The 72,089-nt window shown below is 38.7% G+C and overlaps 1 protein-coding gene and 2 long non-coding RNA genes across 3 annotated transcripts; 2 read left to right on the top strand and 1 right to left on the bottom strand.

The window, feature by feature from the left end:
* The first annotated feature begins 4,954 nt into the window (after positions 1 to 4,954).
* On the top strand, positions 4,955 to 8,005 carry LOC122828065 (SUN domain-containing protein 3-like). Its single transcript, XM_044111296.1, has 7 exons — positions 4,955 to 5,103; positions 5,212 to 5,276; positions 5,359 to 5,494; positions 5,578 to 5,693; positions 5,826 to 5,999; positions 6,085 to 6,174; positions 7,828 to 8,005. The coding sequence occupies exons 1-7, from the start codon at positions 5,049 to 5,051 to the stop codon at positions 7,936 to 7,938; spliced, it is 747 nt and encodes a 248-aa protein (XP_043967231.1). The 5' UTR covers positions 4,955 to 5,048; the 3' UTR covers positions 7,939 to 8,005.
* A 12,730-nt stretch (positions 8,006 to 20,735) lies between these two features.
* Positions 20,736 to 25,305, top strand: LOC122828066. Its single transcript, XR_006370158.1, has 3 exons — positions 20,736 to 20,835; positions 22,707 to 22,895; positions 24,748 to 25,305. It is a non-coding gene; the product is annotated as an uncharacterized LOC122828066 (long non-coding RNA).
* An 8,420-nt stretch (positions 25,306 to 33,725) lies between these two features.
* Positions 33,726 to 34,249, bottom strand: LOC122828067. The gene is made up of 3 exons (XR_006370159.1): positions 34,194 to 34,249; positions 33,995 to 34,110; positions 33,726 to 33,862 (listed from the first exon to the last, which is right to left on the bottom strand). It is a non-coding gene; the product is annotated as an uncharacterized LOC122828067 (long non-coding RNA).
* Positions 34,250 to 72,089: the final 37,840 nt, after the last annotated feature.

Raw genomic sequence — 72,089 nt, forward strand, 5'->3', positions numbered from 1 at the left:
GATCTGACTATAGTGATATTACAAATAAACTTTGTAATGCAATGTTTGGTCCATAAGTTTCGGCCATCTACCAAGTTTCTCTGCCGTATTACGAGATGAAGAAGAAATCCATGCCTCCAAAGTTAAAGACCAAGTGTGCAAATTTTAGAAGTAGATCAAGGTGATTTAGACCAAGGATGAGAACGCTGGGTGCTTTTAAGTTTTTTATTTTATTTAATTTTATTTTTTAAGACTACACAAAAATCGTGGCATCTGGGATAATTGTGGTTACAAAAAAAGAAAAAAAAAAAGCTCACAGAAGAGAGTCCATTTTGTACATCCAAACATAATCACACATGAGGAAGGACCGATGTCTACAAGTCTTAACTCTTCACAGTAAGACGACGCTATTCTTCTTCTACAGCATCGATAATTGCTTGCAAGTATAACCATGGAGCTAAGCTCCACTCTTCTGTCAAGTTGGCAAAAGTGTCAAGAACCAACTAAACTTAAATGAAGACACCATGAGAGTCATCGACAGCAGATTAGATTTTACCTGCATATAAACCTTTAACAGAACCTCACTTAGATTTCTCCCTTTAAGGCCTTTGGATGTGGAAAGTGAGGAAGAGTTGGCCCTCCAGGCGAGATCACCCCCTTTTTGGAAAGCATAAGGCTGAGCTAGGACAGGAGGTTTTATTCTGCATGAGCTGGTGGTATCGCTCAAACAGCCCTTTGCCTCTTCTGGATTTATTAGCCAATTTCCACTAGCATTGTCTTTCACTTCAATCTCAGAAGTGAGGGTGCAGCAGGCAGAATATAGGGCTGCAATCATCCAAGTGTGTGGCGACAAAACCTCTTGCGCTTGCACCTGGAACTCAATAGATATTCATGAACATTCTCGTATTTAGAGAAGGAAATAACTTAATACCGACAGTGTCGATGGAATAATAGCCATTTCCTGCCTGACTTGCAGCCCTTCAGAAAATGAGATTGCGCTGGCCGTCATTTTTCTTGTCTGCCGGGTGTTTCCACGCGCGAGTCTATGGCTGCCGCTATGCTCCCTGCATTGGCAATGAGGTACAGACTGAGAGAGAGGGCTTGGAGAAAGAGGGAGGGGCGGGAGAGAGCAGGGGTGACTTCTGCAGGAAACAGAGGACTGGCTGCCTAATTCTCTATGAATGAAAAAGCAAGTTAAGTGGAAAACAAAGTCATAAACTCTAGTTGAATCATAAGTAAAAATGTACAAAAAGGTAAGCCTGGCTCTACTTTTTTTTTCTTTTCTTTTTTTTTTTGCAGCATCGCTTCCTCTAAAAAACAGCTTGATCCAGGCTAAAGGCACTGCTTCCACGTGAGCCAGGAAAACTATTGCATTTGTGCCGTGATTAAGACTGATTACTTTTGTAAGCGGAAGAGAGGCGAGTATCTCCACTGTGTGATGGAAACAGAAAAAGCGAGAGGGAGAAAAAGATAGAAATGGGAACTGAGTGACGTGGATGGATTCCTAACCCGAGAGACAAAGGAATCTTTCAAACTATTCCTTAGCATTACCCGGCCTGTCATGGTACCTCCACTACCGCTCTTATAAATTAACCATCTCACAGAGGACCTACGTTCTCTTACCCGCTCTTCCCTGCACAATTAGGTTTTCCTCCTTTGCAAGCCTTCCTTATCTCTGCCTCTTACTCAGGCCTCCATCAGCGTGGGCATATATCATGATTTTCTCTTTAGTTTAATTTCTTTCCTGACTTTTATCCTAGAAAATGCACTACATTTATCAGAGGTCTGAGTACACGACAAAGCCGGTGTTGCTACTGTTATAGAAATGTATCCACATGTATAAATTTAGAGACCTGTAAGACGTCAAGCACTGATGCTAAAGAATCTTTTTAGAGCACTGGAAACCACCATATTGAGAGGTTGAGCACAAAGAAAAGGGTCGTGGTTCCCATTATGCGTCTCTGCAGGGAGCTGGTTGACCAATTCCAGAAATAGATGGCCGAGTTTTTGCCGTTTTATTGCTTCCCTCTCTTCTGGACACACAGGAAGAAGCAGGCAGAGAAGATGTGCTATTTTTGTCCTAGTTGACAAACACAACTCGGTAAACTTCTCCGCTAAGTGTAAAAAAAAACAAAGTGAATAATTTTCGGCAAGATAATAGCTTAGACTTTACGGACTAGAATAAAGGATGTAGAGACAGTGGTAGTGTTGTGCTGAAACTAATTTGATCTCAGATGCCTCCGAGACGAGGGCTGGTGTGAGTTAGCCCTGCACCCAGACAGAAACCTGAGCAGATTGCACCACTACTTTGTATTCCAAATTAATTGGCCTCTGAAGATCACCCTCTGCTCCTCTCAATACTACTGATGCACATTTTCCTTCCCTCAATTAAACATGTGTGCCCCACATGCAGTTCCTGTCGCTGGTTCCCGGCAACTTCTTTCTCCCCTTGTCACCGGGAACAAACTGGACCCTTAGATAAACAATCAGTTTGAGTCTACAGAAAGAGAGCAAAAGTTACGGCTTGTGCGATAAGACGGTAAAGAAAAAGAAACACTTTTATAGTCCAATAATTGTTCTTGCTTTAGAAATGTTTTAATATGTAGTGAATAGTTGTTGTTTTGTCAATCTGGAACATAACCAAGGGCGCATTATGAAGAGTTTTGGGCACCCCACAGTATTCAATCATTCCTGTGGTATCCTTCCCCCCCATAATGTCTTGTAAACAATTATTCTGTCATCAACAGGTAAATGTCAGATTATGCTTATTTGTTACAGTATCTTTGGACCTACGTTTTAATAATTAGAAGTTCAGGGTACTACTTGAACTGCACTAAATATAAAGTACTACTGTATTTTAATATTTACTAGTTGCCACATATGTTTGCACATACAAATTAATAAACTCATTAACTAAACAGGATTTTAGTCATTTTATGTATTTAAAGCTGCATTATGTTAAATCAGCACTGAAATTCCATTGTGTTTGCTGAAGCTGACATCACACCTATGGAGCTTGTGAATGTTTGAAACTTACATCACAAGCGTTTTGGAATTTTGTCATTAAAGGAGAAATGTTTTACTGAATTTTCTCATTTGTGCTTGCGGACTTCGGAGAAGAGAGACGTTCAAGAGTTCAAGAGAGTTTTACTTAATTTCAACTGAAATATAGTAAAAATACAAGGATGAAACGTAAGTTTTTCTTTGAATATTTATCAAGAATAACTAGATTACAATTTTGGAAGGATATAAAAATTGGTTTGACAGAATTATTTGTGATTTGTTACTGGAGATTGTTGGCTAGAAAAAAGTTTTTTCAGTTTAAGATGGAATAGTTTAGCTTCTTATTTTATGTAAAGATTGAAGATATCAGGACTGTTGTTTTTTAGTTTTTTTTTTGCATGTTTGATAATGATGAGAAGGAAGAAATCTGAAAAAATTGGCACCAACTGTTGACTTAAAGCATTTTTCTTCAAAGTGATTTCATGTGAAAATGTGAAGATCACTGATTTTAAATTGAAAAACAGAGTTAGATGGTTCAAATCTTGAAAATTTTTCTCCAACTGTAGATTTAAAAGTTGTTTAAAGTTCAATTTAAATTTAAGACGGAACAGTTTGTTTTCAGTTGTATTCAAAGATAGGAAATATATATGTATATAATTTTTTTTTCTTTGCACGTTTGATAATGGTGACAAGAATCAAATCTGGAAAAATGTAAAAGCTGTTTAAAGTTATTTTATTTGAAGATCAATGACTGTGAAAATTTTCAGAAATAATGCTTTGACTTGCATGGGAATAAAGTTAAAATAAATGACAGTTTTAAATTTCATGAATGCTTTTAGGACACTGAAACTGATAAAAAGTTATGCGATTTTGTCTTGTATTTGATATTCTTTGTGACAAAGTCACTGACCAACTTTCCATGCCTCTGTTTTGGTTTAGAAATCGTGAGAAGAAGTGTTCGACTTGTGTTAAATAGATATTATGGAGCGGATGGAAAACCAACGATCTCCTATAAAGAGACCAGGATCAGGTAAGCCGAATCAAAAGAAGTATTAAATTCAAGACATGGAAAAAATATTTCTTCCCCTTTTAACTTTTGACTTTTTTTCATGTAAAAAACACAAACTTATGTATACTATTTAGAAATTTAAAAAAAATAAATTTTTATTTTTTTGACTAGTTTTTGTAGCAGTATATTTTTCAGCCTTCGAATTCTACGGCCTCTAAATTGTGATTGTGATGTTTGTTCCATACATACATCACAATGCCTTCTGATGTCACTTAACTAGGAATCAGTAAGGAAAAGAAACAGTAGAGAAACTCAAGTGTTCAGTGTCTATAAAAAGTATTTATCCCCTTGAATGTTTTACTGTTTTGTTACTTTTAAAATAAATTGTACAACAAAATTTGGCTTGTATGACAAAAAACAAATTACCAACAAAACCCTTCACTGTTGGCTGGACCTTTGTTGAATTAAGTCGGTCACTTTTAAAATGTGTGAATATTTATGCAGCCTCTTATTTTGGGTAAAATATTTTTTGTTTGTGGCCATTATTTTTATATAGGTTAGTTTATATTTTGATGAAAAAGTTGTAAAATGATAAAGCATACAGGGGGAGTGAGTATTTTTTATATGCACTTTACAGCAGTAAATTACAGGTAAAAGGACCTGAAGGACCTTAGTATGAATATAAAGTCAAACTAACTTATGCCAAATGGCTGTTCAAAACATTTTGCAAAGTTTGTGTTTATAATGTGATAACGTTGAATAATGACCCACGTCTCCCTTGAATAATAGTTTCTTATTCTCAATGGTGACTTCCTGGGTAATTAAAAACAAGATGTGAAAAAGTTCAAGGGAAATGAATACTTTTGCAAAAAAGTCTTTGCATATTTAACCCGATAATCTTAGGATCTATTTATATGTTTACATATTTGTATTTTTTCTACCTTGGCTGAACAGGAAGTGGACATACCGTCGGTATTACCACACATCAAAAGAAGAGACCTCTTTAGGAAACAACATCAGCTGCAGCAGCAGCAGCTGCATCAATAGGGACCTATTGATGCACACGCTGAAACATTGTTTTCTCAGCGTCATATTTCTTGCCCTGTTTTACGGTAAATGACTTTCTTCTACAAACAGCCAAGCACCAATATTTCTAAGTTTTGTAGAGAGTTTTTAGTGTGAAAGCAGTGTCACTAATCTCATTTCTCCTCATTTGTCAGGATTTACCATCTTTCTTGTTCCTTTGATGAAACCTCCAGTTTCTTCACGCCCCACCATAAACACAGTAAGCTTTCTGTTAATCAACACCCATATTTGAATGTCCTCTTTAGTGATATGACCAAACATCTAACTGCAATTGTGTTTAGTTTTCGGTCCCAGGAACTGAAGATCAGGAAAGACAGAAACAGGAAATGAAGGATATTCTGGCTGACCTGCAGAATAAGATGGACTACCTTTTTCCATCTGCAGATTTATTACCAAACTTTGCACTGAAATCACAAGGTAAGTCATTACTATCATAAATCTGACTGAATGTTTTAAGCTTAGATGGTTTTAATTCACTTTCTGTGTGTGTTTGAAAACAGGCGCAAAGGTTTTACAATGGATGCCATCGGCCGTACATCCTGGCCAAATACAGAGATGCAGTGGGTTTGGGTTTGCCCCAGAACGGCCATCGATCCACCCAGACATTGTTATTCAGGTATGAACTGAACTGCAATCATAATGTAACATGAATATGAAGCAGAATGGTATTTCTATATGATGTAATATTTAGAAAACTTTTGTTTATTATTTTGACATCCCACTCAAACTTTGAACTCTTTCTCTTCAGGGGAGGACTCGCCTACACCCAGGAGAGTGCTGGGGATTTGAAGGTTCCCAGGGACATTTAGTCGTCGCCCTGTCCCACAGAGCTGTCATTAGTCAAGTCACCTTGGGTCACATTCCTAAAATGGTGTCCCCGACTGGTAACATCTGGAGTGCTCCCAAGGAGTTTTCTGTTTATGTAAGCTACAAGAATATTAAACAGAAACACACAGTCTAACTGTCAGACATATTTCTAAGAATATTTGTCTAATTTTGGTTTACAGGGAATGAGGGAGCCTGAACAGGAATGGACTCACCTGGGAACTTTTATCTATGAGGAGGATGGAGATCCTCTTCAGACCTTTGAGCTACCGGTATGTTTATCCAGTTGCTTTTTTAAGCTACTTTCCTTAATTGCTTTGCAACATATTTATAGCCATTGAACTTTTCAGTGTTTTCATGTTAAAACTGTAAACATCATCGAATTCTATTGGGACTTGATCGGTAAACCATGTTAACAGAAAGAAGCTCATATTTGTGAACACAAAAGAAAATTGTACATGAAGAAAAAAAAAGCTCACTCAACCAGTTTGAATATGGAGCATCTAAAAATGTCATTTTTAAAACTTTGCTAGATTCCGTTTTGTATTTAGGTCTGGACTTTGAGTATGAGATGCTTGATCTAAACCTTCCCATTATATTGTTGGATCTGTGTTTAGGGTGGAAGGTAAACCTCTGACCCAGTTTTTAAAGTGTAACATACCCTTTCACCCCTGGCAAATTTTGAAAAATAGCATCAAAGTGGGCGGGGCCAAGAGACACTTTGAGTGTGGGGATGAGTGCTGAGTGGAGGGAGGGAGTGGGACTGTAATCTGATGAAAAAAGCGCTGTGGAAAACGTATCCACTTTGTCACTATATTTATAGATTCTTCAGGCTTGTCTAGAGATGTTTTGTCAAAGTAATTAGTGGTAAATCTAGAGAGTCTTTTTGTCTGTTGTTGGAGACTTTAATGGCGATAACTCTCTGTTGCTCAGATGCAGCTTGTCTGCTCGGATAGCATTAGCCGCTTATGGCTAATGCTAATTAACATTAGCAGCTAATGGCTAATGCTAATTAGCATTAGCAGCTAATGGCTAATGCGAATTAGCATTAGCAGCTAATGGCTAATGCGAATTAGCATTAGCAGCTAATGGCTAATGCTAATTAGCATTAGCAGCTAATGGCTAAATCCATTAGCTGCCATAAGATTCTCCCGCTTCCTCAGCTGGTCTCACACAGTCATCCTCAACACCAAACCCTCACCAACACTCACAGCAGAGGAGTCTCATCCCATTCTGTGTCTACATTGCAAACAAATCACACATTTAAAAAATTTAATAATGCTATTGATTATTGCTTACCAATCGCCATGGCAACGCTCGCAACAGTTCCTGAGTGCCACCGGTTTTAGTTGGCACTGTGCTTTGGTTACCTTAATGAGAAAATTGTACCAAGCCCAACTGCTGCAACCAACAGAAAAATTTAATTCCCTAAGAACCGATTGACCAATGACCATGGCACCAGTAGTGAGATGATTTTAGTAAAATTAATGCCTAGCTGAAAGATTGGCACAAAAAATGTCCTTTTGCACAAAACATTCTATCTATTTAGATAGAATGCCAAATAACATATTTAGACAGTTTGTCGGCAAAATAAAATTGATTTGGGGGTGAGTTTCACTTTAAGTCTTCTGCAGGTTTTCTTCCAGGACCGATCTATATTCATAGCTATTTCCATCTACTAATGAAGACCAACCACCCTCATCACCTTCCACTTCACAATTATGTGCTTCTTTGTGTTGGTCTATCATGTAAAATGCCAATTAAAACATGAACATTTGTGGTTGTATGACAAAATGGGAAAACGTTAAAGCAATGTTGGTGGTGCTCTTGCAAGGCTTTGCAATCTCAAAATATTTTGCCTCTAATAAACTCCCTTTAAGCTCTACTGTATTATATTAAACTAATACATAATTTTATCATTGCAGAACCACGAAAAAGTGGCCTTTAGCTCCGTAAAGCTTCAGATAAATAACAACTGGGGCCATCCAGATTACACCTGCCTCTACAACATCCGAATCCATGGAGAGATCGCTTAATCAGGATGGATTGAAGGTAAGTATGGACTCAGGTAAGATTTCTCACTTTAAGTTTTTCTAAAGCTTCTTTGATTTCTTTTAGGCTAATTTCTTGATCACGTGTTTGTTTCTACCCACACGTGATCAAGAAATTAGCCATTAACAAACAATCATTTGTTAATGGGTAAAAATTAGGAGCAGGAGAAAACATTAGGGTACAAAACAGGGCTTTCAAATTTCAAACGTGTAAACATCCATTTCATTTATACATATTTTGCCTATCTGCACTACTTGTGCCTGCATTTTATTATAACTACAACTAAATTGTAGTTATGTAGGCATGCGGCTCAGGTGGTCGCTGGGGCAGAAACTCGGGCATGGATGAGTTTGAAGATTTCATGGAGAACAACTTCCCTATGGCTTCAAGACGATTCTGGCATCTCAGGAGGAGGGAACTTCGGATTGAGATCTTCATCTTGGTCATGGAATACTGGACCAGCTCTACACCCACAGCAGGCTCTTGGAGGGTGCATGGAAGTTCACTCAGCCAGTCTACATCTGCTTTGTGGACTTGGAAGAGGCGGCCGACTGTGTCCCACTGGGAACCCTGTGGGAGGTACGCTAGGCCCTCCCAGTGGGTGTCTGAGCTTGGTCTGCATTGCCGGCAGTAAGTCGGGCTTGCTTCTGGTGAGAGCTGGCATCCACAAAGGTTGACCTGATTCTGTCTATAACTTTTATGGACAGAATCCCCTGGTCCTTCTGTGGAGTTGAGAGTGTCCGTTTTGGTGGCCTTAGGATTGTGTCTCTGCTTTTCGCAGATGATGTAGTCCTATTGTCTTCATCAGAATGACCTACGGCCTTCACTGGAGCAGTTCGCACCCGAGTATGAAGTAACTAGGATGAGGATCGGTCACCTGTTAGATCACTGTAGGATCGCTGTCTGTGCGTGGTCTGCATTGCCGGCAGTAAGTCGGGCTTGCTTCTGGTGAGAGCTGGCCTCCACAAAGGTTGACATGATTCTGTTTATAACCTTTATGGACAGAATCCCTTGGTCCTTCTGTGGAGTTGAGAGTGTCCGTTTTGGTGGCCTTAGGATTGTGTCTCTGCTTTTTGCAGATGATGTGGTCCTATTGTCTTCATCAGGGCGTGACCTACAGCTTTCGCTGAAGCAGTTCGCAGCCGAATGTGAAGCAGCTAGGATGACCTGTTAGGTGACCGGTGTCAGAGAAGTTTAAGTTTTGTGGGATTTTGTTCAAAACTGAGGGAAATTTGGAGCAGGCGATCGATAGGCAGATTGGTGCAGTGTCTGCTGTAAAGAAGATACATCGAGAAGATAGAGCTGAGGTAAAAGGTAAAGCTCTAGATTTACTGGTTGATCTGTGTTCCTACTCTCAGCTGTATTCATGAGGTTTGGGTCAAGCGGCCGAAATGAGTTTTCTCCGCAGGTTCTCTGGGCTGTGCCTTATACTCAGGGCAAGAAGGTCAGTCATCCGGGAGGGACTCAGAGTAGAGCTGTACTTCTCCATGTCTAGAGGAGCCAATTGAGGAGGTGTGGGCATTTGGTCAGGCTTCCTACAAGCCTCCCAAGTGAACTGTTCTGAGCATATCTCACCGGGAGGAGTCCCGGAGGAAGACTCAGGACACGTTGGAGAGACTATATTGCTTGGCTGGCCTGGGAATACATTGGGGTTCCCTGGGTGAGCTAGCCCAAGTGGCTGGGGAGAGAGAAGTCTGCACCTCCTTACTTAGGCTGCTACCCCAGTGAACAAACCCGGATAGGCAAAAGAAAATGGATTGATGGATGGATGGATACAACTAAATTGAACATTCGTAACAGAATGTTAATATTTTCATATAATTGGAATGTTTTGGATTCAATGTTTTCTCCAGGTGATCTAGTTTTCCACAAAAACAAGGGTTAGCTTTAGAGAACAATGGTTGTAAGAGGTACATTTATTGTACCTCTTACAACAATCCAGGATATTGCCTGGATTATGTTTGTTGTTTGTTGTCCTGTGTTTGTGTTTTTTCCATTCTCTATCTACAGGTTACAGTGCTGTGGTTCTGGAGCTTCGCCATCCCTCTCTCTACGCCTCCTTGCCTCCACGATGTGCTGCTCTACATCCTTGTCATGCACAGTTGAGTTTCTGTTTAATTTTGTATCTTGTCACTTACACGGGTATCATGTATCAATGTTGTTGCTAACTTTGTGTTTTGTGTTTCCGCAGGTCCCAGCATTGTGTTTGTGTCTCTTTTCTATCATCTTTTTCTTCGGCCAGTCGAGGCAGAAGGCTGCCCGTCCTGAGTCTGGTTCTGCTGGAGGTTTCTCTCAGATCAAACTGAGGTTTCCTCTCCACTGTCGCCATGTGCTTGCTCAGGATGGGGGATGTCATCAAATTGGTTTAGGATCAGTTTGATGGGGTTCGCCGAGGACCCCTCCGGAGAATCGTCACCTTAACGTGGTGGAGGGGTTTGAGTACTCCAGTGATCCTGATGGCTTTCTATTATTATTTTTATTTTATCTAGACATTAGAGACCTAATGGTCTCTAATGTTAAAGATGGCTTCAGGGATGGGGTCAACCAAGAACGATTCAAACTCTGTCCTTCCAAATAAATAAGGAGTTTTCAGCAGAAAATAATGCAAGCTTGACTTTATTTCTTAAGGACCAAAATGAGGATCCCCATGGGTTTGACCATTCCTTTAAGACATTTTGTGATCAAGAAATTAGACTAAAAGAAATCAAAGAAGCTATTTGTGGTATGAAGCAAAATACATTTCTTGGGAATGATGGTTTAACAAGCGAATTCAAGACGTGTTTCACTGATTCATTTGCCCCATTTATGAAAGTAATGTTTGAAGAAGCAATAATAAAGGAAGAGGTTCTCCATACTATTCACCAAGGCTTGATTAAATAAATTTCAAAACCAAAAAAAGACATATTTAATATAGAAAATATAGACCCGTTAGTCTATTAAACAACGATGTTAAGATTTTTATACTCATCTTTGCTAAAAGATTGAAAGCAGAGCTAAATAATATTATTTATGAGGAACAACCTGGTTTCATGGCAGTAGGAATATTTGGTGTGGTTTTATAGTTTATACTTTTTGTTGATTTCTATAAAGTATTTGACACTATTAGTCCTAAATTTATGTTTAAAACCTTAAAACATTTTGGATTTGGAGTGTATTTTACAAAAGCGATGGCTACTCAATGGCAGCAATAGTTCAGATAAACTGACCTGTACTTCACAGAGATTTGATATTAGTGGTAGAATTAGACAATGTTGTCTTAAAAGCCTGTTTTTATTCCTACTTGTCTCTCAGATCATGTTAGGTCATATCTAAAAATGTCAATACCAGTAAATCAGACAATAGGGAAGAGAATTTAAATTATCACAACTGGCTCACAACACAGCAATGTTTCTTTCCAATGAAAATGAAAAAGATAAAGTAGTTTCTTGTATCCAAGAATTTTCATCAGGTTTGAAAATGAATTTTAGCAAGTCTGTCTTATTTCCCTCAAAAATGATAATCTCCTAGAAATTTGCCACATACCTGTTATCAGTCGTGTAATCCAAAATCCACAACAAGAAATCAGTTTATAAGAATATTTTTGACAAGTTTGAAATTCATGACCCTTCTACTCGGTAACCTCTATGTATGTTTTAAGTCACCCCTGGTGCTTTGTTTGTCTGGAAATCTGCTGTTTGCTGGTTAACAACCAGTGTTTTTGTATATCCTACAATTTTCAATCCAAAAAAACATAAAGCAAAAAAATCATGCGACCCAGCATAGAAAAAAATGTTTAGTTTTTAAAATGAAGCATTATTGAGACAGATTATTGTTTATTTCTGTTTTCATTTCCAGGTTTAACAAATTTACATTTAAATAATAATAAAAAGAACAGCCATGTGACGTCACCTCAGGTAGGCACGTAACGTCACATCCGGTAGGTGGGACTTCTTGGGAAGGGATGGATGCATAAATTCTTCACGGGACCTGTGACGTGACAACAAAAGCTATTCCGTTAGCAACATGTGACGTCACATCCGGTACGTGGGACTTCTTGGGACGATGCATAAGTTCTTCACGGGACCTGTGACGTCACATCCGGTGGGCGGACCGTCCTGTAGACAGCAGACGGCCCTTTGGAAAGCCATTTTAACATAAATTCGGTTTCGTCTGACTTTCCGTATTTACATTCTAGATATCTAGATGTCTAAAAATGCATTTTGACTAGACAAAACTACATTTTTACAATCCCGGATGGTAATTTAAGATATCTGCATTTACATTCTGACTAGTAAGAATAATAACACAAGATAGTTTCAATTACATTTTGACAGTCAAGATTTCTTTCAAGATATCTCAAATAACGTCACTGGATCTGTCTTTAAACGGGACACATATGTGTAATTATGATTTAAGATATCTTGAACGTATTTATCACTAGTCAAAATTACAATTTTCATCCATCCATCCATCCATTTTCTGAACACCCTTCGTCCCTAATGGGGTCGGGAGGGTTGCTGGTGCCCATCTCCAATCCATTTTCAACATGAAAGTGATGCATTTTCAAAAATCCTTTTTCATTTTCTCTATTTTTCTTTGTTTTATTAAACTTTCAAAGTGCTACACAAGTCAGGGACGTTTAGACTTTACAGAATACAGATTCAAGATATCAGTAATGTCATTCTGATTAGTCAGAATGCCAATTTAAGATATCTTTAATTTAGTTTTGTCTAATTATTATTTCCTTTAAGATATTTAGTTTAATTTTCACTAGTCAAAACTAAAATTGAGATATCTTGAATTTACTTTATAACTAGTCATAATTTCATTGTAGATATCTGAAATGTGTATTTCAGATAGTCAGTAATTCATTCTAGATTTCTTGAATTGAATTGTCCTTACAACTCAGTGGTAAATCTGACGTTATTTCGACTTGTCACAATGTAATTACAGATATCTTATATCTTATATTAGAGATATCTTGAATGTAAGGGTGGTAAAACCGAAATTATGTTAAAACGGCTTGCTATCTGGCTAACACTTTATTTTGACGGGATGTGAATAAGATGTCATGACACCGTAATAAACATGACATAACACCTGTCATGAACATGAGTAAGTCTTTGTGAATAATTTTTTAGTTTTTAAATATCTTTCTCTCTCTCCAGAAACCTCAACCCAAAAACAAGTTGCTCAATTTGTTTTTAGATGTCAGAATTTCTGAGTTCTGAGTCAGAAAAATCAAAAAAGGACGGCAATTGTAACTTGAAAAGTTTTTAGGTCCCCAAACAAAGCCGAGGTCAGATCCAACATGGCTGCTGCTGATAGAAAATGTGGTAAACATGTTGGAGTGGGCTTCTTTTTGATGGGTTGTGGTGGTGAGACACAACAGCAGTGGCTGACACCATAAGTGCACAACTTTGACTTGTGAATACGAGCCTTTAGTGTTTACGTGCCTTCTGGTTCTAATATGTTAGCAGTTTTGTTAAAAATGTAAATGATCTCTGAAGCTATCGCAACAACTTCATGAGGATCACAGATTTATTTGTCTTCAGGCACTGCAGGAATATTTGAGTTATAGTTTTCACCATCAATGCATTTCATAGCAAACTGACTCATTATAATTGTTAAAATAAAGTTTAAATACATAAATAGTAACATGGTATGTACATCTATGAGAGTTTCAAAATAAACATTCATTTTGTGGCCAAAACCACTACTTGTCATTGTCATTTAAACTTCAATGTACTACTTTTTTTTCTTTTAAAATGAATAAATCTACTTCAATAAGACAGCAAAAAGGTTATTTAATATACATAATTTTCTAGTTTAAAAATATTCCCTTTCAAAACACACACATTAATTTGTTCTTGCCAGGTTTTTAGAGGAAGAAGTTCATGTAAAATGCAATATTAAAGAGTTAATACAAGCATCTCAAGCGTTGCACAGTAAGTCTTTCATTTATTTTTTACACTTGACATAGTAAATTGGCCTCATAGGAACTTTGGCTGTTATGACATGATTAATTATGAGCTTCTATAAAGTGAATGTACAAATGTTTTATTGAGCTACTGAGAGCCGTTTTCCGTGGGTACAAATTACCAGGTTTGATAGGTGGCAATGTGAGCTACATAAACCGTGAAATGTGACCTGCATTACGCACCTGATTGTTTGATTCATTAATATTTTGTTTGTACTATAAAAGGCCCCTGAGCAGCAGAGGGTAATTTACAGCTTTAGCCACGGTGCACGTTAGATTTTATCAACAAGCTGGAAATAAGTAAAACACCAAACATATTTGATCCTGAAGAACAAAATGAACAAAGCCCCAGGCAGTGGGCAGGTTTGTTCCTGTGGATGGCAAACTTCCCTGGAAAGTCAGAAGTGGAAAACTCTTCTGTCTTGAAGTAAAAACAGTAGGAAAGTGTTCACTGACATATTTATTTATGAGAGTTTAGAAGTTTGGAGGCGAAGGGAGAATGTAGGATGAGTCTATTTATTGAACAAAGGACAGCAAAACACCACAACAAACACAAAACACTGAGGATCCAAGACATTTCAGTCGGGAAATATGTGAAAATGTTCTCAGAGGAGAATTGCCCCTACGGACGACAAATGCCAAAACAACTCTGACAGAGAAAGAAAGGAGGAAAATACGAGCGAACAGAAGGAACAACAATTATTTATGTAAATAATGTGCCATTGCTGCTTATAATTAGTGGGAAAATTAAGCAGAAAAGAAAAGGGGGGGTGGAAAAAAAACATCACGCATGTCACCCAACTAATTTTTCTTATGCAAATTAACAATTGAAATTATAAATGGAAATTGTGTTGTTGTGATCCAGAGAGGAAAAGGGAGAGAGCGCTGAGAGATGGCCTGTTTTTTTTTTCCAGAACTCTGTTTTGAATTCATTTGCAGGAGATGCAAACAGAGGCAGATGTAGTTTGACAAAAAGGATAATGCTGATAGCAGCAGCATGAAAGGAAAAGTTAGGATTATTGTTTTAGACAGAACGGTCTTAAAAATAAATCTGCTTCATCCATGAAGGTGGAAATTAAACCTCCCTTTACTCTGTGAACAACAGCGGCATAAACATGACCAAGATGAGAAAACAGCTAACACACAAGGAAAAACAACACAGTAGGTTTTAGTTTTGCCGTGCCTTGTTTGGAGGTTCACTTATTGTTGGGGGGGATTTGAGTTGACTGTTTTGTTTGCAGAAGGTCAGACATAGTCATAAGAAATGTTTGTGTAGCATCTTATCTAGTCCGGAGGACCACAAAGTGGTTCACACTAGAATCGGTCCCAAACTGATGGTGATAAGCTACAATGTAGCCAGAGCTGGCAAAGCTGTCTTAAATGGCACCACCACCAGTGGGCAGTCTCTTGCCTTAGGTAACAATGACTGAGACAGACAAAGAAGGGGATTGAACCAGCAACCCTCCTGCAACAGGATGAGCTCCTACCTCCTTAACCACCATCCTAGCAATAGTTTGCAGATTTGCATTCACTTTTCCAAATATAAACAGCGATGCCATCTACCTGAGAATATGATGGCATTTTGTTATATTGTTCTATGTCCAGATGTAAAACTTTGTTCCACTTGAGTGGAGATCAGCTGAAGTGATAGACTTCAATTTCTAAATTTCTCTCTTGTGTAGTGTGACTAGCCTTTACACAACATTTTTTTTTTTGTCTTGACTGGCGTGATATTGGAACACCTGGATCTAACGAAACTCACCTACTTGGTTATTTTGATCAATTATTGTACAAAAAAAAGCATAGATGTTGCATTTACTCAAACCAAAGAAGGAAGTAACAATGAATCTTTTTTGGCCAGTTGTTTGGTTAGGTTTTTAAATAATTACACAAATTTTAACTAAGTTTACATTTTATACAAGAGATCTTTGGAAAAAAAAATATTGACACAGTCTGAACATTTTCATAAATTGTACAGGATCAGACGAAATCTCCTTGACATGAACATCTCCTTCTTGCTCCATATTGACGTTGGCTCCCAACCTCACCGAAACACAGAAAAGTGTTGAAGGAAACAAGAAAGCTGACCCACTAAAACGGCTTTTACAGATGCATGCAATTTCCAACTCTCTGCTTTTCCTCAGATACCATTTCACATTTGTCAAATAAATAAATAAATAAATAAATTGTTTGAAATACTAGTCGTCTCTGACTCGATCGCTTTTTTTTTGTCCCCCCACCCCCACCCCCGTCCTTCTCTTGGTCCAGCTGTTGTGTGCAAAAAGTATAAGTGTGATGTTAGTCCCTGTCCATAAAATCACTGTGTCAGTGTGTTCAGATCTGGTGTGCCGAGGTGCTGACACAGTTATCAGACACAAAATCCCTGCCGCTCTCCCAGTGAGATCTGCTGGTTGTGGGAACTAAAAAGGCAGTGTCAATGAGGGTGTGATAACTGTGAACGTCTGTCTACATGTGTCTCCTGTCGGCTCATCTCTCCTGTTTCCCCTCGTTCTCCGCCAACACCTCACACACACACACACACGCACACACACACAAAAGGGATAAAAAGGAGCCAGGATCAAACAAAGTCGGAAAATGCCTGTCTGCCGTTCATCTGACAGCACTGCATCCTGAACCCTTTTAAAAGAAAGTGCAGAGGAAAAGAGAAAGAAAATAGGACATATTTCGTACAATTTATGCAGCGTTAATTTTTCCAGCCCCCGCGTCGACTGTTTACTCAGTCCTGCACATCTCAAACCTCCCTCTCTTGTTCTGTGCCCCCACATCTCTCAAACCGCAATCCTTCCTTTACTTTTTTATCCCACCCCTCTCACTTTTTTGTGGCTTATGTTATTCAGATTTTTGTGGGTTTTTTTTTTCCTCCTGCAGTTTTTTTTTTGTGTCACAAGTGAGGATGCTCTCCCATGGGGTGGCTAAATTTACATCTCTACGTATGACAAACACAAACAAAGAAGGAAACAAATCAAATGTTCGGAAGAAAAAGAAAGGGAAAAAAAAAGGCCAAAAGAGGATGTGAATGTCAGCCTCAGAACATATGTAAAAAATACAACAGAAACATCGTGATAATCTATGAATAGATTAAAGTTGTGCAGCACCGGTTGGATAGTATAATGACTCCCTTGGAACAATTTCTAACATATTTATTTAAAGAGACGGCACATAAATCACCTGTGTGAAAATCAAAATCATTGCAAACCATTTCACCCACTGACAGATGTATAGACGAAAGCTTTGATGCTAAAATAAAAAAAAAAAAGCATGAAAATTAAAATGATAGACGTTCCATGCCATCCAAAAGTAATTATGCGCCTGGCACTGTTCCACGTTTTGTTCCATTAGAACCCCCCCCCAAAAAAATATGTATTTTATTATACTTGGAATGTACGTACTTGGCTTTGATCCTCCTTGGCACAACATGTGTTGGAATTGGAAACTGAATTGGAACACAAAGCAGTGCAATATTGTACAGTGGACGGAAAATCGGTGTGGAGGAAAAACACTCCTTAGTTTCCAAATTGTGGCATGTATTTTTATTCAGTTTTCTTTATACTTTGATACCCTGAATAAAATCCATACCAACCAAGCGTCTTGGTTGGTATTTTTCATTTTCATTGGAAAGGATTCCATGAGGGTGTCGGAGGCGTCCCACCGAACATCAGTGAACAAACAAATCATAAAGACCAAAGAGCACAGCAAACAGGAGAAAGATTAAGTTACTGAGATGTTAGGTTATAAAACAATGTCTCAAGGGGGGCACATTGTTTCTTACTCATTCTGCTGCAGGTTGGCGAGCAAGACGTAACCGACAGCTTCCGGTTTAGGATTTTCAAAATAAAAGCTCCTCCAGACTCAATACATAGAACGGACATATTGTACTTCCGGTAGGCAGGTCTTTCGACGCAAACAAAAGCAGGGAACACAGCAAACATGTGTAAGGTCAGTTTTGGTGCAAAACTGAACTTTTTGCCCTGCATGTGACATTATGACTATGACAAAAAAAAAAAATAATAATAATAATACTACTTGCAGCATTCTCCTGAAATAAAAAACAAAACAATTTGACTCATGAGGAAGAAATGCAAACTACATCTCAGCTTTGTATTATGTTGTTCTGGTCTATCCCGTCACATCCCATTAATATAAATATATATTGTGATAAAATCTGTTTGTTGAATATGAATACTTTTGCAAGATACTTTATGCTGTTGATTTCCGAAAAACAAAGGGTTTATGTGGCAGAAGTTGTAGAAATTAGACCTTTACTTCAACATCATCAGTGTCAAATGTCCCTACCTGTCAGGGATCATGACTCATTCAAACTAAATATGACAGCAAGTGCAAACATTTCTCCATGTTTGCTAGGGAAGGAAGTAATCCACGTCACCTACCAGTAACATATCCCACCATTAAAGTGTGCAGCATTAGCACTGACTTCCAGAAGATGGAAAATTGCCCTCCATTAGTTTTTATATCTGTTTTTCTTTCCTTCCAGATGTTTAAACTCAATTGAGAGGCAGGTACCTGTTTGGTCCTGCTGCTTCAGCATCCGAATATGTATGTAAAACGTTGGTGCAACTTTTTCTGTGCACAAAAGTTGCAAAGATCCACACCTCTACTTAAATGCAAGTGTATACAAGAGAACTTTGGAAAAAAATATTGACAACATTATTAATTAGGCAGTGTTTAGAGTAACGAGCAGAGCATTTGAGCACCCCCCACACACACACACATACACACACCACACCACCCTACCCCCCTCACCCCCCCAGCCCTCGATGACATGCTCGTTGGGAATCCGCTGTGTGACTGCAGATCAGAGGAAGCGACAGTCTGACACCACATCACCACCTTTCAGAAAAAAAGAGAAGAAAGAATCAGAGAGCTGAGCTCCCAGGGAGAAGGAACACAACACCTCCAGCAGTTTCTGTTTGCCTGCGTTAGCGGTGGTTTGTCCGCCGACATGATGCAATTACTTCTCTTTGACAGACAGAGCTAGTGGACACCAATGACCCGGGGCTGAGACATAATGCAAATGCAGATTGTGTATGTGCAAATCTAGCTCACTAATAGATACAGTATTTTCCATGATTATTCCATATTTTTATTTCACTTCAAGATCACTGAAGTTAACTAATAACTTAAATGCTATAATGCCCATTTGTTTGCTGAAGCTAATTAAAAATTATGATAAAGTGGTAACTTCTGGCTCTCTTTGAAATCAAACCTGTTATGTTTCTCACAGTTAATTTATCTCATCTCATCAGTCTACAGAGACACTGGTTTCGAACACGTCCTATAAATAAATCCTTGCGTTTTGAGCTCCAGATGCACCTGCTTTCTGCCTCCCCTCTGTCACGGGGAAGTTAAACGGTTTGTTTCACAGTTTCCACACCATCAAAAATTCAACGCAGTCTCACCCTGGAGCATGCTGCAGCTATGCTCGCCACAGCGCAAAATGGAGCAGTTCCACATCATGAATTCAAGAAAATGTTTGGCCTTTAAAATTACCAACATGTGCAGATGTTTATGTATGTTATGTATAGTTTAATTCGGCTGAATTTACGTTTTTTTTTCTTTTTGGAAATAGGTCTCAAGGTTGTGTTTTGTTCAGGCCTGTTGTCCAGCTAAATTCACACATGCTAATCATTTGCCAGAGAGAAATACAACTTGATCTGCATGCTCCACTTTGCTGAACAAAACTTTATTAGAGGTATTTTCGTAGCGTATGAACAGTAATGTCACCCAGTCTTGAGAGGTAGACTGGGTTCTTTTAAATGTATTTCAATGCTATGCTTTTTCATAAGAATTTCCAGTTTATACTCCCATTTAGTATCAACATGTTACCATTTTTTTAATCAATTACATGGACTATTTAAACAAATCACTTTGTACCCATATGTACTTAACCATTTTAATAATGATTTGTCATCCATATTTTTAATTTAGTAGAAAAGTACATTTGATTAATTATGAAGATAAATAATCATGGAAATACTCAAATATACTCAAAAATAATCACAATCAGTTTAGCTGCACATTATTTTCTGTTTCTTGCATCACACTGCATTTCCATATTGGTTCTAATCTGGATTTGGATGAGCTCTTTGCAAATTTGAGAGACTATGAGCCTCAATCAAACAAATATAGACAAACAGACTGAAATAATTCCAAGAATAATGACCACTTGCAGGAAGATTTTTACAATTTTAAGACATGTAACCACATTTCTTAATAATAAACTACAGTAGGTATGGGAAGAACTAGTTCAAAACATTTATTGTTACAGAGGTCATAAAATGACGTGAACTGCTGCACTTTTGACATTAAACGCTCTGTGGCAAACAGATCCTCGAAAACAACTAAAACTGCAAAAATAAATAAATAAAAAGAAATTGCAAAGGTGTGGAATGACCAGCATCTGGTGTGTGTTCATTTATGTACTCTTATAACAGCCAGTACATATCGTGTCTTAAAAATAACAGCTGGAATGACTGCTAACACAGAATATCCTCTAAAGTTTCTAAACATCTTCATCATGTAACTAGAAAACAATACAAACTACAAAACCCACCAATTGGATACAAAAACGAATTGACACAGATTATTCTGTCACCTTTAAATATTTTCCTACGTTGGTTAAAATCAAGGAACTTGTCGCCTAAAAACAACAACAAAAAAAAAAAAAAATCCAGAACAAAACTTCTGCTGCTGTGGTTTGCTCACACCTGCTGTTGATCAGCTAATCAAATACATTTGATTAGTAGCACCTGGCTGCTACTTACTGCTGCTAATAAAGGCAGAGAGAATCTCATTCTCACTCTGCTCACGTTTTTGTTAAATCAAAAGGTGAGGCAACAGCTTTTGTTCATTTCAGGTTGTGTTGGAGAAAGGGTAAGACCTGGTAAGAAACAGATCATTTATAGTATGACAAGAAAAATAGGTGTGATTTATGTTTTATGATTGTGTGTGAACTCGGAGGATGTTGTTTTTTTTTGCCCTCATGGTCACTAATTACTGTAAAACAGACTTAAATAGCTTTTAGACATAGTCATAATAAGATATAATTTCTTCAAATTCATCTCCAGGAATCACACTGATGTATGTTAGAATTAAGAGATGTCCCAATCGGGATCAATTTGCTCTTATTGACTCTCAAACTATCAGACCAGACACACAATAAATGCAATAAAGTTGATAAAATACAAAAATAAGACCTTGAAATGATCTTTTCTTCATTAGCCACTATTTCAGTGATGCTGTGCTAAAGCAGACATTGGCTGAAACTATTGCACCTAAAATGCACTCTAAGTTTATCATCTTATGTGCATCTCTCTGATTGTTTATTCTAAATATTTAACAGTAAAAGACCCAAGATACTCCCAGACATAAACCAAGGACTGTTTGTCATTCACAAACCTTCTTTGTGACTTTGCTCTTTCAAATTTTTACTTTTGAATTTTTTTATTTTTATTTTTTAAACATGCTTCACCAAGATCTATACAACGACTTCAGAGGTTTTTGAGTCGGTCCTTAGTAGTACTAGAATCATAATTTATATTTGAAATACTTTTAAAGTTGTCCTTTATTATCTGCAGACTTTGTGCTTCTTTCCCAAAGTAAAATGTAATTGTAAAAGAAACAAAAACAAAGCACACTGAGGTTGTCAAAATGATCTCTAATCGAGGGATTTTTTTGTTCCTAAAGTATTATCAGCAATAATCAACTTAGCATTTGTAAGAACTTTGCATTGAACTTCTGTGTAATTACTGTTTGATTTACTATTCATTTAATGCTGACTTTGACACTGAATCTATAGTTAGATTTCCATTACTGCTATTCCCAGCACCAGCAGTTTGCACCATTTTAATTTTGTGCATTTTATTTTCAGTCACTGTGTTGCAAGTACTAATAACCCCACAACTTTTGTAGGGATCAATTCCTTTTGAAACATAATGTGTGAATTTGTTAAACAACTGCAAGAGTTGGTATGTCAAACAATAAATTTTAATGAAAATGTAGGTTGTATTTTATATTATGATTTTTTTATGACTGCAATTGCTTCATTAATTACATTAAAGAATCACTATCAGGTCAATTTGAACTTTTTCTTTGTTCACTATCTTATTCTCCTACATTGAAACTTGCATATGAAAATGGGCCTGCGCTTTTTATTTATTTATTTTTTGAGTATCACACGTCTCATAAATAATGCAGATGCAACTCTTCCCCTACCAATCAACCTCCAATTCGTTCTTTCTTTCTTAGCTCTGCCACTGTTTTGCATGAACTTGTATTTGGAGTCACAATTAATTATTTCTTGCTGCCCGGTGCAGTCCGCGGTCCGATGGTTGGGGACCACTGATGTTCACATTACACTCATCTCTTTCTGCTATTACTGTCTTGACTAATTTGCTATTTTCCTCCTTCCCTTTGCCATCTCTCCTACACTCACTCCACTGCTTGTCTGCCCTTCTGGGTCCGGCTGAGCATTTCGTCTGCTTTATTACTGACTCTTCTGCGTTTCGCTTCTCCGAGGCGACTGCTGTGCATCTAAGCCAAGACCTCATCGTCTCCATATACTTGTATCTGCACAGAGAAATGCAATGATTTAAAGAGGCTTTTTTTGTTTGTTTCTTCTTTCCTGTATGGAGCGTCAGAGACGTTGCTAAATTTCAGCATTCCACCGTCGTGTTGGGAGCCCAGACTGTGGACAGTACTGTAGTGCTGAAAAGGGTGATGTTGACAGCTAAGATTTAGCTTTTATTTTTCCAGGGGCTACTCAGCAGAATGTAAAAGGTGCCTCCATAAAGAAGTGTATCTGAGAGCGACTGCGTGTGATTCCACAGCACAGTTGATGATGACACCACCATCCCTCTTGGTGACAGATGCACTGTTGCATCCTCCCGACTCTCTGGCCCACTCTGGTTATGAATGTTGCTGGCATGCCATAGAAATACTGGGGTAAGTCTTTATTTTCCCTCCCTTTAGTCTGAGGGTAAATTTTACTCCCCTGGAGGAGTTTTGGAAGGAGGCCCCTGTAGAAGAAGGGGGGATTGATCAGTATTCTTTTCTTTATATGATATACCAAAACGTGATGTAAAAGCAGAAGTTTCAGAATCACATCCAACTGTTTAGATGATGCATTTGCCTATCTTTATCCTTCACCTTCCAGTTGAAAACTCAGTCATGTCTGCCATGGCATTGCAATCCAATGCAGCCTGCTGGTATAGTGACTTGATAAAGTGGGGAAAACATGTTTGGCTCAGTAAATATATTTGCAATCCAAGTAATGCTCCAACGCAAAGAAATTAACGCAAATTAGTCATAAATGGGAATGGCATGTGGAATTGACACCAGCAAATGATATTGATTACATGAAGAAAAGAAGTATCAAAAGGGAAATAAAAGACAAGAAAATAAATAAAACTGGTTAGTATTGCAAAGCAATCCTGCGTGTGTGTGCGTGTGTGTCAGCGTTTGTGACAAGCAGAGGGGCCCTGCTGTGTCTCACCGCGTCCTCTCTGATGGCCTATAAAAAATGTTTCTCATTACCAACAAGAAGCATGTCACAATAAGCAAACAGGTTTGTCAAAATCATAGCAACATTGTTCTTTGAAAACAGATTGATGGGACTGATCACAGACAAACCTTTGCACATCTACAGGCCATAATCAGGTCCTCAGACAAGCACGTTTTCACTACTGAATGATTAAATGGCCAGATGTTCTCTGTAAAGTGTCTGAGAGAGGAGTCGAAAGCGTAATCAGAAAACTTGTCAAAGAGCTACATACATTCATAAAGAAACCTCAAATTACAGTTGTTCAAAGAATGAAAAAAGCAATGCATTATGTGCCAAATCAAATAAGACTCTTTACCCTGATGAATGTTGCTGAATATACTAAAGATCAAGTCTAAAATAAACAAATAACGCAAATAGACTTCATAAAATTAAAGGAACAATATTCCTGATAAGAATTAGAATACCTACTTTGCTTGACTAGATCCTAATTTCACACACTGAACCAGCATACTGTGATACTAGGTTCATATGATTATCAAAAGGTAAATATCAGTTTGTATAACTCAGTTATCAGTTTCAACATTTCAAGTGTTTAAAAAAAACTTCAGGCTAAAGCTAAAATGATTTTGTTCTCTCTCTCTTGTTCTATCTGTGTTCATGCTTTGAGGGACGCAGCAGGTTTTAATTACGTCCATCCAATGGCTTACAGTTCTCTGATATAGCAGCACACCTGCAATCTGACTTTTCGCAGCTATGCTCGCCACAGCGCAAAATGGAGCAAAACATGCTTGGAGGCTGCAGCCACAGTGAAATGGGCCAAGCACCTGCCCCAGGTGTCAACAGGCCTCCTTGGCCCAGAATGCCAGGCTTCCTTCTGAAAGAGAGAAGAGATGGAGAGCCAGATAGAGAGCCATCTCATTAACTACTCCCCTGGGCTGCAACTAAACAGGGGGATGGAGAGTGTGAAGACCATGTCAACTCTGTGGATGGCCCTCGTGAACTGCGGTTAATTGAAATCTGATATATCTGAGTCCCTACTTGGAACCCAACCAGTCAAACAGCAGGCTGGGTCTCATCCTGCCAAGTGAAGCTAGGGGGAAAAAAAAGGGAAAAAGGCTCAATCTTTCACTTTTTTCCCCCCACATCTTCCCCATCTCCAGCCTTGCAATCTACAGATTTATTGATTTGTTTGCGAGCTGTGAACATGGCCCATCTCTGCTCTAGGATGGTAAGAGCTGATCACAGAGCACAGTTTGATGCTTACATGTATTTTTTTTTCTTCCTTTTTTTTAGTGTGCTGACCTTGGCTGAAGTAGAATGCAGGGTTTCTAATATTCCCCACTCCTAGAGAGGCGAATACCAGCTGGGGATACAGGCAGCAAAGACACATCCACACAAAGAGCTGTTTAACTGTCCAGAGGCCCTCTGGGTACTCCACCTTTCACTTTATCCCTTTAATATTTCATGTCCTGGCCCCAACCGTGCTCTGGCCAAATGCCTCTGCCTGGGTTACTGGAATATGGATGAGAGTGCACACTTACCCATTTACCTGGATGTCAGTGGGAAGTGGTTCTAAACAATACACCTTGCCTCCTCACAACCTCACCTCTGCTCACCTCACTGGGCCCAGAGCTAGCTTGTTAGAAAGAGGAGGAGGTAACGAAGGGGGTCAGGAAGAGACAGAAAAATCCTACAAAGAGGAGTCTTGGGATAACAAATGCACAACATCAAGTAGAGACGATGGAGGATGATTGTGCTTCTGTTAGAATTGACGGCTTTGTATAAAATAAACATGCAAGCTGCACATCTAGTCATTGTGAATATAATAAAGGTTCTTGTTCGATAATGAAAGACAGCACTGATTGTAAACACTTGGGGTGCTTTTGTGATGGATTGAAAGTTGTTTAGTATATTTACTCTTACTGGTATGTGCATATTTACAGATCTGAATGTTGTTTAAATTCATAGTGCACTTGCCAGCAGTTTGAGTTAAATATGTTAATGTCTCATTTTATATAGTATCTAGATATAGACCAAATGCGACCAGCAGGGGGAGACTAGTGGTAGTGAGCTATTAAAGAGCAAGGAATCTCTTCCTGTCAATGTAGCAGAGGAAGGAAAGGTCCATGGCTCATTTATTAAATTAAACCCCTTTCTGGTATGAGTTTACACATAAAACTTACCTTTACTGTTGTATTTTGGTTCACTACATGACAGAAAGCTTGTGAACACGTTATGTTACTGGCTACATTTTAGCCAGTAACACTGTAGTAATGAGGAATCTATCCCACTTTCCCCTTCCCCCAAAAGCATGTAAAACATTGGTAAATTTAACATAACCGCAGTATTTCTATCGCATATCAACATCAGTCCAATTTTTCACAGTTGAGCTTCCCTAACAATAACTTTTCTGTAGTTTAGAAAATTAACCCGTAACAATAGCAGCTCACTTTTCAAGTTAACTTGGAGAAAAATTATTTAAAAAAAAATTAAATTATATTCAATTCAATAATAGACAGGCTCACAAATATGCTCATAAAAAATGTCTATACGCCAGCTTTTCGTTTATGCATTCATCTTCAGTGAGTTTAACTGATGAACTCTCACCTTGCCCAGACATTTATAGCTTTTGTGTTGACTCTTCTGCGTTTCGCTTCTCCGAGGCGACCTTAGTTCGTCACACGCAGAAACTCATCTACCAGGATTGAAAGCATTGGATTAAAAATAAATAAATCTAGTTTTGTTGAGATCGGGATCATAGGAAATAAATTTTCCGGTTCGTCCGTTGCCTGAATATGAAATGGCTGAAATGACCGCTCACCTGTGTAAATACACCATCAGCGCTCTTCTCCGCTGTTCGCTCTGAACACCGGCAACCAGGAAGCAGCTCCATGAGAAATGACTACCGTAGGCTACTGCAGGCATCGCGCCAGTTATTTTAAGGATGCTATTCACAAAGACTTACTCATGTTCATGACAGGTGTTATGTCATGTTTATTACGGTGTCATGACATCTTATTCACATCCCGTCAAAATAAAGTGTTATGCAGATCCACCCGCACACATGTAGACGTTAATAGCAAGCCGTTTTAACATAATTTCGGTTTTACCACCCTTACATTCAAGATATCTCTAATATAAGATATAAGATATCTGTAATTACATTGTGACAAGTCGAAATAACGTCAGATTTACCACTGAGTTGTAAGGACAATTCAATTCAAGAAATCTAGAATGAATTACTGACTATCTGAAATACACATTTCAGATATCTACAATGAAATTATGACTAGTTATAAAGTAAATTCAAGATATCTCAATTTTAGTTTTGACTAGTGAAAATTAAACTAAATATCTTAAAGGAAATAATAATTAGACAAAACTAAATTAAAGATATCTTAAATTGGCATTCTGACTAATCAGAATGACATTACTGATATCTTGAATCTGTATTCTGTAAAGTCTAAACGTCCCTGACTTGTGTAGCACTTTGAAAGTTTAATAAAACAAAGAAAAATAGAGAAAATGAAAAAGGATTTTTGAAAATGCATCACTTTCATGTTGAAAATGGAATTATCTCCCCTAGAGCAGTCCAGGGGGGCAAACTGTGTGGCCGCAACAAGCCAAATGGATGGATGGATGGATGAAAATTGTAATTTTGACTGAGGAGGTAACGAAGGGGTCAGGAAGTAAATCATAATTACAGAAAGCTTGTGAATACGTTATGTTAAGATATCTTGAAAGAAATCTTGACTGTCAAAATGTAATTGAAACTATCTTGTGTTATTATTCTTACCAGTCAGAATGTAAATGCAGATATCTTAAATTACCATCCGGGATTGTAAAAATGTAGTTTTGTCTAGTCAAAATGCATTTTAGACATCTAGATATCTAGAATTATTCTTACGATAAATCGAGTAATCGAATAAAAAAATAGATAAATGTTGCTAACGGAATAGCTTTTGTTGTCATTATGTTAGCGACGGATTTGACATGTTATGTAACGCACGATGTGTTTCGCCACCCATTAAATGTAAATTTGTTAAACCTGGAAATGAAAACAGAAATAAACAATAATCTGTCTCAATAATGCTTCATTTTAAAAACTAAACATTTTTGAAGCTATACTTGCGTTAATCATCTAATGCGCAGTTTATCATTGTAGGATATACAAAACACTGGTTGTTAACTAGCAAACAGCAGATTTTCAGACAAACAAAGCACCAGGGTGACTTAAAACGCCAGTTTTGTTTGCGTCGAAAGACCTGCCTACCGGAAGTACTGAATTTCAAACTTGTCAAAATATTCTTATAAACAGATTTCTTGTTGGGGATTTTGGATTCCACGACTGATAACAGGTATGTGGCAAATTTCTAGGAGATTTGGAGATGGGCACCAGCAACCCTTCCGACCCCATTAGGGACGAAGGGTGTTCAGAATTCATTTTCAAACCTGATGAAAATTCTTGGATACAAGAAACTACTTTATCTTTTTCATTTTCATTGGAAAGAAACATTGCTGTGTTGTGAGCCAGTTGTGATAATTTAAATTCTCTTCCCTATTGTCTGATTTACTGGTATTGACATTTTTAGATATGACCTAACATGATCTGAGAGACAAGTAGGAATAAAAACAGGCTTAAAGACAACATTGTCTAATTCTACCACTGATATCAAATCTCTGTGAAGTACAGGTCAGTTTATCTGAACTATTGCTGCCATTGAGTAGCCAGTGATAAATACGTTCAAGATATCTTGTTTTAAGGTTTTAAACATAAATTTAGGACTAATAGTGTCAAATACTTTATAGAAATCAACAAAAAGTATAAACTATAAAACCACACCAAATATTCCTACTGCCATGAAACCAGGTTGTTCCTCATAAATAATATTATTTAGCTCTGCTTTCAATTTTTTAGCAAAGATGAGTATAAAAATCTTAACATCGTTGTTTAATAGACTAACGGGTCTATATTTTCTATATTAAATATGTCTTTTTTTGGTTTTGAAATTTATTTAATCAAGCCTTGGTGAATAGTAAGGAGAACCTCTTCCTTTATTATTGCTTCTTCAAACATTACTTTCATAAATGGGGCAAATGAATCCACATATGTGTCCCGTTTAAAGACAGATCCAGTGACGTTATTTGAACCATCATTCCCAAGAAATGTATTTTGCTTCATAACACAAATAGCTTCTTTGATTTCTTTTAGGCTAATTTCTTGATCACAAAATGTCTTAAAGGAATGGTCAAACCCATGGGGATCCTCATTTTGGTCCTTAAGAAATAAAGTCAAGCTTGCATTATTTTCTGCTGAAAACTCCTTATTTATTTGGAAGGACAGAGTTTGAATCGTTCTTGGTTGACCCCATCCCTGAAGCCATCTTTAACATTAGAGACCATTAGGTCCCTAATGTCTAGATAAAATAAAAATAATAATAGAAAGCCATCAGGATCACTGGAGTACTCAAACCCCTCCACCACGTTAAGGTGACGATTCTCCGGAGGGGTCCTCGGCGAACCCCATCAAACTGATCATAAACCAATTTGATGACATCCCCCATCCTGAGCAAGCACATGGCGACAGTGGAGAGGAAACCTCAGTTTGATCTGAGAGAAACCTCCAGCAGAACCAGACTCAGGACGGGCAGCCGTCTGCGAATGTAAATCACGGAAAGTCAGACGAAACCGAATTTATGTTAAAATGGCTTTCAAAGGGCCGCCTGCTGTCTACAGGAGGTCCGCCCACCGGATGTGACGTCCACAGGTCCCGTGAAGAACTTATGCATCGTCCCAAGAAGTCCCACGTGCGGATGTGACGTCACACAAACACAATGCTGGGACCTGCGGAAACACAAAACACAAAGTTAGCAACAACATTGATACATGATACCCGTGTAAGTGACAAGATACAAAATTAAACAGAAACTCAACTGTGCATGACAAGGATGTAGAGCAGCACATCGTGGAGGCAAGGAGGCGTAGAGAGAGGGATGGCGAAGCTCCAGAACCACAGCACTGTAACCTGTAGATAGAGAATGGAAAAAACACAAACACAGGACAACAAACAACAAACATAATCCAGGCAATATCCTGGATTGTTGTAAGAGGTACAATGAATGTACCTCTTACAACCATTGTTCTCTAAAGCTAACCCTTGTTTTTGTGGAAAACTAGATCACCTGGAGAAAACATTGAATCCAAAACATTCCAATTATATGAAAATATTAACATTCTGTTACGAATGTTCAATTTAGTTGTATCCATCCATCCATCAATCCATTTTCTTTTGCCTATCCGGGTTTGTTCACTGGGGTAGCAGCCTAAGTAAGGAGGTGCAGACTTCTCTCTCCCCAGCCACTTGGGCTAGCTCACCCAGGGAACCCCAATGTATTCCCAGGCCAGCCAAGCAATATAGTCTCCAACGTGTCCTGACCAGAAGTCCCGCCCACCGAATGTGACTCCTAAGGCCACCAAAACGGACACTCTCAACTCCACCACAGGTCCCGTGAAGAATTTATGCATCCATCCCTTCCCAAGAAGTCCCACCTACCGGATGTGACGTTACACGTATGCTAACGAATAGCTTTTGTTTTCTCCAGAAGTCCCGCCTACCTGAGGTGACGTCACATGGCTGTTCTTTTTATTATTATCAGAATCAGGTCAACCTTTGTGGAGGCCAGCTCTCACCAGAAGCAAGCCCGACTTACTGCCGGCAATGAAGACCACGCACAGACAGCGATCCTACAGTGATCTAACAGGTGACCGATCCTCATCCTAGTTTCTATGCTGGGTCGCATGATTTTTTTGCTTTATGTTTTTGGATTGAAACAGTGAAGGCCGTAGGTCATCCTGATGAAGACAATAGGACTACATCATCTGCGAAAAGCAGAGACACAATCCTAAGGCCACCAAAACGGACACTCTCAACTCCACAGAAGGACCAGGGGATTCTGTCCATAAAAGTTATAGACAGAATCAGGTCAACCTTTGTGGAGGCCAGCTCTCACCAGAAGCAAGCCCGACTTACTGCCGGCAATGCAGACCAAGCTCAGACACCCATACATAGAGGTTACCGAGTAGAAGGGTCAGTTCCCAGTGGGACACAGTCGGCCGCCTCTTCCAAGTCCACAAAGCAGATGTAGACTGGCTGAGTGAACTTCCATGCACCCTCCAAGAGCCTGCTGTGGGTGTAGAGCTGGTCCAGTATTCCATGACCAAGATGAAGATCTCAATCCGAAGTTCCCTCCTCCTGAGATGCCAGAATCGTCTTGAAGCCATAGGGAAGTTGTTCTCCATGAAATCTTCAAACTCATCCATGCCAGTTATCATTTTGAGGGAAATAAGACAGACTTGCTAAATACAATTTAGTTGTAGTTATAATAAAATGCAGGCACAAGTGGTGCAGATAGGCAAAATATGTATAAATGAAATGGATGTTTAAACATTTGAAATTTGAAAGCCCTGTTTTGTACCTTAATGTTTTCTCCTGCTCCTAATTTTTACCCATTAACAAATGATTGTATCGCTTTTGTAAAATACACTCCAAATCCAAAATGTGGGTAGAAACAAACACGTGATCAAGAAATTAGCTAAAGAAATCAAAGAAGCTTTAGAAAAACTTAAAGTTAGAAATCTTACCTGAGTCCATACTTACCTTCAATCCATCCTGATTAAGCGATCTCTCAGTGAAACACGTCTTGAATTCGCTTGTTAGGTGTAATCTGGATGGCCCCAGTTGTTAATTATCTGAAGCTTTATGGAGCTAAAGGCCACTTTTTCGTGGCTCTGCAATGATAAAATTATGTATTAGTTTAATATAATACAGTAGAGCTTAAAGGGAGTTTATTAGAGGCAAAATATTTTGAGATTGCAAAGCCTTGCAAGAGCACCACCAACATTGCTTTAACGTTTTCCCATTTTGTCATACAACCACAAATGTTCATGTTTTAATTGGTATTTTACATGATAGACCAACACAAAGAAGCACATAATTGTGAAGTGGAAGGTGATGAGGGTGGTTGGTCTTCATTAGTAGATGGAAATAGCTATGAATACAGATCGGTCCTGGAAGAAAACCTGCAGAAGACTTAAAGTGAAACTCACCCCAAATCAATTTTATTTTGCCGACAAACTGTCTAAATATGTTATTTGGCATTCTATCTAAATAGATAGAATGTTTTGTGCAAAAGGACATTTTTGTGCAAATCTTTCAGCTAGGCATTAATTTTACTAAAATCATCTCACTACTGGTGCCATGGTCATTGGTCAATCGGTTCTTAGGGAAGTTAATTTTTCTGTTGGTTGTAGCAATTGGGCTTGGTACAATTTTCTCATTAAGGTAACCAAAGCACAGTGCCTCGACTGGCGAAGATAGAAAAGAGACAAGCATTATTCAATTTTTAAATGTGTGTCTTCCTCCGGGACTCCTCCGGTGAGATATGCTCAGAACAGTTCACTTGGGAGGCTTGTAGGAAGCCTGACCAAATGCCCACACCTCCTCAATTGGCTCCTCTAGACATGGAGAAGTAACAGCTCTACTCTGAGTCCCTCCCGGATGACTGACCTTCTTGCCCTGAGTATAAGGCACAGCCCAGAGAACCTGCGGAGAAAACTCATTTCGGCCGCTTGACCCAAACCTCATGAATACAGCTGAGAGTAGGAACACAGATCAACCAGTAAATCTAGAGCTTTACCTTTTACCTCAGCTCTATCTTCTCGATGTATCTTCTTTACAGCAGACACTGCACCAATCTGCCTATCGATCACCTGCTCCAAATTTCCCTCAGTTTTGAACAAAATCCCACAAAACTTAAACTTCTCTGACACCGGTCACCTAACAGGTCATCCTAGCTGCTTCACATTCGGCTGCGAACTGCTTCAGCGAAAGCTGTAGGTCACGCTCTGATGAAGACAATAGGACCACATCATCTGCAAAAAGCAGAGACACAATCCTAAGGCCACCAAAACGGACACTCTCAACTCCACAGAAGGACCAGGGGATTCTGTCCATAAAAGTTATAAACAGAATCAGGTCAACCTTTGTGGAGGCCAGCTCTCACCAGAAGCAAGCCCGACTTACTGCCGGCAATGAAGACCACGCACAGACAGCGATCCTACAGTGATCTAACAGGTGACCGATCCTCATCCTAGTTACTTCATACTCGGGTGCGAACTGCTCCAGTGAAGGCCGTAGGTCATCCTGATGAAGACAATAGGACTACATCATCTGCGAAAAGCAGAGACACAAGGGATGGGTCTCCTCAGAAGGACCAGGGGATTCTGTCCATAAAAGTTATAGAGTGTTGAGGATGACTGTGTGAGACCAGCTGAGGAAGGAGAATCTTATGGCAGACTTCATACTCGGGTGCGAACTGCTCGCTGCATCTGAGCAACAGAGAGTTATCGCCATTAAAGTCTCCAACAACAGACAAAAAGACTCTCTAGATTTACCACTAATTACTTTGAAAAACATCTCTAGACAAGCCTGAAGAATCTATAAATATAGTGACAAAGTGGATGTACTGGGAGGGCCTAGCGTACCTCCCACAGGTACAGTCCCACTCCCTCCCTCCACTCAGCACTCATCCCCACACTCAAAGTGTCTCTTGGCCCCGCCCACTTTGATGCTATTTTTCAAAATTTGTCAGGGGTGAAAGGGTATGTTACACTTTAAGAACTGGGTCAGAGGTTTACCTTCCACCCTAAACACAGATCCAACAATATAATGGGAAGGTTTAGATCAAGCATCTCATACTCAAAGTCCAGACCTAAATACAAAACGGAATCTAGCAAAGTTTTAAAAATGACATGTTTAGATGCTCCATATTCAAACTGGCTGAGTGTGAGCTTTTTTTTCTTCATGTACAGTTTTCTTTTGTGTTCACAAATATGAGCTTCTTTCTGTTAACATGGTTTACCGATCAAGTCCCAATAGAATTCGATGATGTTTACAGTTTTAACATGAAAACACTGAAAAGTTCAATGGCTATAAATATGTTGCAAAGCAATTAAGGAAAGTAGCTTAAAAAAGCAACTGGATAAACATACCGGTAGCTCAAAGGTCTGAAGAGGATCTCCATCCTCCTCATAGATAAAAGTTCCCAGGTGAGTCCATTCCTGTTCAGGCTCCCTCATTCCCTGTAAACCAAAATTAGACAAATATTCTTAGAAATATGTCTGACAGTTAGACTGTGTGTTTCTGTTTAATTCTGCCCCAGCGACCACCTGAGCCGCATGCCTACATAACCTTGGGAGCACTCCAGATGTTACCAGTTGGGGACACCATTTTAGGAATGTGACCCAAGGTGACTTGACTAATGACAGCTCTGTGGGACAGGGCGATGACTAAATGTCCCTGGGAACCTTCAAATCCCCAGCACTCTCCTGGGTGTAGGCGAGTCCTCCCCTGAAGAGAAAGAGTTCAAAGTTTGAGTGGGATGTCAAAATAATAAACAAAAGTTTTCTAAATATTACATCATATAGAAATACCATTCTGCTTCATATTCATGTTACATTATGATTGCAGTTCAGTTCATACCTGAATAACAATGTCTGGGTGGATCGATGGCCGTTCTGGGGCAAACCCAAACCCACTGCATCTCTGTATTTGGCCAGGATGTACGGCCGATGGCATCCATTGTAAAACCTTTGCGCCTGTTTTCAAACACACACAGAAAGTGAATTAAAACCATCTAAGCTTAAAACATTCAGTCAGATTTATGATAGTAATGACTTACCTTGTGATTTCAGCGCAAAGTTCGGTAATAAATCTGCAGCTGGAAGAAGGTAGTCCATCTTATTCTGCAGGTCAACAAGAATATCCTTCATTTCCTGTTTCTGTCTTTCCTGATCTTCAGTTCCTGGGACCGAAAACTAAACACAATTGCAGTTAGATGTTTGGTCATATCACTAAAGAGGACATTCAAATATGGGTGTTGATTAACAGAAAGCTTACTGTGTTTATGGGTTGTTTTCTACCCACAAAGGTTTCATCAAAGGAACAAGAAAGATGGTAAATCCTGACAAATGAGGAGAAATGAGATTAGTGACACTGCTTTCACACTAAAAACTCTCTACAAAACTTAGAAATATTGGTGCTTGGCTGTTTGTAGAAGAAAGTCATTTACCGTAAAACAAGGCAAGAAATATGACGCTGAGAAAACAATGTTTCAGCGTGAGCATCAATAGGTCCCTATTGATGCAGCTGCTGCTGCAGCTGATGTTGTTTCCTAAAGAGGTCTCTTCTTTTGATGTGTGGTAATACCGACGGTATGTCCACTTCCTGTTCAGCCAAGGTAGAAAAAATACAAATATGTAAACAGATAAATAGATCCTAAGATTATCGGGTTAAATATGCAAAGACTTTTTTGCAAAAGTATTCATTTCCCTTGAACTTTTTCACATCTTGTTTTTAATTACCCATGAAGTCACCATTGAGAATAAGAAACTATTATTCAAGGGAGACGTGGGTCATTATTCAACGTTATCACATTATAAACACAAACTTTGCAAAATTTTTTGAACAGCCATTTGGCATAAGTTAGTTTGACTTTATATTCATACTAAGGTCCTTCAGGTCCTTTTACCTGTAATTTACTGCTGTAAAGTGCATATAAAAAATACTCACTCCCCCTGTATGCTTTATCATTTTACAACTTTTTCATCAAAATATAAACTAACCTATATAAAAATAATGGCCACAAACAAAAAATATTTTACCCAAAATAAGCGGCTGCATAAATATTCACACATTTTAAAAGTGACCGACTTAATTCAACAAAGCATGGATTCGGATGTTATAGAGGCAAATTTTGTTGTACAATTTATTTTAAAAGTAACAAAACAGTAAAACATTCAAGGGATAAATACTTTTTATAGACACTGAACACTTGAGTTTCTCCAACTAAAACCGGTGGCACTCAGGAACTGTTATGGCGTTGCCATGGCGATTGGTAAGCAATAATCAATGAAGGCATTGTGATGTATGTATGGAACAAACATCACAATCACAATTTAGAGGCCGTAGAATTCGAAGGCTGAAAAATATACTGCTACAGAAACTAGTCAAAAAAATAAAAATTTCTTTTTTTTAAATTTCTAAATAGTACACATAAGTTTGTGTTTTTTACATGAAAAAAAGTCAAAAGTTCAAAGGGGAAGAAATATTTTTGCCATGTCTTGAATTTAATACTTCTTTTGATTCGGCTTACCTGATCCTGGTCTCTTTATAGGAGATCGTTGGTTTTCCATCCGCTCCATAATATCTATTTAACACAAGTCGAACACTTCTTCTCACGATTTCTAAACCAAAACAGAGGCATGGAAAGTTGGTCAGTGACTTTGTCACAAAGAATATCAAATACAAGACAAAATCGCATAACTTTTTATCAGTTTCAGTGTCCTAAAAGCATTCATAAAATTTAAAACTGTCATTTATTTTAACTTTATTCCCATGCAAGTCAAAGCATTATTTCTGAAAATTATCACAGTCATTGATTTTCAAATAAAATAACTTTAAACAGCTTTTACATTTTTCCAGATTTGATTTTTGTCACCGATTTGTTTGCAATGTGAACACAGAATATATATATTTCCTATCTTTGAATACGACTGAAAACAAACTGTTCCGTCTTAAATTTAAATTGAACTTTAAACAACTCTTAAATCTACAGTTGGAAAAAAAATTTCAAGATTTGAACCATCTAACTCTGTTTTTCAATTTAAAATCAGTGATCTTCACATTTTCACATGAAATCACTTTGAAGAAAAACGCTTTAAGTCAACAGTTGGGGCCAATTTTTCCAGATTTCTTCCTTCTCATCATTATCAAACATGCAAAAAAAACTAAAAAACAACAGTCCTGATATCTTCAATCTTTACATAAAATAAGAAGCTAAACTATTCCATCTTAAACTGAAAAAACTTTTTTCTAGCCAACAATCTTCAGTAGCAAATCACAAATAATTCTGTCAAACCAATTTTTATATCCTTCCAAAATTGTAATCTAGTTATTCTTGATAAATATTCAAAGAAAAACTTACGTTTCATCCTTGTATTTTTACTATATTTCAGTTGAAATGAAGTAAAACTCTCTTGAACTCTTGAACGTCTCTCTTCTCCGAAGTCCGCAAGCACAAATGAGAAAATTCAGTAAAACATTTCTCCTTTAATGACATGCTGTGAGTGTTGGTGAGGGTTTGGTTTCAAACATTCACAAGCTCCATAGGTGTGATGTCAGCTTCAGCAAACACAATGGAATTTCAGTGTTGATTTAACATAATGCAGCTTTAAATACATAAAATGACTAAAATCCTGTTTAGTTAATGAGTTTATTAATTTGTATGTGCAAACATATGTGGCAACTAGTAAATATTAAATTACAGTAGTACTTTATATTTAGTGCAGTTCAAGTAGTACCCTGAACTTCTAATTATTAAAACGTAGGTCCAAAGATACTGTAAATAAGCATAATCTGACATTTACCTGTTGATGACAGAATAATTGTTTACAAGACATTATGGGGGAGAAGGATACTACAGGAATGATTGAATACTGCGGGGTGCTCAAAACCTAATGGCTAATGGCTTTAGCATTAGCCTAATGCTAATGCTAATTCGCATTAGCCATTAGCTGCTAATGCTAATGCTAATTCGCATTAGACATTAGCTGCTAATGCTAATGCTAATTCGCATTAGACATTAGCTAATAATGCTAGTTAGCATTAGCCATTAGCTGCTAATATTAATTAGCATTAGCCATAAGCGGCTAATGCTATCTGAGCAGACAAAGATTGACAAAACAACAACTATTCACTACATATTAAAACATTTCTAAAGCAAGAACAATTATTGGACAATAAACACATGCAAACATATGTGGCAACTAGTAAATATTTAAATTACAGTAGTACTTTATATTTAGTGCAGTTCAAGTAGTACCCTGAACTTCTAATTATTAAAACGTAGGTCCAAAGATACTGTAACAGACTGGTCCCCCGATAAACGACGAAGACCCAGACATTATCACGAATCAATAAAATCCTCCCAGGCCGAACTTGAAAACTGGACGTTATGCTACTAACACTTAGCTTCCGTCAACAACTCAGGCGGAAGTGAGAGAGCTGCGCAGCGCAAGTAATAACCCAGCCGGAACAGCTGTATTAAATAATAAAATATAACTTAACGACGCTTCGAGGCAGATGAATTGTAATAATCGAGGTACTCGAATCACTCGAGGAATCATTTCAACCCAATTACATTTAAATGCTTTGTTGTTGCTAGTGCATAAGGTTTAGTCACAACTAGCAAGCAGAGAGTGCTGTCCCATGTCTGAATGTAGCATTACAATGTGTATTCTAACTGCTGACAGCCTTTGCACACCAGATTATAAATTCTGCATATATTTTGATAAATTAATTTATGCCTTATTGAGCACAAATATTTTGGGGTTTTGGAAATGGAGTTGTACAAAAAAATGTAGTTATTGCTGTATGTTGGTTTATTTGTTATTTGTTGCTGACACATTTGTGTAGAACGGCTTTGTGGCATCTTTGTCCTGTATTTATGTAAGTCGCTCAGGCAATACAGACTGTGGCGGAGGAAAGAACGTGTTCCTGGCTCAAATATTCTCCCTTTTCAGGACTTTTACACTTTGAGATCTTTTGCAATATTGAAGTATCACAATATATCTTGTCAAAGTCTTGGAAGAAACAATCCAGTTGTCCGTGATGGTTTACTTAGACATCCTGGTAGGAACGAACCTCTTCAGAAAGTGTTTAAACAGCTGGAAACACAATTTTCTCCAAGTTCCAGGTCCTAATGAGTCATAATGCTTGTGTGATTGATTGATCAATTTCATCAAACTTAAAAAAGATTCTATACGCCAATCATTTTGTGACAATAGATAGTATGTCAAAAGCTCACAAATGTGTGTAATTTATGTAAAATGTCGCTCGTCTTTAATGTTCACCATTTTAGAGACCCGATTACATGAAAGCAAGAGTTTAAATTCAGTGATGCAGCCTTTTTGAAAATATTACTAGACACTAATAAAGGCTGATTTGATGAAAGTCATATAAGAATTGTCTATTTTTAATTTACATACGAGACGTTAATTCATTTTAAATTTCATATTTTTTTATCTTCTGTTCTTTGCCTCTATGCAATTTTTAAGCATTTATTTGGCAATTTCCCTTATTCATTTGAAGTACTTGCTTGTTAGCAAACTCAGCGTAGGACTAATTGCACAAAGTTTGAGATGGGCAGCCTCAATGTAAGACCTCACTTAATGCAATTATGTAGCAGCTTAATTGTTCTTTAATATCTATGCATAAAGCCAATGCATTACATTGAGTAATTATGGCTAATGACTGTTGTGGGAAAGGGGAGCAGGAAGAAGTGATGTGCGTTGAAAGAAAGCGCTGAATTCGTTTGTGCCTAATAGACCTTTTGTTGAATTGGTTCCGTCCGCATGTGATAAGGGTGTTAAAAATTAATGATTTATAACTATTGAGCCAGCAATCACATTTTAATTAGGCAGTAATTTATGATAATTTGTCTTCTTTCACAGCAGAACAGTTAATAATTGTTAATTAGGCGTTGATGATTTGTCCTTTGAACATATACCCTAGTGGTCGATTTTAAGTCCATGAGCAGAAAAAAGCCTCATCTGAGTATTTGTTTAAACACATGTGAGAAGGAAGAGAAAGAAAGAATGTAAAAATATTAGACAAGTACGTAAAGCAGCAACATGTCATGTCCATCTGCACCATCTCTGCATTGGCACCAGATTTTCTCACATCACCAGGCTGGTTGTCTGAGCTTGCCAAGTCCATCCATCTATCCGTGTCTCAGTGTGCCAAGGCTGCAGAGAGACAGAGAAAGAAGACAGGAACACACTCCAGGGGAAGTTCCAACAGGGACAGAGTTTCAGGTTCAGAGGGAGAAAAAAGAGCGACTGCCATAAAAAGGCTGAAATCATACCTTTACCAGTCCTTTTCCAAGCAACTGTTATTTGTTTTACAATTTCTAGGGTCTGAAAGTGCCTGTGTTTCTAAGTCTTCGGGTCACAAAATTGACCCCAGGCTGCTTCCACTATAAGTGGTAGCAGATTGCTGGAGGGGCTTTCCACTCTATTCTGCACTACCTGCTAACCAGTGCGGGTTAGTACTTGTTGTTTTCTCTTCCTGGACTTCCATGCAGACACTTTGAATTTGATTTAATTCTTTTCATATGGGAAAGAAAAGATGTGGCAACTATTTCTGACATGGCTAAATGTTGGAGGACACTGGCCTGACCGGAGTTTTACACTTTTGCTTTACGTTTCGTTCTTAGTGCGTCTTTCAAACAGAAAGATTATTGGTACCTCAATGCATCCAACCTCCTTTTGTATATACTTTAATCATAAACTTCTGCATAAATAACCATCCTAATGCAGACTTGATGGTTTAAAAGTTCATAAAACTGCATTTGCAGGAATTGATAATATGTTTTTTCAATTTGAGTTATTGTCAGATGTTAGAAGTCCTCTTCATGCCATCTGGGATGATCTACTTCCACCTCCAGGACCAACTAATCTGGATTTATACAAAATAAAGACTCCAAGAGACAGATTTACTGCAGGAAAGACATCAACTGCACGCAACCTCAATGTCAAAATCCTGATTTATCTATTTAGGGTGAATAAGCTAAATAATGTTAGCAAATGGCTATGGCTGTTTAAATTCCTCTGTAAAACAAACAAGTTGTGAATGATTTTGTTGAGAAACGTCCACGCACAGCAACAGCTTTGATTTGGGAAGATGTGATAGAAATCTAAAGAGGCTGTCTGTCTTTGGTTAGAAAAAAAAAGAAGCAATGAGATGAAGTTGAGCTAAACCCTTTTAAACCCTGCAACCGTTGTGAAGTTTTCATTCATTCTGCCATATATTTTAGTCTTCAAAGAAGCCGTGTCAAGGAGGCAGGGAGAAGGGTGTTCAAAAGGCTGTGACAGTCAGAAAAGTCTGGAGAGAAAATACGGTTTCCTTTGTAAGATTTGCCTGCTACATCTTTAAGATATTTAGCAGGCATAAAAATTAATAGGAGTACTCCAAGTTTTACATATTCTATACATTTCATCTATTTTTTAAACCTTCCCTTAAAAACACCTCTTTTTGATTGAAATATCTCTGCGGTTGTTGCTGGTGTTGTACAGATTGCTGAGATGGTGGAGAACAGGTTGGAGTGTGGCATAGCACATTTATTTAAAACAGAACTGGAAACATGCTTGGATCATTAAAAACTATTATTTTATTATCAGAATTTGCTCTGAGCTTTGTCAATTTTCTCCTAATTGTGTTATTTTCATATAAATTTATCCATGTAAAATTTCAATTTTTTTTTACATTTTTCAAACTGTCAAAATTTTCAGCCATGCTTTAGTGCCACTTAAAGTCATTTTTAAGAGTGAGCAGAGTTTGCTCTTGTATATGAAGCATGCGATATAGCGGAACAGTGATGCTTCTTCTCAACCTACTGCTGCACACTGCTAGTCAGCTGGTAAACTTAAGGAAGACCACCCATAAGTAAATAAAATGTTTTCAAACTACACTGGTGAGTTTCAAAATGAAACTAATTGGGTGCATCCACCAAGGTGGATGCACATCTTAAATGTAACTTAATTTTGTTAATATTACAAAATGTAATTAATATCACATTAATTACACATTTCAGTAAATCTGTAAAAAAAAAGTGGCAATTATACAGATTTATCATACTCAGCTTTATATATTTCAAGCTCTTACTTTTGATTGAATTACAACATGAAGATTGAGATAGATTGAGTCTGGTTGGTTTAGAAGAGTTTGTTGGCTAATCAAGCCCAGTGATATCAAGCAGGTAGTGGTACTTTTAGCAGTGTGAGCAGGTGCCAAGTCCTATTGGACTCAGCATCTCCACAAAGCTTCTTAGCACTGGGAGGGATGAAGAGTTTGGCTTCAGACTTGATAAAACACAGTAGACCAACAGTAGGTGACCCGACTCCTAAAATCATCACTGGAAACATCAGACTACAAATTCATGTTGCATTACGAATAACTGCAGCGTTTCCATTTTAAGTAAAGCTTTAGCCAAATTGTTTTTTGCTGTAACTGTACTCACGGTTGTCAAACCGTTTGTATCGCATATTGGCCGATGCCGAAGTGCCACAGCTGAACAGTCTTTCTGGTCCATCTGCAAACTTTATCCTTTTTTTTAGCTCATTCAAACATGTCATAATAATTCTTTTTTTTTAATCATTCCAGGCTTTTAATAGCAGTGCGGTGAACTGGGAACTCACTACATCACAGAACAGCACAATCACATGCACTGAGACAATATTTTAGGTATTTTGGCCTTAGATGAGCTGAATCAACACAGTATCATGCTTGTATTTCTGGTGTATTTTTTTTTATATATGGCTATGATAGACTATCTCAAACAGAACTCCTCAACTCCAGGTCTGTCTGGTTAGTCTTTCAACTCTGACCCTCGTGCTCCACCAGCTGTGCGTTGGTGACCTGTGATTGAAATATTTATCTGTCTGTGTATGACTGCATGACGGTAATTATAGTGACGCAGCTAAGTGTTGTCATATGACTGCCTTTATTGAGCTGGCCTGTACGGGGCAGGGGGGGGTATATACATCTCTGCGCCCTTTTGTATGAAGGCATACCATAAACCTGCAGTCACACAGCAAGGCAGCTGCTAATTAAATCAATGTGAGACAATGAAGTGCAATTAGAAGCAGTGGCTGAACTGATCCTTCGCTGTAAGCACCGTTTCTCCTCCCTTTGTGCCTGTGCCTCTTCAGAACCTGTTAGTTTTTCTCTTTTAGGAGTGAAAATCCCCACAGCAACTGTTTGCAGGAGTGATCACTGAGCCTTAGAGGCTGCCAACACATTCATACACTTGAGCAGAGCACTGCTCTCCATTTCTCCCCACCTTACTCTGCACACATGGAGCGTACAAACGCCATTTTTCACCTCTTATGCCTATTATGTAGCTTTTCCTCTGGATTTTAACTTGTCATTTTGTCCCTGTGTGAATTTTTAAAGCACAGAAATTTGGGATTCAAATATTTATTGCCAAATTTACCTATTTTGGAAACTTTTTAAAATGTGCACTGTACACAACAATTATACGTGTCTGTTTCAGACTCTACAGAAATGTTTGCCAAAATTACAATCATGCACACTGTAATAAACTGTATAAAAACACATGCTTTTCTCACAGTCTGACATTGATTCTGTCTAACTTTTTTGGTTTTAGGTTATTCAGTATTACAACAGTTTTTACATCTCTATTTCTGGCTATAATTAGTGCCAAATAAAGACACTTTATTACTATTTTCAAAATCACAAAATCAGAAGTTAAAAAAAAGCATTGTTTTTGAGAAATGTTCGTAAACTGAGATGATCTTCTGAGGCTTGCAAGCTCAGAAATATAAATATAATGATCACTGTAATTGTTATGGTCAAACATTTATAATTTAGTTTCTGTCTCCAAAAATAAGGCATCCCTGTATGCATTTGCAAATTGTAATTTTTAAATTGGTTTTTTAGTCCATGTTGGTAAAGAGTTTGTTTACACTTTGTTGACACTTTGCGACCAGCTTCACCCACAATGTACACAAGGCTTTGGTTGATTTTTGTTTTGAGGCTGATTCTCACATTTCACGCCAAAACACGTCCACCTCTGAGACACAAACACATCTCTATATTGTTGATACTTGAAATTGTTTGAAGGGATAAACATGGCACCGGTCCACATCTTTCGTCTTGATGTCTTGCCTGATTTCTTCAGAATTTCCCTTGATGTCTTAGAAAGAAATAGTTTAAGGTGTGCTAAAATATCCACGTGCGCCTTCATTTTCCTCTGTAGCTGTAAATTACCGCAACAGAAACTTTCAAAAGCTTTGCCATTATCATCTGGGCACTTCACCATTATCACAGATGTGTGCATGCAAATGTCTGAATGAGAAAGCAATACTGGCATTAGGAAATGAAAATCTTTTAAACCTAACTTACCTGAAATAGAAATAATTTTATCTAATTTAATGCCAAACAGTGAGGGAAAGCAGGTTCTGAGTTCCTTTATGCAGCGTATGTAAATATCTGGTTTCAGCTGTACTCATAGTATTAATACATAGTTGGGGGGGGAGCTGTATTTATTGCTTAAATGTCCGTTGTTAGCACCTTTATTACCACTTTCATCACCATCAATGTTAACTACCTGATTCTGAAATGTCACCAGATGGCACTATTTAGCTTTCGCATTCAATGCACAGAACTCAACAAGTGTATGTTAATGGATGCTTTACTACAGCAGTGGTCATGCTTGACCTCCGCTGTTGCCACACGGGATCACATCGAGCTCTGCAGGGTTACACTCCAAGATGCTGCGCCGCAACAATGAGAGGAGCGCTCCTGAGAAGTCGGCTTCCACCAGCCGAACGTCTGTCTCACAAGACGAATGCAGAGGGTGTCATATCTTGATCTGAGACGTGCTGTCGCTCTCATATTTACCGCATAAAATGAACTGAAAAGTCAACAAACATTTTGAGATGGAAGTGGAAACAGAAAGTGTTGTGCATCAAGTTTGTCTTCATGTCTTTCCTTTGCCATAAGGAGCACTTAGCACCGGTGTCGTCGATGCACTGGTGTTGTCTAATGGGCTTTTAAGAGCTTCGCGAGGCACTATTTGTGTACCATCAGTGCAGGCCTATGATCGCTATGTGACAACAGTGTTTCTGAGCTAGCTCTGCAGCAGCACAAGATGAGTACCCTGAGCTGCGGCTTTCCCCAGGGGAGCATGTGCTACTGAGATCTAACAGCTCAACTTTCCAACTCTGGTGTCTGTTTCCTGCGAGACAACTGAAAAGTCTTGATTCCTCCATTTCGCCAGAAAAATGAGTGTTTGTGAAGAAATAGAACAAGACTAAACAGGGCGTTTTCGACACCCGCTCTGCAGAAGAGAGGGAAAGTTTTGATTTGTTGCAGGAAATGTTTGCTTTTCCCCAGAGACAGAGGAGGTGCACTTATTTTATTATTTTTCTACTGACTCCGCTACATTGAAAATAACCCTGTTTGCAAGAAAACTAGAGCGTCTCATTGATTTTTGTTTTCTGTTATTGAGTGCAATAATTGCAAACTTCAAATGCTCGTTAGCCCACAGTTTACTTAATTGTTGTATGGATGAATCTACAACTGCAATCCCTTGCGGCCATCATGATAAAATCTGACTAAGATCTGATTTTGTTTTTAGATTTATAGGTCTTTAAGGACAATAATTCAGAATGTCAAATACATTTCTTGTCTGTGCAGTAGAATATGAACAAATTAGTCAGGTTTTAAGCCATTTATTCTTTCAGCACCATCAAATATATATTATTTCGGAATATTCTGTGTAGCAAGTTTGAGATGTCTCTTGATGTGAAAATTGTCCGTGACACAATCTATGCAAAAAAAAATTTAAAAAATACTTGAGAAGCTGGGAATTCAGCAATCAGACCTCCCTGGGTTGGAAATTGAGAATGGCCAGAATGACTAACAGCCTCAGCAGCAGCAGAGGCAAATTTCAGTCAACAAAAAGTTAGTGTACATTTGTGGAAAATGTTTGGAAACTTAAACATGAATGAAAACAAATGATGTGGAGTTTTGAAAGTATCCTTTTGACGTTGATAATTGGCCATGGAAATATCAGTGTAATGCATTGATTTGCTAGTGACATTGTAAAAATGAAGCTTATGTTGACTAAAAAAAATAACATTTTGAAGAAAAGGTTTTGGACATGCTTCCAATCAATAGAACTAAAATTAACTAAAAGTTGTATTGAATAAACTCCCCTTATCTCCAGCATTAGTAGCAGAGTTCCCTTCTAATTGCTTCTAAAGGTTCTCCATTGGAAACATGAAATTAAATTCAGGGGACACTGGGCATTGCCTCTATGATAACTGAGTAATTAGTTGTGTGCATTCAGCTTCTCCTTAAGCTTCCTTGTTCGTACAGGACAAACACAGAACACGTGCCTTAAACTGTCAGTAGAAAGGTTATGATGGTCTGCTCTAATTGTTTATTCTGCTGTTGAAAATAATAATATATTCCATCAGCTCAGCTCACTGGTCTTTTTGCATAATGAATTCCTGGAGGACTGAATGGAGTTACGTGAAGGGAGGACCTGAGCTAGGTGTGTGATGAGTGCCAATCATCTCCAACCCTACTTCATTAAAGGAAGAGTCCAGGAACAGATGAAATGACACGATTGAATCTGACACAGTGTAGCACTCCACCCGTTCGTTCTTGAATGTTTTTTTTCCAGCGCACTTTTCATTTAGAGAAAAAAACCCCCCCAAAAAAACCCCTATAATTTGGCACATAAATCATCTTGGGAAACTATTTCTGCTTTCCGTTTTGTCCTGTTGTAAGTAGAGTGGACTTGTAAAGGAGAAGAAGAACGATTCCCCTATCTGAGTTTTCTACAGAGAAAACATTCTGATTGAATGGAGAGCATTTCTCATCAGCATCTTGGTACAGATACTCAGGTTCTGGTCTGGACCTAAACTAGAGGGCTTTAAATCCAGGCGCCCTGGACTCTGGTATCCTTTCCGTAAACTGGACCCACTCTGGCGAGCCTATTCAGTCCTTCACTGACTGATCCAGGCCTGCAGGCCAGGATTTAAAGTCAGTGTCCTGTAACCTTTAGATGTCTCTGCTTCAACACACCTGAGTCAAATAATGAGGTCATCAGCAGGACGCTGGAGAACTTGACTGCATACTGAAGTGGGAATTCAGCCATTTGGCTCCGATATGTTGGACCAGGGATATATCTAAAGGTTGGCTGATACCAGCTCTGGAGGATTTGAGGACCCCAGATAAACTGCTCCATTATCTCTGTGGCTGCTTGTTTGGGGTCATGGCTCTGCTGTGAAGGTGAACCTCGTTTTTTATAGCCTCTAACAGGAATGCTTCCAGGATTACCTCATATTTAGTACCATGATTCTTCCTACTGAATCTTTCTATCTCTCTCTGCTACAGAATAGTATCCCAAAAGCATAATACTGCCACCGCCATGCAGTGTTATGCATGGCGGTGGCAAATCAAACAAAGTGATTTGTTTTGTAATCTGTTTGTTTCAAACTTTCCCGTGTTTGTTCATTGAACTTCGCAATGCTGTGTTCACTAAATATCTCTTTAAAAAAAACCAGTCTGACATTTGGTTTAATTACACAAGTGGACCCTATTTTTTTAAATTACACTAATGCTTAACCTAGGGGTATGGAGGACACATTACATATTATACGCATATAAACTTTTTTTTTTTTTTTTTTTTTAAATGTAAAAAGAATATCAATTCTTTCTTTCTAACTACAAGATTAAATACTTTTTGTCCTTGTCTGACATACAAAATACATTGAGGTATTTAGTTGCTAGTTGTCAAAATTTGCAAAAATGTGCAAAATCCAGTGCATGCTGATAATTTTCCACTGCATCAAAAATGAATTTCCAGAAACTGCCACACATTTGTGCTGCACTGCAATCGCGAGTGTGATTTCAGCTGCTGAACTGCCCCTGCCGTATTTGTAATAAAACATGTAAAACTCTTCTCTCTAAAACTGTTGGATTTCTTGCAACATCAGCAGAGGAGCAGAGAGAAGAAGAGCAGGGAAGGGAAGATGGAAAGGTGATTAGGGAAGTAGAGAGTGGGATGTTATCTCAGCTGAGAATGAGACAGTGTAATTACAATATGGAAATGGTGCTGAAAGAGGAAAGTTGAGTCGACTGAAGCTTATCTGGTTAGGGTGTCACTTCGCCTGCCATCTCCAATATCAATTACTAATCTCTCAATAAAAAAATCACTGAACATTTTATCCATATTTATTTATTTGAGATTGCATTCTTTTCCCCGAGTAACGACATTATAAATGTGAAATCAATTTGCTGTGCTCCTTAAAACAGAAAAATTAGCCTGATGTTATTTGTGCAGTGTTTACTTCAGCGACACCCAATAACGTCGAGCGTGATTGGCCAAAATATAGTGAGACAGAGGCTGTTAGACAGAAGGAACTTTTGGCAACTGTGTGTACAGATTACACCAATAGTCTCTTCAAATTCAAACTCTTTTTATCCTGCATTTTAACACACACACACTCACGCACACGCACGCGAGAGGAGAGTGAATCTGCCATTTAATAATTATGAAGCGTAAAATCCTTGCCGACGGCGAGCATACTGAAGGATGTAATTATGACCTCTTTCAGAGAGCCCACGCTCAGTGGCAATGCCTACATTTCCACCCAGAGAGAGAAAAACACTCCCAAGGAATGATGGGAAAACGTGCCCTTCATTGCAATTAAGGACAATAATTCTCTGCAAGAAAATTGTTTCAATTGCTTTCCAGCCTGGGAGCAAAATGGCATTGATGGGGGTGATGGTTTGAAATAGAGGTGACAGTGGGATGAGGGAGTGACATTTTAGATGGCGGGAAGTGTTGGTTAAGAGTGCGTTAGGAAATAAAACCGTGTGACAGTTCGCAGCGAAATCAGGAGGTGGGGAGTAGGAACATTACAAACTACATCCAAATGGAGTGTATCAAAGTGATGCATGTAGCGCTGAAGCGGGGATAAGGCGCCGAGAAAGAAGAAGGTACAAATAAAATGAGCCTTTCTAAGGAGAAGAAAGGCGGCTGCTGTGCTACTCTATCTCACCTCATGTGTAATTATGGCAGCTGTTGAAATCCTATCATGTTTTTGTTGTGTAACCCTACTAAAAGTACATCTTTATGTGGGGAAAAAAAAAGCTTTAACACACCCTTAAATTTTATAAATTGAGTGCTTAATAAGCTGCAGTACATACGGTGCTTTGCACAACTATTTGTGGAACTTGAACGTTTCCTTGCTTTGTTTCATTCCGACAAATTTTAAAGTATGTTAATTAGATTTTTACAATAGACCAACACAATGAGCATAACCGCAATGTGGATGGTACACCATCCATACCACTCACTGTCATGATTTGAAAAATAAATATCAGATACTGTCAAATGCATTTGTATTCAACCTCCTCTATTCTAATTCCCTTCAATAAAATCCACTGCAACCAAATGCCTTCAAAGGATTTGTTTGGATTTTTACAAGAATAACTTTTACATTTTTACTCGCACTCTAAAGGCGTCAGTGGAACCACCACAACGTTGCAGGCTAAATTTGGTCAAAAATGCCGCAATTTGACTCTTAACTGGCTCACCACAATCAGGTTGCTTTAATTATTGACCAATATAAACTCCACAGTGGGAAACTCTGTGAATGCCCTTCGACTTACCAGTTGTTGCATTATGACTGACCCTGACCTTTGCTCCCCCTGTGTGAGCAAAAGGATAATTCCCTTAAAGATCAATACTGTATTGCATATTTATTATTAACTGTAAATCAAATCTAGAAATGATTAGATTACATAGTGGACTCAAAATAAATAAAATTTATATATATTAAAAAAAGGGGCTCCTGAGATTTAGTCCAACATTTTCAAATGTTAAACATCTCAGTGCACAGTGCTCTCATTTCCTTGTACGTCCTGGCAGTCTGATCAGGGTTAGAAAGAAAATTTGAAATAATGCATAAAACCAAACTTAAAAGAAACGGCTTTATCTTTAAGTCTGAAGTTTTAAAGAGAAGGCTGTTTTTACGGTTTTGCTTCCAAATGAAACCCAGAAGGTAGTCTTTGCATGCCAGTCAGAGAGGGTCTGCGGATAATCTGCGGGGATATTGTTTAAACTCATGCTCGGTAAATCTCATAAACAGTTTCATTTTCCGCCTCAGATGTGACAGTATGTAACACGATTATTGATGCAATTTCTTGTATGAGTTTGTTATTTGCCTAAAGCTGAGGCCCCCTCTCTTTGGAGCACGGTAACGAGGACAGCAGGACTGTGAGAGCGGCAGGGTGCAGGCGCGTGATGCAGATCCTGTGTTTGTGTATGAAATCCTGCTGTGGGATCAGATCTGTGGTAGCTGCTGGAACAAAAGGTCTGGATGGGGGGAAATGGGCACCGGAGGGAAAATGGAAAGCAGCTTTACTGCGAGCAGGCATGAGCACACGTGCGCCGGCTGTTTACATTGGGCCGAGACGCCACACGCTGATGCATTCCTGCGCTCACGGTGGGCTCACCAGATCCGGATCCTTGTTTTCACGCTTGACTTTTCCTTACCTAAATGTGTAAGGTAAGGAATCTGTGTTTGTCTGTGACTCCGTCTGCGGGAATTAAAGCAGAAGGCCTATTCTTCTCTGAGAACTTCAGGTCGTTTTCATACATCACTGTACGCCTGACACCTCAGAGTGATTGTCGCGTGGTGAGCGGGGGTCACGTGCACCCCACATCCATTTTTCTGCCGCTGAAGTTAACGCCTCCCGGGTCCTCTGCTCAGCAGGCAGAGGGTCCGCCGCCTTTACGGCAATCAAAATTCACAAGAAAATGGAATCCTTTATATGCAAACAAACAATGCGGACGAAATAAAACATTCAGGGGAGCTGTCAGGTCCTTTCAGGAATCAATACGAGGCTTTTCATCTGTGTCTCAACCTCTTCCTGGTAATTATCCTGCATATTTTATGCCCCCTTCTATGCCTGTGTACACACAAACTGTTTTACTTACGAAGCAGAAACACACGCTTTAATGGTCACCTGCCATTTAAAGCAAACAGTTTAACACAGAAATATCCACAGAAATGATTAGCACTAACATTTCTAATGGGTTCAAACAAGGACATCTGTTTTGCTACTGCAAGTTTTCTCTCGTGTAAAATGCAAAGCTGAATTAACTAGTAACACTTTTGTCCTTTTGGTGCTTTGCATGTGAATTAGATGCTGCAGTAGCCTATATAAAATGGGAGAACAGGTTGGAAAAAGCATCATCTTGTCTGACACCTTGATCAGGATTAAAGTGTTGTCGGTGACAGAGTGACATGCCCTTGAACAGAATCACCCTTAAAGTGTCCCGTCATCACTTTCCTGCCTCCCATTACCAGGCCTGGTCAGGGCGCCTCTGGGACAAAAAAAGATGATTGGGCAAAGCCTTCCCTTTCCTAGACAGAGTACAGGCCCTTAGCAAAAAAATACAGAAAAGGGGAGAGAAAAGACGAGATCTTATTGGTCCCGAGGTGGAGATAGTTAGAAAACTGTGAGATGAGAGGAATAATTTAGTGGCTGCAATGCAAGGTGAACATGTCTCCTGAGAAGTAGCAAAAGCCAGAAAACTTAGATCCCAATCACAGATTAGTTGCCGTCGTGTTAGTTATGATATGTTAGTTATGCTTTAATATTAACAATAACTTTGGGGACTATAAAATGTAATGTAACTCTAATATAACCGAGTGTGGGTCTAATCGCAAGGATTAAAATGAAAAAGGGTTTCCCGTTTCACTCAATACAAAATGTGTCAAATGTGCACAATTTAAAAACTTAGTGACTTTCTTGTACATAAAAAAAAAAAAAAGTCCACAAACTTCAGTATTTCAGGGATTGACCAACTTAAGGTGTTATGTAACTATAAAGTGGAAGATAAAATAATCATTTTATTATCAAATAAAAATCTGAAAAGCATGGTGGGCCTTTGTGTTCACCAAGGTGGGCCTTGGTGAACACACCTACATAAATTTTGAATGCCAAATGCCTTAAGAAATCTCCTAATTAATAAACACAGTCCAAATGTTTTGTGCAATTAAATCATAGTATAAATCCAGCTGTTCTGTGAAGGCCTCAGACATCAGAAGACCAAGGAACAAGTTAAAAATAATATCCAAAGCTTTGAACATCTAGCTGTTCGCTCCATCACTTGATACCACATCTGCAATCCTACCAAGATGTCTGTTGAAAGTATTGAACAAGAAGAGCTAAACACAAACGGACACCAAGCTTTTTTGGATTTTTGTTTATTTCAAAAAGCATATAGCATAGTATAAATAAATTGATGATTGTGGGGAAAAAATGTTTCCTTAATACTTTTACATGACTTTTTTGTGAATCAAAAGTGACATTATACGCTAAAATAAACTCAAACCTTGCCAATTGCAGTTTACCTGTGTGCTTCTCTAAATACACATAATAGAAATACACTGACAACTAAACAGTTTCACAGTGAATTACTGTGGTTTCTTCTCTGCAAACCCAATATTTTCCCAGTTCTACTTTTAAAGCGGAAAATATTATTTAAATGTCTGACCCATCAAATAAACAGAAGTAAAATTTCTGGTGATTCAATCAGAATACAACAAAGATTGCCTTGCATTCTTCATTTAAATGAAAATTATTGGCCACCTCAAGCAAATGTACCATCTGTATAAATGCTGACTGGTGTTTATGGAAGCAGAACTGTATGGTTGTGCGAACCTTAACCTCAGTCTATTATATCAGGTGTTTTCAATTATGACAATGTTAAACCACTCTGTCCACAATTTTCGGTACCTCTGCTAAAGATGTGGAAACGTCCTAAAATAAATAAAATCAATAAATCTTTTACTGCTGTAGCTTTCAAAATCAATTGAGCCTTTATTTTGGCTGCATTTGTTTATAGGAAAAATTGGTTAAGGTGGGTTGAATGTGGGATAGAGTCTAAAACCTCCTTGACCACTTTCTTTCTTCTGAATATGTATGTATACAATGAATAAATGTTTTCCAATGCATGTACATTTATTATGTATAACTCTTTTCACATGTTCACACAGATGATGCAATCTTAATCTCAGAGTTGATCTAACTCTCTCAGCATTTGTTGAACTAATAAGTTCAGTGCTTCACTTGCAGAGAAACTGAAGCATTAAACGGCTAACAAGCTCCAAAAAAAAAAAGAAAAAGTTTTAAATCCTGCAGAAAAAAAAAAGAAAAGAAAAAGCAACAACAACTGAGTTTTAATACTGAAACAGAAAATCTGCCCAGTGAGAAACCTCTGAGAGACAGAGACTGTGTGCTGGTACTTATGGACCTCAGAGGCTCTGATGGAAGGGCTCTAATGAGGCCTAGCAGAGAATGAAATATTAAAGTTTCTAATTAAATAGATAGACCTCTTCACTACCGTCAAGGTTGTTTGGGCCATTATCTGAGCCATGTGATCAGCAGTGACCCGGCCCGTTAAGGAGTTCCCTTATGCTGAAACTGACGGAGCAAACACACAGTCAGTAGGTAGATTTACTCTTCAGATATTTTGTGCAGAGGTACACACACACGCACAAACGCGATTCTCTTAACAACCCGCCGAGGAGATGCATCATCTCCCACTTCGGTGATTTTCAGAGTGTCCACATTTTAGACAACTGTTATCCAAGCATAGAGCTGGAAGTCTTTAAAACCTCTTTTAAGAGTAAATGTTCAAATCATTGGACACAAAAGGGGGAAAAAAATACAGGAAGTAGGAGGAAGAAAAGAATGAGAGAAATGGAGAACAGATGGACTTGTGTTAGAGGTAAGGCAAGCCTCCATCTAGAGCTCTCCTCTGGTGGGGTTCATGAATGTCTAAGCAGCTTGTTTTCTCAGACTGGGTGAAAATGTAAAAAAGACCTTGCTCTTTTCATGCACAGAGGCCTGGGACAAAGAAACCCGGGGCCTGCATATTGCTCAGCGTTAAGCAGACAGTCATTGTGTGTGGAATAACTACAGTCCTTGCTTGAATTTTAATCATAGTGTTTTATTAAGCTCACTGGGACTTTTTTTTTTTCCTGGACGTGGTTTTAATGATTTGTCCAGCGTGCCTCTTCCATTGTAACCAGTCTCTGAGGGTCAAAGTCACAGAATAAAGAAATGTGGTCTCATACAAAATGTATTTGATTTATCCCTTTATTGACTTTTTTTATCCTTCACTGTGTCACACAGATTTCTATGCAGTAGATGGCTGGTCCACCTCTGGCATGTTAATATTTTGCTACACATTTGCAATGACACATGCCAAACAGTTTACAGTCCAATAGTAATTTTGTCATGATGACACCACAAAGTCTGATGCATTTTATTTACTTGTTTTAATCATAGAGAACAAGACAGCAAAACCTAGCACAAAATGTGAAATGGAGGACAGTAAGAGTTTTCAAAAATATCCAAATACCCTCAAAACTTGCTATGATTATCAGCACTGGTAAAACTATAAAAACTCTCAGGCTTCCTTTCAAGCTATCTGCCCACCATTCATTCTGCTTTATCTTTTTTCGTTTAGATCAGGTCTAAAACACAACCTTATAAATATGAACTACAATAAATTGTCCTATTGAATCTATTGAAATTTGGTTTCTCACTCCATAGGTCCAACAAAATTCACGGATGTGAATAATTTGGTATTGTCAGTAAGTTCCTGTTGCTCTGGAAGCGCACGGCCTCACTTTGTCTTCCTTCTCTTTTCTGTTTTCCCTCCAGAGACTTGAGCCTGATTGGATTGTGAAAGAGAAATCGAACAAAGAGGTCAAAAAAGGCCTTAAGGAGGGTTCTCATTTGTATTTGTGTGCCTCTGAGTTTGTGCTACACTGAACCTTTTGGTCAGTATGTTGTGCACCTTTGCAGAAAGTGAACAAATGTTATTTTGTATCATAAATAACCACAACATCCTACCAAGAAATATCTCCTGGACTACAAACCTGATCATGTTAGAAATAGTACATAATGTTTGTTTATACGAATCACAATAGCAACAAGTAGCAGAGGTTGAATCTAACATCATTTATTTATTTCTTCATTTGTCTTACTTCATATTTGGGGCAATTTATTCACTACAGTTGTAAGAATAAACCTATCTCACAAGAAGACATTTAGTTCAAGAACAGCAAATGTTAGCTAAATTTTGGGGAAAGCAAAACATCCTGATTTGTTTTCAAAAACAGAGGGAAAGTTTTTAAAATGTAAATCTGTGATTTGTGAAGAATAAATCAGTACAAATTTGTTTATTCAATATACTTTGATTGTTATAGTTCGAAAATTCTTCTAGTATTTTTTATGCAGTGATTCTGTTTTTACAAAACTTTATGAAGTTTATGAACTTTATGATTCAATTTTCTATTCATGCAGGGGAAAAAAACCTATTTAACACTCTAGTGAGTGGTTTAAAAAAGGAAACCAAACATACAAATTAGGGCACCTGATGGATTAGTCTGTTTTTTCGAGCTGAGGTTTATTGAAGTTATTTTGTGAATAGTTTTCTTAACTGCAGTAGAAAGAGGTTTTATCCCCATGAGCTTATTGGAGAAGTGAAGAAATCCTCCCATTGCCTCTAGAGCTCCAGTTGTCATGTGATTTTGAAACATGACAGTATCAGATATTTGTGTCTTTTGTAATTTTCTTTTGTTTCTTTCTGCTATTTAAAGAGTGTTGTGGAGAAAATTAATTTTCAAGCACTGTTAGATGAATTCACTCAACCAGGTTTATTTGTATATTGTGCACAATACAGAGAGCTTGTAAGATGGTCAATAATGAAGACGTTCCAGATGAGAAGCTCTCACAGGCAGGGTCAACACATGAGCTTTACGCCAAGAATAAGGTTCTTTTGGTGAGAGTTCACAAGCATGTAATACAACATGATCACCAGATGTTAACTTATAATACATTTGCCACCACAAAGCCAATGTTTAGTGAAGAATTATAAGGCTCAGTGTTGATCTAAGTATTTAAAGTTTTGAACTAAAGACTTAAAGTCTCAAATTCTTTAACAAAAAGAAGTAATTTCATTTTAGATAGCAAGAAGTAGGGATTTGTTAGCGGCTAACTATAGCCATAGCTTCAAATATTTATTATATTGTCTGTTTTTTTTTTTTATTGTCTTTACTCCCTAAGCTACTAAACTACTACATGATAAACAATTAAAAGTGGTGAGAGGATTCTCCTGTATTGAGTCTTAGCTAGCCATATGGCAAGTCTTTTTTAGCGCACTAGGTTAAAACAGCAGGGCAACAACTCAATGGCTGCTTCCAGTTATTCTTTATAGTAAGAGTCTCCAATAAAGATCCAGGGCTCATGATAATATCATAGACTTTGTTCACCAGATAAAGTCACAGCATTGGATTGCACTTCAAAGGACAAACTTCTTCTAGACGATTCATTGTTACAAGAACCCTTTACACACCTAGTAATCACCATTACACTCTATCATACTATATTGAGCATTTAGTAAGTTGGATCATGCTGTAACCCACCAAGTCTGCAGCTGTTGGAGCACACAGTACAATACTAATAGAGGCTGCTGCGCCTGGGTTAAACCCAACGCTCAGCCATATAAGCACCGTGAAGTCAATTAATTTCTAGCTGCTTAATGACTTGGAACCGCAGTGATGCAGACGCCCCTCCCTTCTCCCACATCTCCTGATTGATTGAGTGGATTTCTTGGATGAGGTGCCGAATCAACAGATATGCTGTGAGCAACGATCACATTCAATTTTCATATTACTCCCCGTGCATAAATGCCACCAGGATCCAACTCTGCACTCTGCAAAAAAAGAAAAAGGCGAGATTAATATATTAATGTCAAAAAGTGAATTCCAAAAGGGACCTTATGCAGGGGCGAAGAAAGCCAAGTGTACTTTAGACGACAGAACTATCTTTAGCATGTGTTCTGGCATAACCTATAAAGCATATTGCACATGACATACAGGCAGAATGTGAAGGTCATTGTGCGCTCTGTGTACGTTTGACGTGTTCACAGTCTGGATCTTCTTTTCTGTTTTTTTCTCTTTGAGATATCATCATTCTAACTGCACAATGCAAGGAGGCGAATAATTACGTCACTCAGAAAACCATCAGTCCTCCACGCTTGGATCACTCTCTTATCCCCCCTCCCCCCCTTGTTTCCCTTCTTTTGCCCCTTTTGCCACATTAATGTTTTCCTGCACTGGTAAAAAGATGTCCCTCTCCACAAATCGACCTATTATTTATTTCCCATGTTTTCTGTTTGAAGAAGGAAAAAAAATAAAAATCACTGATCTCTATACCTGCCCTTCAAGACTACCTGAAGGTCCTCTCTGTCTGTTTTCAGCAGAGCGATGGCCGATAAAGAGGGAGAGCGGAGGAGCAGAGATACAGGAGATGTGGGGAAGCAGGTTGTAAGTGAATGAAAGCGCTTCGGTGAGGGAAGGTGTGGTGGGCAAGCCGTGAAATTGCTCCAACACAGGCGACACCGCTGCGCAAACTGTTTCCAGCAGGGCCTCAGCCAGTCCCTCAAGGTAGGAACACCGCCACCCCCGCCTCCACCTATTCTACTGCCCCACAAACCTTCAGCTCCCAAAACCCCAGCCCTCCTCGCTCCCTCCCCCTTTCCTCCTGTCTGTCTCCCTCCTTCTTTTTTTCAGGTCTGTTGCACACGGGGCGGAAAAGATCGTATTTATCACCTGTCAGCATTTGGCAGCCCTGAGTTACGCGACGCAGGACAGCATAAAATTATCATACACAGGCATGAAATTACAAAACCGCCCGGGGACCCCACAACAAAATTATTTCATTTTTTTCCCCTCCCCAAAAAAAGGATGGCGGGTGTTTAGTAGTGAAGTGAGGAGGTGACAGGTGAGAAGTGGAGGGTGATAGACACAGGTCTGCAGGAGCAGAGATGTGGGAAGTGATGTGATAGAGAGAGAAACTCAGAGAGGACATATTGAGGAAACTGTCCTTCACACTGAGGGAGAGATATATAAAAAAGACAAAGCTCAGGTTCAGTGGAGGAGACACCTGCACCTCTCTGGCGCAAACGCACTTGTGAAAGGGGTCACATTACCATTTGGAGTTCATCTTTTATCCCTACGTTATACCTGAACAAATAAGCATGACTGAAATCAAATTAAAAAAACTTTTCATTATCAATTTATACCCCGTTTCTATTTGTTGCAGTTTTGACATCCCTTTTGGGAGGCTGACTTTAAAGCAGTGATGCCTACATCCCTGCACTTTGAATTGTCCTTGGCTGAAAGGTGCTATATAAATAAAGTTGCCTTGGCTTGCCTTGCCTTACATCTTAAAAACTGGAGGTACGTGTTGGGCTTTTTATTAACTCATGTTGCATAAAAGAACAAGTTAGAAAAAAAAAACAAAAAACAAGTTTCTATTTTACTAGAGCTGGCATGAATTGTTTGCATTTTTAATCAAAAGTTGAATTTTTAAGTATCTTGTAATTGTTATGTGCTACAGTGTGTGCAACAATTTGAATATTTTCTTCCCTGTAAGGTCTGTGGGCTTTAACAATTCATCCTTTTGACTGTTGTTACTCTAGAGATTTTCTTTATGTTAATAACATTTTGTATGAGAACCACCAGCATACAGTTTGATAACCAATGTGTTACCACAACCTCTGATTGAACCAATACATTTCCTGATTATATTTTTTGGAGTCACATAACCAAATTTTCTTACTTTAGACTAGTAGTAGATTAAAGAAAATTGACAAATTGGTGTAAGAACGTCTCTTTTCCAACACTTAAAGGCTCACAGAAATCATGAACAGCAGCTAAACATTAGTTATCCACCTCAGCTCTTTCAATGTTTTCTATTAAGATTATGATTGTTTAAAATCCAAAAGGCCAACTCCAAATGCTTAACATCTTTTGTTATGTCCTTATAACAAAATACTGTTATTGTTTTTATATTCACCAACTACATATACACAACCAGAAAGCACAATCAAGTAATTTGTAGAATGACTTACCTTAAACTTAAGGAAAAATAAATTTCATTTCCTTCTACTTCGACATGACGCAAAGTGGTAAATACTTTCTGTATGTCTAGTTATGGCTTTGAAACAGGAGCAGTTCCCTTTTTCAACAGTTTAATTACTTCTCTCATGTTTTGTTTTGTTTATCAGAGAAAGGAAATATGCATCGGAAACTTTTATATGTGCTAGAAAAAAAATACATCCACCATATAGCATTTTTTTCTGTCAAGGCATGCAGCCAACCTGAGGCTGCGGCTTCATCCACCAGCTGATTCATCAGCTGTTTTCATTCTGTGCCTTTCAGAAGATAAATCTCAGTCAGACTGTTCTGTATCTCTTCAACCTGTTTGGTAACCTCCCTCCCCAAGTTCCGTCTTCAGCAAGCTGTGCAGAAATTATAAATAAACTTTTATATATATATATATATATATATATATATATATATATATATATATATATATATATATATATATATATATATATATATATATATAAAGAGGATACTGATCAAAAGACATTCACTTTAGGTTTTGAAACTACATGACACAGTATGTGAAAAATCAAGTGAAAGTGACTATTGTGCAAATTTTATGACAAGGATCATCAGAGCTAAAAATCTTTTGAGTTTAGCTTCTTTAAGACAAAACTGTGAATGTGTGAATGCTGGTGAGCCTGAGTGGAAATAAATCTGATGAGCGCTTGAAGTGAGGAGTTGGAGGAGCACAGCGATGTGTAGTCAGATGAAGCTCCTACTAATAATGATAAAAGATAATCAGTTTGCGCATAATGCTCACTCAAATCACTGAGTTTAGGCATTGCTTTCCTCAAGTTCAGATTGAGGCAGCTGAATGAAGCAGGCAGCCCATTCCTGTTTGTCTTTGTACAGCCAATACACAATATGTGCACCTTCTGATATTCCACTGTCTGGCAAATGTAGTTAATGAATGTGCTTGGCAAATATAGTCTTCTGTTGAGCCGTAAATGTGCAGTGAAAATGGGTAAAGCACTGTACTGCAATGCACTGATAGGGGGCAGTGATGAGCCCTATGGACACAAACCGCAACTGGTGTTCTTCTTCTACAAAAGAAGAAAAAAAACACACAAACACATGCAGACAGAATAGAACTGATCCAGGATGACTCTCTTCCTCGGCGATCGTCTTCATTAAAGCAGCCAGACTTTTAAAAATGACAGCAGGGACAGATGATTAAAGATGGGAGAATAATAGGTCCACGGACTTCATACAAATAGAGGTATGATCCTACATGATTTTCAGTTTTAATAAAAAAATACTACTTAAACTTCTCTCAACCCCTTATTCCTATTCCTGGTCTTTGATTAATTCTTGGTAATTCCTTATAAGTCAACATTCATAATGTAAAATGCATTTATGGGGCTTGTAAACAGCTATTAGGGCTGCAGAAGACGTGACCAGATGTACACCTAAAGAAGAACTATGCAATGCCAGATAAAATACATTTAAATACACATGAATCAGAAGATTTTTTTTGTCTTTCCGGTGTTATGACAGTAGCTAAGTTTGATTTTTTATTTATTTTTTTTCCTGCTCTGAGCAATTCTTAAAATGACTTCACACTGAGAAAAAAGGCTGACAATCCCTTGTTTAACCTTGATGGGTGCTAAATATCACACCCATCATGGTTTTATGATGAAAAAACTTCAGAAATTACAAATATGTAAACCTGGCTATTGACTTACTCAAATAGTTAAACTATACTGTATATCTGACTGGAAAAACTGTGGTTGGTGTGCCGTCCAGGGTATGTTGGAAAAAATATTTAGTTATGATTTGAATTTTGAAAACAAAGCACCAAGTCCTTTGTTTTTAAGTACATCCCAGAAAAATCAGTTTTAGAGGATACCCCTTTATAATCTCCCACCACTAGGACATCCTTCACCTCTTTGAAAGAAGGAGATAAAGGCTAAGATTGAGGCACAACGGGCGAAATGGATTCTGGAATGGCATTGAAGAAAGAGGTGGCTTTACACAGGTCCACCATTATGCTGTGGGTATACTAAATGCTTCATTAATGCCACACACAGGAAACGGAGGGTCAATATTTATAGACCCTGCACAGAGCGCTATGTAGATACAGGATCTATTGGCTTGCATTCTGCGGAGGGGAATCAAATTAAGTCAACGAGGGACTGGAGTTTTACTCACGGTCTTTTTTCCACGATAAGACGGTCAATTTCCCAACGATTGCTAGTGGTGGCGATCTGCCACACGCTTGACCCCAAATCTGTGAGGAAGCAGACCTGCAGAGAAGTCAGTGAAGGTGGAAATATAGATAACTCTATCTTATATTTTAATGGTAAACAAATGTAATTTCAGCTTTTTCATATTTTGTCTTGTTACAGCCACAAATTTCAATGCTTTTTGGAGGATTTTATGAGATAGAACATAAAAAAGCACATATTTCTGAAGTGGAAGGAAAAAAGGTGTATGGGTTTTGAAAAGAAAATGCTGAATAAAAATCTAAAAAGTGTGGCCCAAAATAAAATATCGTGCCTTCAGGTGTCTAGTAATTAGTAGATTAATTACTAAAGGTTCATGTAACATGATCTCAACATGAATCCAGTTTTCTTTGAAAACCTCAGAGGTTTCTTTTAGAGAACATTAGTGAACAAACCATTAAGACCAAGAAACACAGCAGACAGGTCAGGGATGAATTTGTAGAGAAGTTTTATCCAGAATTATGTTATAAAGCAATATCCAAAGCTTGGAACATCCCACAGAGTACTGTGCTTGAAAATTGAAACAGTATGGCACACATGCAAATCTAAAAAAAAAAGAAGAAAATAACACATCAACCAGGCAGTGAGATTTAGTGGTGGCAGCATCATGCAGTGTACATGCTTTACTTTAGGGGAGTCAAACTCCAGTCATTTACAGCTGCATCTTTCAAATGTGTCAAATAATCACGTCAGTGGTAGGAAATTTGCTTTAATTTATGCAAATTTTTAATTTTTTTGGGAAAAAAAATAAAGCAAAAATAATGTTTCTCTTTAATTCACACTTTGGTGCCACTTTGTGCAGGTCTAACTCAGAAAATCCTAATAGCATACACTAGGTTTTATGGTTGTTCAAAGGAAGTGAATATGTTTGCATGTCTATGCTCATACTTTATTTACCTCTTAGCAACAACAACAAAAAAAAAATCCTCAAACTTTTCTAAGACATTATATTTTCTCTGATCAGAGAACAGAAAATAACTTTTTGGACTCGCACTGCGAAGCCTGAAAAAAAGCTGTAAAGTAAATAGTTGTGGCATACGCAGGAGAAGCAAAGGTGAGACTCAGTGCAACATTAACGCAAAATGAAGGATGGGGATGAAGAGGAGAAAAGAAGTGAGGTCTGGTGTGCGTGGGTGTGTGTGTGTGTGTGTGTGTGCATTAGATGGAGAAAAAAGTGAAGGTATTGCCATAATTCCTGTGCGTCGGCATGGCTGTTAGGAGCTCAGGTGGTTGAGCGTTTGCCCCGGCCAGGCCTCATCAACGTGAAGGGCGATCTCATCCTTTCTGCATCTCTCCTCTCCTCTGCTTGATTAATTGGGTTCCAAACACGCCGCCGGAATACGTAATGCGCCCCTCACGACGACGCCCCCTCCCTAACACCTCCAACACCTCACCCCCCCCACCCACAACCCACCTTACCCTCCACCCCTCCTCTGTCTCTCTCTCCTCCATTTCCCACCCGCTCCTCATCTCAGACCCTCTCTCATTCTCATTCCTCCCCTACCTCTCCCCATCTCTGTGCATGCTGGCAATCTCCAAAACACATTAGCATACACTTGGCATTCCAGACAGGGAGAGAGGGGGGGGCAATGAAAGGGGGAGAAAGAGAGAGAGAGGGTAGAGGGAAAAAAAAGAAATATGAAAAACAATTTAACAATAATAATGACGCTGATGATAAAATTAATTATGCCCAGGGATGGAGGATGAGAAAAAAAGGAAAGGAGCCCTCAGCAGCAGTCGCTCACTTAATTTGATTCCCAGACGCTGGCGGATATCAGGTGCCATTTGACAAGCAGACGCAAGGAGTGTGTACTGCAAAAAAAACCCTACATTGTTATGAATGCGTGTGGGTGTGTGTGTTTGTTTTTTCATGTGTAACTTGCAGCAAAGTTTCTTCTAGAAAAGGCGCAAGCTACGAGCTCCCAAAACAACACATAGGGTAGTTCTTCTTCGGTTATTGCAGCATGTGCTATCTGTGACATTGTTGGTGATGGCAAGCCTGCAGCCAGAACTCCAAATGTACACGTGGGCATGCCAGCCCACCCACATCTACGCCTGTGCACCCCACACCCATGTAAAGGCTGGGAATAAAAAGCAGAAGGAAAAAAAAATGCATTCTGCTTTTCAACTCCAAACCACATCAGGATCTGGCATAAGCATCCAACTCTGCAAACATGTTGCAATGAGTGATGTCACCATCATTTACCAAATGTTAATTTTTCACAACATGTTTTTATTTTCTTAGTCTTCAAGTACGCGCAGCCTCCTCCCCTGGGACTGTGATTGACATGTACGTACAGGCTTTAGGGATAGGAGTCAAGCATGGCTGACTCTCTTGAGGGGAGGGTGTGTGTTGGAGTTAGCATTTTGGAGTGTTTTCTTCCGTAACTACCGCTCTAGTGATGTCTTTTATAGAAATGCAGTCTTGCGGTGCTACAGTAACTCATCTCCTTAGGAGAAATTGTGGGCTCGCGGTGGGTGGGTTGTGTTGCAGTCTCCCCCTACATCTCATGTTGGATTATTGCGCCTGCCATCATGGATGTGCTGCGCTCTGTGGCCCCCTTGTGATATTTACTCTGCAGCTTTGCACTTCCAGGTTCCTTCTGCGAGCAGGATTCCAACAGTGTGAAGGTTCAGAGCAATAAAAACATTCTTATCCGGGGAATCTTCACTCTGTCTTCCTCTACAGTTGGGAGTGCGTGCACAGGCGAAAGGAAAAACAAGCAGGAGAAAGAGATGTTGGTGGAGATGGGGAAGGAGCGTGCGGGGAGGGAGGGACTTGATAGAAGTGAAAGGGGGCAGAGACCAGAGGCTGCATTGATTTAATTTGTGGAGGTTTGCACGACGGCGAGGCATCCCTTTTAACGATCACTAAATTGTTTTCTGACAGAACCCCACCAAGCAATTTCTTCCCACCCCCCCTCCGACATTTGATTTACATATGATCTTTAAACACCACCGAGGCCGTGCTAGCTATTTGGTTATCATTCAAATCACTCTCCTCTGTGTCACACTCTGGAATAGGTCACTCTCCTCCTGCCGGCTCCAGAGAGAAGAATGAGAGGGGGCCGAGCGGCGAGGGGGAGGGGAAAGAGAGGAATGTATAACTAATGAAACAGATTGATTAAGAGCCCAAATCAATTGGTTTGCAGCCCGCAATGAAGATCTAGTGCTTAATTTAGCATGGTCTCTGCAAATCGGGGCGTTAGCAGCAGAAGGGGGAGCTGAAAATCTAATTGGTGCTAAATGAACTATTATATAGAAATGCGGGCATTAGCATTTAGGACAGAGATTTACCTACTTTTAATTACACGTTCACCTGCACATGAGCAGATCCTGCATCCACAGAAGTCAAAGCAACGCATCTGCCAGATGCAAAACACACATGAACGGGAGAGGCAGCACAGACCATGACTGGGTCAGCAGTTGTTCCGAGAGAAGCGGAAACAGTCTAGAAGCTGGAAAACAATAAACAAAACACACACTAAACATTATAGCAAGGGTTGTATGAATTCTAGAATTGATAGCAAGTGTATTGCCCACTGTCATCAGGGCAGCGATTTAAATGTATACCGTGGTTTACCAATGCCATAACTTCACGCCTCAGAATGTGGTTCATGAACATAGAAAAACTACATCGTCTCTTCAGCCTCAATTGTGAAGAGTGTAGGAGTAATCAGTGAGATTGTGATAATTCCTCAGTGTGACATCCAGTGTTATGATGTGTGAGATGTTGGACCCAAGTGCAAGCTCAGCTCTGATGACAATCAGGCATCTACAGTTTTAAAATCATTTTAATGACAACAAACTCATAGTAGATGAGTATGTCTTGATGATCCATGGGGGAAAGAGTAAGATTGCAATGGAGGATTCCTGGAGCGGTGCGTAAACAAGAGGTGAAGCAGACTTCCTGTGATGAGAGACAAGACTTGCTTAACTTGCAAACTTGGCAAATGTGAGACATGGTCTTTTATTTCAGTCTATCTGCCAATGTATCACTGTTAACCAGATGACAAACAGGGAAAGTGTAGATATATGACATCAGTCTTTTAAGCTAGAGCTTGATGACCTTTGATGGGCAACAGGTGCTCCTCGTAATCATGCAGATCACGCTGGTGGCTCCCCTTCACACCACCTGTAAACGTAACAAGGGAGTAGGAAATCTGTCATGATCTGCACCTGTTAGTCTATTTGTTGGTCTGTTTTCAGTCCTCCTGCTCCAGCGGTTCTCCATGTTTCTTTCTGTGGTTCACCTTCAGAGTTTCTCGATGTGCATCAAAATTACTGCCAGTGACCTCAGCCTCCAGAAACAGTTTTCCAAGAGTTATTGCATCGCTACGAGTCTCCATACAAGGTTCTTTGGGGGTTCCTTCATCTCCCGGGCTGCCAGACTTTTGAACTCTCTGGTCAGACAGGTCAACTTCCCGGTTGACCGTCTGAACTTTGGATTTTGATTTTTGTTTTCCTTTGCCCTCCTTCCAGTCCCTCTCAGTCCACCCTATTTATTTATTTATTTATTTGTTTGTTTGTTTCATGGGCGTATTGCTCCAGGTGTGCATTGTTGGTTCCCGTGTTATTGTTAAGGACGATCACTATTCTACTGTTTATTGACGTAACTCTTCTCACATACATTTGCCAATGACCTGGCTGTCACTGGTTAAGTTCTTTGCCACCAAAAATATAACCAAAAACGACTCACTAGAGAAGACGATGGGAGCCAATCAACTGGATTCAAGCATCCAATCCTTTTTAAGGATTGGTACTCCTTAAAATGTTTGGAACAACGTCTGACTGCATCAGAGACGACTGATGTTTGGAATGATGTTTTATCAATAAAGTCATATTTAATACACCACTGCAGAAACAAGAAAACAGTTCTTAGAATAATTGCCATCTCCTCTCTACACACTAGACTCCATAAGTCAATAAGCATAAGAAAAAATATCTTAGAAAAGCAAGATTTTTAAAATGTGTATTATTAGCTTGGGTATGGTTAAAGTTGCATGTCAGACCTGAGAGGAGTTCCTGTATTTTTGCCTTGCGAGCTTCTATCATCATCCCCTTTGAATTCCCTCAAAGCACACCTCAACTTTGATTCTCCCTAATGCATTTAATAAGGCTGGTTTGCTGGAATGAAGGTAGAAGACACAGAGAGAGAAATTTGCATGTCTTTGAAGAATAAAAGAAGAACGCTCTTTCACCTCAGTAGTAATAGTTTCAGAATTTGAGCATGCAGCTAGAGAGAGCAATGATGGAGGTAGATTTTCTAAAATTATTTCAGTGAACATATAAAACACCTTGACAGAATTAGATGAAGGAATCCTGCAAACCCCGGAGTTCTTTTCCTTTAGAAGACGAGGGCACACTCGTGTATCTTGCTGCTGTCAACCCACAATGCTCCAGCACTGTTTAAAAAAAAAAAAAAAAAAAAAAGGGTAATAATCGACAAAGGTTTATGGCAATTTCTAAAAATTGTGTTGCTTTACAAAAGATCCATTTATGGTGTCATTTTTGACTGCCATTTTAACAATAAAGCTGCAGAGAGGTTAAGTTAAGTTGAAGCCAATTACAGCTGCGCGGAGGATGACAGGGTCTTCCTGAACGGCGGCACAATTAGGGGCTGATCTTTAAGATGAGAGACGTTGCCAGGCAAACCTCTCCCCGTCAAAATGGAGCGGCAGCAAAAGCGCAGTGACAAAATGACATTATCTGTCTGCTTGTTCTACACTTCAGCTAATGTAAAGTGAAGCTCTGACATTAAGAAGAGTCATTTTGAATGTACTGCTGAATGCTCCATAGAGGCTTATTTCATGCAGACCCATTTATTCTAAATGTTAGCTCGAAGACTAAAAACTCTAAGTATCTAAATTGGTTATGACATTTTCTGTCAGTGTTCAGTTTGGCCAGAAAGAATGGGATTAGAAAAGGAAGTGTGTTTAGAATTTGGTGTGAAACTATCGGATAAGGAAGCAGGAGGAAAAAGATCTCTTCGCTCCCTGCCACCCACAACGCACGCTCACACACTTTTGTGAGTGCCTTCCACCGTATTGTTACCTTCCTGAGGCTGCCTTTTACAAGACAGGTTTTAGTGAGTCACCATAAAAGCAATGAAGAGCAACTTAAGTGCACAACAGGGACAGACCCCTGTAAAGATCATCAACAACCTTCCTCAGCCTTTGCCTCTTTCAAAGGAGAGTGTGTGGGAAGAGGAAAAGAAGAATGTTACAGAGTGATAGTAGATAAAAATGAAAGTAACAGTGGAAAAGAAAAAGACTTTAAATCTGGATATTTTTGCAGCTGCAGAGTAGAGCTCCAACATGTGTTTGTTCACATAGCAAAAAACTACCTGGATTCTGTCCCACGTACAACACACATGAAGGCAGATTAAGCATGTTTCCGTTTGTTATCAATAAAATAAGAAGCTTTGAATGACTCCTCATAACACTAAATTTGTAGATTGTGGTCTTTGGTTTTGTCCCGTAATCAGATTCACGTGTTTGCATGTTTTACCCCCAGGATGAAGCAGTCAGGACCGTGAACCTCTTTGCATGTCTCAAGTGTTTTGCAGCTATAAGGTTTTGTTCCAGGATTGCCATGTTTTGACCCCATATATGTATTTTTCCATCAACTAAAATTAGATTACACAATGTTTTCTTCTGTCACTACAGACATTCCCACACCACAATGCTGGGGATTTTGTATTCAGAATGATGGGCAGGATTAGTTTTATATATTAGTTTGTGAGTAATGGGGGCTGAATACACATTGGGTCACACTTTTTTATTAGTAAAAAAAATAATAACTTGACAGACAGACAGAAGTACAAACAACAAAAAATGGTATTTGGAAACATGAAACGAAAAACGAAACATTTAAATGTCCTTCCATTTCACAGTTATGCGCTAATTTGAGTGAATTTATCCAAGTTTGTGGTTATATTCTGACAATATGTGAAAAAGTTCAACAAACTAAATACTTTTGCAATGCACTGCCATAGGCCTTCATATGACTGATGCAACAGTTACAACATTTAAGTAAGATAAGAGGTTTTTTTTTAATTGTTATTTAAAGTTAAACAGTTTGGAGATTAAACACCAAACAAAACAAACGGAATTAAAAGAAACACTTTATTTAAAGCCTTTCCTTGTACAAGCTTTATAAATAATAAATGACCATTTTTGTTAATGTCAAATAGGGATGGCTGAAAATATGTGCTTACATGCCTTCTGCTTTAGGTTATTTTCATATTTTAGCACTACTTACACAAAATAAAATACAAAATGAACTTGTGTTTCTGCTGAAAATAGAAGAAAAAAAAATCTCTTTTGAAATCTTGTAATCTTTGTCTCGGGCCTGCAAGAAGCAATTTAATAATTATGTATGCAGTTACTCGCTCCATTAATATTAACAGTAACCTAGATTGCAAGGTATCACACACACTGGCATGGATGAATTATGGATTGGGAGAGACTGTCTGCCATTTAGAGGATTTTTACAGCCAATAGTAATACTTTTTACTTATACATATATATTTATATAGAGAAAATAATGAATGATGCAGAGCAGCATGTGAGGCTATTGAGATGGAAAGCGATAGAGAGAGTGAGGGAGAAGGATGTTATTGCGAGTAGGAGAGTTATCAAAGTGGCTCTATGCATGTGAATGAGTTTATTGATCTCAGCCCGGATCGATGCTGTATTTATAACAGAGGGGAAGGCTGAATCAATGCATACTTAATGTGTAAAGAGGCATGGATGCTGGGGCAGGGGGTGCAGGACGAGGGCCGGAGGTGGGAGGTGACGTCGGGGAGGAGGGGGGGTTTGAGGATGGAGCGGCGGAGACTTGTTAAATAAGCGCCGTTTACATTTTCTGTTTACTCAGCACCTGCATTAGGAATGTTTCAGAGCAGGAGGTCACGTGTGTCTCACATCAGAGCCTGTTATTCTGATGAGCTGTCACTCATGCGGCCATTTGGCGAGCCTTGCACGCACCTCCAAGGAGTTGCTCAAATAAACTGTTTAGGCTTCATGGCATTGTATGATGATGATGCTGTCTTAAGTAATATTTTCAAAAAATGCAACCCAAACGCCGTCTGCCTTTTTCTTTCCTCATCACCTTACTCCTTCCTGGAGTTCTTCCTTCTTTCAGGCAGCAGCTGCAATAGTCGGAGGAGGCGCCCCAAAAAGCCTCCAGACTCTCGGCTCTGCATGCTGGTAACATGCAGAAATAATTACCATTTTAATTGTTTTCTGTTTTCTTTCATTTGTTTTTTTATTTTTTTTATTTTGTTTTCTTCTCCTGGATGGTGGTATGCCTGTAAGGGTGCATAATTACAATATTCCCCAATTGAGACACATTCTGTGAATGAGTCAAACATTCTATGAACAATCTAATACAGAAAATAAACACATTTCCTATATACAGTTTTTTTTTTTTTTTTTTATCTAACTAGGGAAGCCCTACAGATATTTTTTTTGGGTGGGTGAGGGGGACAAACTTCATCTTGTCATGAGTGTTGCATCACATTATCTCTGAATGCATTCTTATGTATTCTGTTTATTTAGTTAGGTGACCTTAATCCTGTCCACCCCCCGTGTTTACTAGAGTTCAGTGATTTCAACGTCCTCAGTTATCTTACTCCAGGTTGATGTGACTCCGGGCCACATCAACCAGGAGTCCTCAAAAGGCCGGTTCTGGAAGAATGTAAAAATATTATAGCTTTCTGTGCACTCAGTGAATACTTCTTAAGCTCAAATAATATTTAACATCTTTTCACATTGATGTAATTTGCCACATCACTGGCTGATTTAACTGATAAAATAACGTTTAAGCACACTACTGGCCCCCCAGATTCTTAAAGGCCTCATTATCAGTCATGGCAGGCTGGATTTGGACCACCGCCTCTGATTTTGACACATGTGCCTTAAACCCTAAATTCCTTCATAGCTGCAGCATGTTGGTATACTCACTCGCCTGACTCTTGTTCGACTAAACACCCTCTTCCTTGCAGTCTCCAATGCATTCAATATGATTTGATGCAACAAAACAATGCAAAGAATCGGGACTTTTGTAGTTGACCAAAACTGATCAATTGAATAATAATAAAAAAAAACAGTCTTTCACAAATGTGTTATTTAACACATGTAAGGTGTAGATAATTATTTCCCTCAGATTATAAGAGAAAACTGCAAATGAGTCAATAGCTGGAAACGATGCAGCCATAAATTTGACCTTCTTTAACAAACATTACAGCCAAATTCCACAGGTAGTTTTCTCAGTTCCTGCATGCCCAAGTTATGAATGTTTCTGGCTTTTCCTTCCCAATACGTACATCTTAAGCTGACGGCCAGAGTGGAGCTCAGACATCATATCATGCAGAGGTTCTTCCACTCAAAGTGCTCCCAGAGAACGCATAACATTTTACAGCTTTCTCCTGGCTGGGAGTTTCTTTGGTAAAATCACCCCTTTGGGTGTAATTTGATTTTTGACTTTTATAGCAACCTACTGAAGACTGTAGCGGACTAACACTGTCTGGTGTAAACACAAATGCAGGTGGACACACACACATATGTGCGTATACACAACGAAAGGCATGGCTACTCAAGGTTCAAGGCTGTTACTTTGCAACACATAGCCTTGACCTGAAGTGGCAAACACTTTGCTTCAGTCACCCAAGTGGACTAGTGACGGATTGAGTTCATACAAAAATGGCTTCTCGAAGTTTCAATGACCAAATCCTGAGAGCTAGGCTTGGGTAAAAGGGTTATGATGACAAATGTCTAAAGTAAACGTCTAAATGAGACGTCTAAATGGTTTTTACTGTATTCTATGTCACAGCTTACTGTGAAGCAATATAACTCCAGCCTTGACCAAAACCACGATGTACATCCAACAGATCTAGACTATGTGTTTCAGATTGACATGGATGCAGAAAAGTGCCTTGAGAAGCCATCTTAGCTATTGTTAAAGGATTCTAATTCAGGTGAACCATCTGGCCTTCTAGCAGGTGCTCAGCACAACGACTATATTTGAGATTTATGTCTTACAGGAACCTACTGGGAGGGTTCATGGAAAGCTTATAGAGGCCAAACACTCAATTTCAGCTGTGTGGCAATTCTTACTTCCATATGAATCGGATCATTTTTTTTGGCAAGATACTAGGAGTTGTTAGCACCCATAGTAAAGATATGTTAAAAGCCTTTTAATAAATTCTTCTTTTATTGCAGGAATATCATCTCTTTGGCGAAATATTTGAGCAGATTTTTTCAGCGGAGCGGAAAAAAAATTCCACTGTAAAAAAAATAATTGTTCACGAAACTCAAAATAGTTTATGATTGGGTCTCTTCAGAGGGTAATGGCCCAAAATTAAGGACGAGACTAAATATTGTGCTGTTGTCAAAAGCCACGTATGCAATGTATAAATGGCAGGGGTGCCCATAATTTTGCCAGAGTTGATTTTGTTAAAAAATAATTTCTCCACTCAACAAATGTACAGAAATTAAAGTTTTTTTCTACATATTTTTAGTGTAAGATGTGCTGCTGTGATAAAATGTGTATTTTAAGACTTTTTACACACCTTTAAAAAAGGCTTCCTAAGAAAATTTGCCATTGTCCATCTGCACTGGAATAAGTACAGTATAATAACAAGATGAAATCTAAAGCTAGTGCTTTTCTAGAGTGAGTCTACCATTCTTGGATGTGTCCAGAAATGGCATAATTTGAACTATTTCTCAAAGTTTTGTTTGGTGCTGTAAATACACTGGGGTAAATAGGACACAGTCAAAACTTTGGTCAGTCTTGTCCGCTGCTTTTTTTTTCTCAGAAGTCTAAAACTGGGCTGGTTTTGATTAGCTACATCTAACAAAAACGCAGTGTGGAAAGTAGTCTAAAATATTTCCAAACTTAGGTAGTGTTGCATTCTTGCAGAAGAGGTCTAAGTGTAAGGAAAGCAAGATTGTTTCCAAAAATGAGCGATGCTGCATATGTGCTTGTCTGACAGGCCTTGGCCTTGACTTTGAGGCTTAGTTCTGGATATATGCCTTTTATAGTCCTCCCTCCATTTGAAAGCCACATCTAAAAAGCAAACATCTCCCTCTTTCTGTGCAAGTGAAGTGCACCATCCGGGTCCTCAGTCTCCTGCTCAGGCTGGCACTGCTCCAACACCAGCATCTGCTTTCTGCGTCCTGAGCCCCATCCAGAACCAAAAATCCCTCCTCTGGTTGGAATGTTTCTTTTCGAGGGGGAACGAGCTCCGCGCAAACTCTGCTGCGCCATTCAGGCAGTTCACAGCCCGAGACGTGATAAGCTGTTCGTAATGAAAAGGCCTTTCACAACAACGAGAGCTTTCACACACTCAGCTGAAAGCGAATTGGCAGGTTCAATAAGCCATCAGAGTAATACTTAAAAAATCCACAATAATACTCTGTGTTATCATGAGCCAGTACAAGCAGCGGATCCCCCTCTGTGTACTGATAGACCGGGCTTCCTTACATCGCAACACCTCATGTTTAATATTAAGTACACTCAATATTCAATTACGTCTTCCTGCCACGTATTGATAATGTAAAAGTGGCAACAATGTGTCATTTAGCCTGCTGTCACACCACTTCTCTCAATAAACCTTTAAATGTCAAGCAGACATAAGCTCAAATCAGCCTCTGCAGACACACGGGTTTGTGCAACGTCAGACCTTCCTCCCATTGCTCA

Source organism: Gambusia affinis, linkage group LG03 (genome assembly GCF_019740435.1).
Source record: "Gambusia affinis linkage group LG03, SWU_Gaff_1.0, whole genome shotgun sequence".
Classification (NCBI taxonomy): Eukaryota; Metazoa; Chordata; class Actinopteri; order Cyprinodontiformes; family Poeciliidae; genus Gambusia; species Gambusia affinis.

Excerpts from the sequence above, each read along its gene's own strand:
- LOC122828065 (XM_044111296.1), top strand. The coding sequence starts at position 5,049 with ATGCACACGCTGAAACATTGTTTTCTCAGCGTCATATTTCTTGCCCTG. Across the intron at positions 5,104-5,211 it reads ATTTCTTGCCCTGTTTTACG|GATTTACCATCTTTCTTGTT; the intron begins GTAAATGACTTT and ends CTCATTTGTCAG. Across the intron at positions 6,175-7,827 it reads TTCAGACCTTTGAGCTACCG|AACCACGAAAAAGTGGCCTT; the intron begins GTATGTTTATCC and ends TTATCATTGCAG.